Consider the following 72,089-nt stretch of genomic DNA (forward strand, 5'->3'; position numbering starts at 1 on the left):
ATATTTGTGGTTTTTCCAGTGTTTTTCTTGTAACTGATTTCCATTTTCATACCTTTGCATTGGAAAAGATGCTTGGTGTGATTTCATTCTTCTTAAATTTATTGAGGCTTGTTCTGGATGTAATGTTCTGTATATATTTCTGTTAAGTCCATTTGGTCTAATGTGTCATTCAAAGCCACTGTTTCTTTATTGATTTTCTGTCTCCTCGACCTATCCATTGATGTGAGTGTGGTGTTGGAGTCCCCTACTATTATTATACCATCAGGGCATATCTGTGTAACAAATACCTCCTATTTTTATGGCTTTCATTTTCACTCAATTGTATCCTTGATAAACATATATTTTGGATTTTCTAAATTAATGAACACTTTATAGTAAAATATTCCATATAGTTAAGGAACATAAAAAGTGCTAATCTTGTATAAACTCATCCTTAATATATAAAATAAGTGAAACCTCCCCAACTTGTTTTATGTGGTCTGAAATCTAGAACCTGAGAAGTAATTGTAAGAAGTAAAAATTCCAGGCCTATCTTTCTGATGATCATAGACACAATGTTCTTAAAAAATATTAATAAACTAAATCCAGGTAAATAAAATAAGTAATATAACCAAAGTGAGTATATTCTAGTAATTTAATTTTACTTTTATATTTAAAATTCAAGGTATTTATCACATTAACTGAATAAAGGAGAAAATGATTTCAAAAGATGCAAGAATCATTAAAAAATTCAACATCCATTCATATATTCAATTCTAAAATTTAGTGATTTTGTAAAGTATTATCATTGCTGCAAGGAGAAAAATAGTATGGGTAGGGAGTTGGAGGTTATAAGAGCTTAGAAAAATAAATAGAGATGCCGAATTGGGAAGGGTTTTGTATAAACCTACCAATGGATTCAGATTTCATTCTGCAGACAAAGATTTTGAGTATGGGATTAATACTTCTAAATCTCAGAATCTGTTAACTCCAAGAACACAAAACAAAAATGAATTAGACACTAGAAAATCATTTTGAGTTAACAATAATACATACTCAGTGTAAAAAATCAAACAGGACATTGCTATGTTAAAAAAAAGTGGGTAATATCCACCATTACTCACCCAGCCCCACATCTATACCTCTTAGATAACCAATGTGAATACTGAGGTATTTATCTACAGTCAAAACCTATCAAAACATGTGCATGCATATACACACACAGTTTATTTTATTGGATAATACTATAGGCATTGCCCCAATCCTGGCTTTTTAAATTAAATACTGATGATAGCATTTGACATTTTTCAAAATTTATTATGTCCCTAGGACTACACTATTCTAAGCATTTTATTTGTATTATCTCATTTAATACTTACTGTGGTCATGAGGTAAGTCCATTTAAAGATAAGGAAAGTAAGACTCAGAGGCTAAATGACTTTTTAAAAAATAAGGTCAGGTCCACCAGCCAGTGAGTGATGGAGCCAGACTCAACCCACGTGATCTGATTCATGTCTCATGCTCTGAACTGCTGTGCCAGGGGCTCTGACTCAGGTGACCAGATAGGAGAAGATGTAGGATAAGTGTGTTTTTGTGCCAGTGGGGTTCTAAGAAGAGGACTCCAAGAAAATTTCAGAGGTAAGTAGCTCTGAGGCCCTGGGATTCACTGATGTGTAAGCTGAAGGAGAGGAGAAGGCTGAAGTTCAACTTTCGGGCTCTTAGCTGTGAGGCCTGGGTAAAGCATGATATTAGCTGAGGAGTAAATATGTGAATTGGGGCCAGTTTGGGGTGGGGAGAGAAAACCATTTTCTCCTTTTTCCTGCATTCCCACTGGCTTTTTAATATAGGAACTTAGGGATGTGTTAGGGAGAAAGTCCCTCCCCTCCTTTCCTCCTGGGAGTATTTTCTCCCTTCTAAAGGAAAGTCATCTTATTTCTTGTTGAGATAGGAAAATGAAACTTGGAAATGCTTCGCTCACCTCCTTTCTTGATGTGTTATTGTGATGCGTCCACACCACACACACACACACACACGACCGCCCATGTGTGGTATGCTGCTCCTCCTGGGAGGCGCAGGCCTGACTCTAACCCCAGTGCACTAGATCTGCTGAAGCAGCCTGCAGTGTCTGTGCTACTTGGCATGGGTAGTTAAGTATCATTTGGGGTGTATGAGGGGCTTAGCAATCCTACTTTGGAAACAAACCAGGGCTCTTTCTTCTTTCTAATTTTACCTGGAATATGCTGATATTTTGGGCCTCGTCTTCCCCCTATATTTTTTCTCCACTGGTTGCGAACTCGATGGGACAATCAATTATTGAATTAAAAAACCCAATAATTGGCCTATTGAATTTGATGCTTGTAGAGGACATGCACATGGAAGAACATAGGTGCCAAGTATAGGCCCATGAGTAGTTAGGGATGCAGGTCTGCAGTTCAAAAGAGACACATTAGCAGAGAGTGTGGGGAAAGATGATGGATGGGCTAGAATTTCTGATTAAATTGTTTTGAATAAATTCTCTGAGCTATTGGATGACAGGGAAGCTCTAAGCTTATGCATATTTTGAAATGCTGTATGTACTTACTGATTTATTGTTATGTTAAACTGACATCTACTGAAACTTCTAGGTAATATAGCCATAGTTGACTGTCATCTTCTTTTCTCTCCTGTACCATGGGCCTTTCTCAGGGCTCATATAAACATATCTCACTGTGGCCTTTAGAGAGGTGGAAAGAGAGGGCATTGGTGCTGGTATCTGAAAATAAATTGCTATAATACTGCAGCTGTATTAAACTGTCATAAGCAATATTCCCCTCGGGCCCATGGATAAAATACTGATTCTAAACAGTGACTCATGATGAGGTCCAGTACCCTAAATTATGTCTGGGTTTAACCACTTGCTACAGAGGTAAAATGGATGCCTGGGGATTAACTATACCATCTGAAGCCATCCAAAATGTTGACAGAGATGAAACACGGTGATGGAGTGCTATACTTCAGACTGATATATTAAAAATGGATTAGTTGGAGAGGCAGTGATTCTTGGTAGAACTTGACCTATGTTGATTCCCTAGTTGCCCTGAAAACAAGGAGAATCCCCAAGCCTTCCCCATAGCACATAGAGACAGACATTGGTGCTAGACAGGGAAAGAGGCCAGAAACATCATTTTAAGGCCCATTTCTGTGAATGGCATGGCTCCAGTGTTGACATATATATGTCTTCTCACCGAGAATGAGGGTTTTAAAATTATATGATTTCTGTGGAACCTTATAGCTCTGATATGTTTCTTACCAAATGAATCTGGCTTCAAAAACTTTGTTATATTTGGAGCTTTCTTTTTTGTGAAGCTCAATCTGTTATTTTTTTCTCAGAAAAACATTATAAAAATTTTCAAACATTATTTAAGTATTGGTAATTTTGTTAAATGTGATAACAATGTTGTACTTACTTAGGAGTAAAGAATTCTGATGACTGAAATGTTCAATATTCCAGGGTGGAAAAAAAGTTAATGCAAAATATACTCTAGTTCATGCTTTATAGCTTTCCAAGTAAAACTATTGCTTTCACAAACATTATCTTGTTGATACTTGGCTTTCTGGTGCTTTTAGGCTGGGGTCAGATCATGAAGGGCCTTACGAAAATAATGGGTAGTCGCACAATCTTGTTTTGACTCTTAGAACAGCCGTTTAAAGACCCTGGGAAATTTGTTCCCTTCACAGGGATTTCTCCCACATCTATAAAACAGCTAATGATATCCATCCTTCTGTCACCTTCCCCCTGCACTAAATTATAATCCAAAGCCTGTAAACATGGCCTCTGTGACCTGATTCTAGCCCAGAACTCTCCTTTACTGTGAATCCCTTTCTCTGTTCTAATTTTCTCCCACCACAGTTGTGTCCTTCTGGTTCTTCGGAAGCACCTTCCTCTTTCATTGTCAGGTGATGCTCCCTGTTTTTAGAATGCCTTTACCCCCACTCTACAACTCTCCAGGTCCCAGCTGAAACATCCACTCTCAGTTCATCTTTTGAGTTTACCAGCTTAAGAGCAAGAGCTCCTGCTCCTAGGAACTTATTTTCTTTCACAGGAGAGGCAGTTACTACAGTGGTTAATAGTCCTGGCTCTGGAGTCAGACTGCCTGGGTTTGAATCCCAGCTCTGATATTTACCTACTAGGTGATCTTGCAGAAATTACCTGAACTTACTTTCCTCATCTTTAAAATGGGTTTAAGAATAGTGACTACCTCATAGGCTATTATAAGGGATGTTAATTAATGTAAAGGGCTAGCATAGTGCCTGGTGCATATTAAGTACTCAAAAAATATTAACTATCATTATAATACTTCTAATAATTCATGATCAGAAATTTATATGTGTTTATTGAACCCCTGCCTTTTCAAGCTGAAAGAAATCTTAAAAATTTTAATTCATCACTCTCCCAACTCAGAAATCCTTTCTCTGATATTCTTGCAAGCCATCTAGACCTTGTTTGAACTATTCCTTGGAAGAGTTCACCATATTTTGAAGAAGACTTTGAACTAAGATTTGTGTTCTTGTCAATTCCACCACTTAACTCTTCCTTCTAAAACAGAACAAAACAATTCATCTCCCTTTATCCAAATGACAACCACAGCTTTCCCGGCAGGCCAAGGAACACTCTCCCCAGTGTCAACATCCTAGTCCCTACGTCATCACTCTCTCAGTCAGTTTCCATGTGGGGTGATCTCTTCATGCCACACGAGGTTGTCATTGTTTGTTTTGTGGAGTGCAGTGATGAATATGTGGACATGTTGAATGTGTGTGCAAGTGAGAGGGTGGTGATGAGGAACTGCTCTGTGAAACTAAAGGTTCAGGCCTTGCAGGCAGCTCTGATGATGTGTTTGGAATGCAAGCACATTGACACAGTCTGAGGACATGCTTTCACCTAATGAGACTCTTTTGGATTCCTCCTCCTTGTTTGTGCGCTCATCCCTCCAGAAAATTCTTAGGAGTCAGTTGGCCAATCAGTACTCACTTGGTACCTGTGATGTGCAAGGGTCTGTTCTCTGTTTGATGGGTATAGATACTTTGTAATCATGAAGATTTAGTCACAAAAATTTCTACGCTAACTAGCTGTGAATTGAAATGTGAACTCTTAATGGTATTTTGGGTTTTTACAGGTGCTGGTTTTTATACAAAATTACTGAGTTTGTGTCAAGACAAGCATTCAGCCAGTGTTGAGTACCTACTATATGCTGGCCACTATAGGCACTGAAATTCAACAAGAAGGCAAGAAATGCAGCAAACTCAAATCAATAGAAAGGGTAAAAAAAAGGGCAAAAATGTGAAATCTTGAAGACTAGCCTTCGGTGTTCCTAATGCTTACACTGGGGTGAGGGATGGGTGCAGGCCAGGGATTTGGTTGAGGAGAAATACTACAACTGTTCGAAGTTTAGGAGAGAGAACCCTAGAACTGAAAGGAACTTTTTCTAAGTCCCTTGTCTATCCCCAGACATCAGAAAGGTGAAAATCTGCTAATTCTGGAACTAAGGGATGCATAGTTTCTTAAAGAAATCTGGAGACAGACTTTAGACCTTTTGTCATTAACTTAATAATTACATCTATTCTTCCCCTAACTGCAATCTATCTTGCCTCACTCAAGTCCATTTTCTCCTATTTTGTCTGACAATCATATAGACAATCTGATTAGCACACTGCTCCCCAGATTATTTTCCTTCTATTGCAAAACTGCCAGGACTGCAAAGAGGCAACATGACACTTGAAATTAGGCTAAAAAGGCTGCTTCAATGGCACATGACTCTGACTTAGCTTACTGTGCTATGTGGCTCTTTTAACACTGGTCCAAAAAGGTTGCCAGTAGAAAACCCTTGTAATAATGCCAGCTGCTCCTAAGCATCTGAGCCCTTAATGAAACTCCTTCTTCTTCCCAGAGGGAGGAAAAAATTGTTGGTTTTCTCCCTCAATTATTTTTCTAGTCTTTTAAATTGTCACAACCTCTTTGTCTCTGTGAGAGGTGGATGTCACTGTAGCTCATCTCCTGAAGATGGGGAACAGTAGCGCCAGAGGAGATGTTTTTCTGAGTCTGTTTCACCACAACCAGAAATGAAGGTGGTGATGGAAAAGCTCACAAGCAGTGGCGGTAGATGTCCTGGGGAGATTTATGAGACAACACAACAAATGGAATGAGGATGTTTGCACCACCGGGTTATATAAAATATGCAGTTTTAATCCACTAAGCAGTTTATCTATTCATGCAGCCTAGTTTACTGGGATAATTACCTTCCTGAGCAGGCCATGTCATGTATCAGGCAAAGTGTGTGCAAAATACACAAAATCTGTGTGTACTGTTGGAAAACATGGTAGAGAGAGGAATATTAACTCAAATTTCAGAGAAACATGTTGTAGATGATTAATCCAGGAAGTCTGCTGGAAGTTTCTATTTGGTTGTTAGCAAAATTGTTAAGCTTTATTTTGTCTTACAACAATAACAGCTAATTGAGACACTGTGCTGAAAATTTTGCAAGCATCACAAAGTTCAGAGAGGTTGAATAACATACTGAAAGATACCAGTGAAGGCATAGCTTGGCTGAGATTTGCCCCCTGGAAGTCTGACCCAGATCCTGACTGTCCTTACCTGCAATGAGCCATCTGCACTTCCACTGAAGACCAAGACCTGCACCAGGTCACTGGACTCCATCCCCACTGCCCACTAAGGCTGGGGCTCCAGCATTTCTCCCCACCTGGGGCTAATAACCTTTTCCCGTTGGAGCTTTCCCATCAGCATACACAAATACTATAGTTTTTCCCATTTTAACCTCTGTTGGCCTCGTTTTCCCTTCCAGTTATCATGCCAGTTCTCTGCTCTGCTTTACAGGGGAAGCATGTGAAAGCCTTCTTCGCACTTACTGTCTTCAGTTTCCCTCCCCAGACTCTCCCCTGAACCATCCCTGTGAGGCTTTTATCCTGCCCCTCGTTCGGTACATTGCAGCATCTGACTTTACTCACTCCTTTCCTGAGGCACCTTCTGCATTTGACTGCTCTAAATACACACTCTCCTGGTTTTCTGCCTTCTTCACTGTCCATTTCTTCACATTATTCCTCTTCAAGATGGTTTCCCTTCATCTTTCTGAAATTTTCTTAGGGGACACGGAGCTTATTGCTAGGACTTCTTTTCTGTCTATACTTACTCCCTTGTGCCAATAACTCTAGACTTTATACCTCCAGCATGAAATCCTCCCAATAGCACTTTATCTACTTAATATCATCATTGGAATGCATAATAGCTAACTCAAACTCAACGCATCTAAAACCTGTCCAGTGAAAACCCCCCAACCCAATAATTCTTGGCCAGATCTGATCCATCTGTAACTATCCACAACTCAGTTGATGGCAACTCCATCTTTCAAGTTGCTCCAAGCCCAAACCATGCAGTCATCTTTGACTCCATATCTAATTTTTCAGGAAATCCTGTTGGCTCCGTCTTCAGCCAACATCCTCACTCTTACCACTCATCCCTCCACTGATGCCACCCTGATTTATGTCAGCATATTTTACCTGAGATATTGCAGTTGCCTCCTAGGTGCCTCCTGCTCCCACCCTCACCCCCTGCATCCTAGTCTCAGTATGTCATGTGATACTTTAAATTTGCTAGTCAGATCATGTCACTCTTCTGCTTAAAACACTTTAATGACTCCCATCTGTGAAAACACAAAGTCCTTCTGGGGGTCTATAAGGCCAAACATGACATGTCCTACCCCCAAGTTTCTCTGGTCTTATCACTGAATCACTCTGATTTAGATATTATGGCTTCCTTGTAGGCCTGCTGGTTCTCTTTGGAGTGCTGTATGGTTTGTTTCCATTTTCTCCTTTAGGGCATTGCTCAAATGGCTCCTTCTCATTGAAAACTTCTCTACCTGCATTTTTAAAAATGGTTGCCCCTTACAAACAAATGCATAATCGAATCCCCTTCCTGGCATTATGTTCTCTATACCGTTTATTGCCCTTTAATACACTCCATGACTTACTTATGCAGTTTGTTTACTGTCTGTTCCCCTCAACTAGGATGCAAATGTCTTGAAGGCAGTGGTTTTCTCCACTGCTGTATCTCAGAGCTTAGACCAGTGCTAGAAGCACTGCTAAGTGACTGTTTGTTGGATGAGTGAATGAGCATTAATAGTAGTTACCCAGAGAGTGGTGGAAATGACATCACAGTCATAGATCCATCTTCCAAGTGGGTTGGGGTGCTGCTTGGATTAGTATTAGGATCTGCAGCTGTAACCCCATTAGTTATACCAATTACATTTGGTTAGAAGATTCAGTGTAGAGGTACGTGTGCAGTCCTGAAGTTAGAAGACTTGGGTATGGCTTCTACTTCTCCCATTTGCTAGCCGTATGCCTCCTTTTTGTCCCCTCATCTACAACATGAAGGTACTAACATTACTTAAGTGAGAAGGTTGTAAGGATTCAATCAGTCAGTATACACAAAGTGCTTATACCAGCACTATCTATGTGGTACTACTAATCATATTTCTCTTTATTAAGAGAAATCAAGGCTGTTGGATAAAGGGTACAAACTTCCACTTATAAGATGAATGACTTCTGGAAATCTAACGCCAGCCTGGCGACTAGAGTCAATGCTGTGCTGTACACCTGAAAGCTGCTCCGATAGTAGAGCTTTAATGTTCTTGCCACAGCAGCAACTGCATGGTGATTATGTGAGGTGAAGGGTGTGTTAATTAACCTTGTTATAGTAAACATTTTTGCAATGTATACATGTATCAAATTATCAGATTGTAAACATGAAGCTTACATGATATTTTAAGTCGATCATATCATAATAAATCTAGGGAAAAAAGATTGAAGAAACTATGGATGACTCTGAAATCCTTCCATTTCTAATTAAAGCATCTTGAGATATACTATACCCTATGAAATACCGCTTAGTAACATTATCTATATCATAAAATGACCTTGGGTATGGTAATATTTATACCAGGAACTAAGACTTACTGAGCACTTACTCATTGACTGGCACTATTCTAAGCACTTTATTAACTCACTTGTTCCTCACAATAAACCTGTGATGTATGCACTATTATGCTCATGTTAAAGATGTGGAAACTGAGGGCACAGAAATTAAATAACTTGCTGAAACATCATAAAGCTATTAAGTGGTGAAATCAGAATACAAACCTGATGAATCTGTATTGCTACTGTAATAGAAGAAAAATCTTTATTCATAATGTATGAAGAAGTATATTCAATTCACTGCCTAATTTACATTAACCAGGATAAGTCAGAAATGTCAAAGAGCATCACCTATATCCCCCAAACTTTCCAAGTGGAGTCATTCTCAATGTGTGGTTATTTAAGACGCACCTCACAACTATTTGAAAACAAGTTTCATAGTCTTCCTTTATAGTAAAGTACTAAAATTTGAAAGTGATTTAAACATTAGAGCAGATACAAATTTAACACTGAATTTATGCCACACTTACTATGATATGCTTTTTCAACAGGCCAAGAAAGGCATGGAGCTAGCACTAGGATGTCGAGAATCATCCTTAATGGACAGTATCTATGTCACAAGCTTTAGTGAGGAATGACTACTGGCATGTAATTAATAGTTAGGCTCTTTACTGTAGCAGAGGAAGGGTGGACACCCTGGGACCAGATGGTGTTTAGTTAAGGCTGTCCTTTGTACTTCAGAAGTTTGATATTTAGTAGAGGATGTTTGTTTCTACATGCAGTGAACATGCACAAAAAGTACTAATTATAAGGCCAGTTCAGAAAAGAAGAGCTCATACTTGGGTGATGATCTGTGAAGATTTTGTCATTGGGTCTTATGCTGAACCCAGACACAGAAATTGGAATTTATGGCAAAGGGTGGCTAGGTGCCTCTATCATCATAGGACAAGAGTTATCACTAAGAGGTACCTCAGTTAGACCCTGCCTTAGGCACAAGTGAAGCCTCAACCCTAGATCCCATCATGCTCCCAGGAAGCCTCATCCCTCTCTACCCCACACATATATTACCTTGCAAATGGTGTCACCAAAGAAACCCTTGACTCCAGACACTGACACCCACATACCTGTAGATCAGTGCTGCTGACCCCAGTTCCTACCACTCCCCCATGTCTTGAGTGCTCTTCCTATTCACAACCCACACCTTCAATGTCTTTAAGAAATCTTAGTCTAATAGAAACCTGGTTCTCCCCGGAGGACACCACCACCTCTGAAATCCCACGGCAGGTCATGCCTGCTTCCAGAGGTCTGAGGTGGGGGCGTGTCTTCCTGGCTCGTTGTTGCTACTTCTTCTCTTCTTTGTTTTCTCTTCCTAAAGCTCCACCTTGAATCTTATATTATTGAGCTCAAATATGTATTACTCCTCAACACAGTTGTCAGATGAATCTGTGTTCACTACCATTGAAAATCTGATTCAGGGTCTTCCCTATTTAACCTATTCCCTGGATTTATTTTTAGTGAAGTAAAAATTGGCCCTAGCCTTCCAATTCCCAAACTTTTCCTTCCTCAGTCTTTTTCTCCTACTCATTCCTTAGACCTTACAAGTAGCAGTAAGCACAACTTCTCTCTACAATCTCATTTTCAAACATTCATTTACCATCTCTCCAGCTCATTCCATTCTGTGGAGCCCACAGAGGCCTAAAGAAGCCCCTGCTTTTAGTAAAGATTCTATTTTATATTGTCATCATGCACATACCTAGCTTCACTGCTCTACAGAAGTAGTACATTCGAAGTGGAAGACTAAGGATATCAGCAAAAATGTCAGGGTAAGGATGTCTGAAAATTCTGCCCTCCATAAAAGCAACAAGAACACTGGCTTAAATTGTCAGAATCAACTTTTTTCAGAAGTTGGTAAATTAACCACAGGCTAATAGAAACTCTAGGAATGTTTGTCTAAGAACACCAGCTGACTCCAGATAAGAATAGTGAGCAGTAGGACATTTTAACTTGTCCTATTTGCAAGCTCCCTCTCCCCCAGCCTTATAGTAAGTAGCCTTATAAACCAATAACCTGGCCACCACTGGAGGGAGCAGAATGAGATTAGAGCTCTTTCAAAACACTATTATCAGAGAATCTCATTATTTGATCTGTTTGGCGATTTCCTGGAAAACTCCAGGAATAATATCTTTATTTGACATGGAGCTCATCTGTGGCAGTGGGTAATAGTGGTGGCAAACAATAGGCTAACCAAAAAGATTAAAAGAAAATCTGGGGAAAGAGATGTCCAAAAGGGGCTTTGAAAAATAACGACATATTCTGCAGCATTTAGAAGTTCATGCACATTGATCTGTGCTCAGACTAAGGGCTATGTGATTGCTCTGGGAACACCTGAGAAAGCCCTAAGCTCTTCTGGCTTTGAGTTTCTGCAGAAGCAGGAGAAGCAGGTTGAGTCAGGGCTGTTAAATGACTATCAGAGTGTTACAGGTGTTCCTCAACACGCACACAACACTCCTCAGGAAAAACTGGGTGACTTACAGGTTCTAAGGAAATCTCTATCTAATCATTGGCTGCTAACTAGTCTAACCGAGCAGAGGCATTAGTGGGTACACAACAAAGAATTATCTCAGTAATTGAGACAACCAATCTAGGATAGAGGACAGAATCTCATTTCCAGAGTTGCCACATCATTTAGAAAGTTCATCTCGAAAAAAAAAATGAAACCATGGCCCATATACAGAAGCAGAGAACTCAGTAAAAAATACCCTTTAAGAAACTCAGACATTGGACTTACTTGAAAAAACAATAACTAAAATGAATATCTAACAAGTTCAATGAACTCCAAGAATGAAAATTTCAATGAGATAAAAGCTCAGACAATAATAATTCAACTTCAAAAGGCCAAGACAAAATCTTAAAAGCAGAAAAAGAAAAAAACTTTTCATATATGGAAAGTCTTCAATAAGAATTGCGGCTGACTTGTCATCAGAAACAATATAGACTAGAAGGAGGTGTGATGGTATATCCAATGTGCTGAAAGAAAAAGACTGTCAACCAGGAATTCTATATCCAGACAAACCATCCTCCAAAACTAAGAAATTTAGACATTTCCAAATGAATAAAACTAAGAGAATTCATCACCAAATTCACCTGTCCTTTAAAAAATACTACAGAGGTCCTTCAGGATGAAATAAACGTAGATGAGAAAAAAATTCTAAACCGCATAAATAAATAAAAAGCACTAGAAAGGTATCTACATGGATAAATATAAAGGAGAGTATACATCTATTTTGTGACTTAAAAAAGCAGCATAAAGCAATAATTATTAAATCATGTTGACAGTCATATAATGGGTAAAGAAGTATTTGTATGACAATAGCAACTGTATATAGGAGCAAAAATAGTTGTATGCTATTGAAATTAAATTTGGTTAATACAAACCAGCTTATTTTAAATTAACATGATAATTGTAATCTCCAGGGCAACCACTAAGAAAATAAATAATATAGTTAAAGAAACAGTAAGGAGATTAAAATGGAACATAGAAGTATCTATTTAATACTAATGGAGCAGTAGGGGAACATGAAAGCATAATGGTATATAAATATAAAAATGGCAGATGTCAATCCTACCTTATTTATAATCCCATTAAATTTATTAAATTATCAAGTTGAGGTAGAGATTAGCAAAATGGATTAAAAGGAACCATTAAGCAAACTAAATATGTTTGCAAGATAGAAACCTGAGATTCAAACACACAAATAGAGTAAAAGTAAAATGAGATAAAAAGAAACACCACATAAGTAATGACTAAAAAAGAGCTGGAGGATTTATACTTATATCAGTCTATACTAATATGTTGACTTAAAGACAAAATTTGTTACTAGAGATAAAGAACAATATTTTATAATAAGAATGTACAACAATTATAAATATATAAGCACCTAATAAATATAAATATATAAGCACCTAACAACAGGGCCCCAAAATACATGAAGTAAAATGTGAAGTATTAAAGAGAATAATGCCAAATTCAACAATAATAGTTGGAGACTTCAGTATCTCGGTTCAAGTAATGGATAGAGCTAGAGAGGAGATCAACAAGGAAATAGAAAACTTGAACAACATAAAGTAACTAGACATTAAAGACATATATAAAACCTTTTATGCAATAACAGAGTAAGTATCTTCTCAGATATTTACCTGGAACATTCTCCAGGCACAGTGGATGAATCTTGGAATCAATAATAGAAGGAAATTTTAGGAAATTCCAAAATATGTATAAAGGAAGAAATGACAAGGAAAATTAGAAGACTTTCAAGATGAATGTAAGTAAAATGATAATGTATAAAATTTACAGATGAATCTAAAATGGTACTTCCAGGGAAATTAATAGCTATAAATGACTCAGTTAAAAGAAAAAGACATTTCTCTAAGGAAGATATACAAATGTTCAATAAACTAAGAAAAGATGCCACCACCATGAGTCATTAGGGGAAATGCAAATCAAAACCACAATGAGATATCACTTCACACCCATCAGGATGAATACAATTTTAAAAAGACAATAACAAGTATTGGAAAGGAAGTAGAGAAATTGGAATGCTCATACATTGCTCGTGAGAATGTAAAATGATGCAGCCACTTGGAAAAGTTTGGGAGTTCCAAACATTGAAAACAAATGTCCACACAAAAATGTACATGTATGTTTATAGCAACATTTATAATGGCCAAAAAATGGAAAAAACTCAAATGTCCAACTCAAATTTATTACTAGCTAATAAGTAAACAAACCAGGTGTGGTATAGTGATATCACTGAATATCATTCTGCTATGTAAAGGAATGAAGTATTAATACATAATACATACCACAACATGGGTGAAACTTAAAAATATTAAGCTAAGTGAATAAAGCCAGGTGCTAAAGAGCATTCATTTTATGATTTCATTTTTTAAGAAGGGTACCCAATGGGCGAAACCATAGAGGTAGAAAGTACATTAGTGACTTCCAGGGACTGGAGGTTTGGTGGAATGGGGAGTGACTGCTAATGCTATCAAGTTTCTAGGGTTGGTGAAAGTATTCCAGAATTAGTGGTGTTAGACACACAACTTTGTGAATATTATAAAACCCACTGAACTGTACATCTTCAAAGGCTAAATTTTATAGTATGTCTACCCTATTTCAAAAAAATAAAAGATTAGGTCAGAAATAGAAATATTAATCCTGCCTGGGAAAATTATGAAAGACCTCATGACTAGGGTACATTGACCCTGGAGCTAGAATGAGTGCCCTGCAAATATGTAAACACTGTTATGAGAACAAAGGCAGGAAAGTTTAAATGAGAAGTTAGTGCTTCTCTTTTGGGCTGCAAGCTGATCTTGGGGAATGAGATCAAAGTAGTTATGTGTGGCTAGGTTGGTTGGAGAGAAGAAACACTGAACATTTGCATTTGCTGCAGGTCACCTTTCTATGGCCATGCTAAAATGAAATTATAGAGTGCTTAAAGCATTATCTATAATGCCCTCTGATTCTACTTCATTACTCTTTTCTCTGTATGTACAAAATTGTCCCAGTGTGGGTTTTCCAGGCTGGAGAGAGAATAAAGGAATCCAAATTCAGAATCCCCTTAAAACCACATAATAAAGGCAGTCTCCTTTTCTACATAATTATGAAGTTACATCTGTACTTCAATTTCAAAGTAGCTTTCCAGGGCTGAAGTTCTGTAATTTTTAATGATGAGTCCAAACTGCATTCCCCAACATGAGAAGGAAGCCCACAGTTGACAGAAGAGCACTTTTCACCAGTGTGGACCCAAGTTAAATTATTGATGATGGCTGGTTTATAGTTTAGAGAACCAAAATATTCTTCTGCCTCTAACAGGAGTTGTAGCTCCATTGGCTGCCTGGCAGTGTAGGGTTTGCATATACCCATGGAAAGAGTGAGACAATGGTGAGAGAAATCAGGAACCCAAGGTAGATGGGGGTGTTTACATCTGCACATGAGTATCTCAGTTTGAGATACTACTGTTGTGTTGAGCTCCCAAACTAGCAACTATACCTATAAAATAACTATTACCCTGAAAGAAACTCTGACATCATTTAAGTCCATTCTTTTGCTTTTAAGCAAAATGATACATTTACTCTTCTGTCTGTGTATTCCCTCTTCATCTCTCTCCCCTCCATCCCATCTCCAGGAAGTAGTTCCCTACCCTTTCACCAACTTGCTGTGTCTCGTAGTGGCTTTTGGAAGGTCATTTGAATTCATTGTGCTCCCCTTTAGAGAGAGTACTATAGGGCCCACTTCTGTTTCCTTCCTCTGTTCTTGCATGGAGACTGAGAAAAGGAGCAAAGGGTCTCTTTTCTCCATCCTTCATGTTCCATCCCAACCCCAGCTATTCCTCCATGGGTCCTTCAGAGCAGACAAGGGAGACAGCAACTTCCAATACTCTTACCTATGCTTGGGTTATATGCGAAAATCCAGGCCAGGGTGTCCATGTGCCTTGCAACTCATCCACTAAACTTTTGACCCTATTGTGAAGGTAAAACTTTGAAAATTACTCCTTTACTTTTTTAAAATTTTGTTATCATTAATCGATAATTACATGAAGAACATTATGTTTACTAGGCTCCCCCCTTCACCAAGTCCCTCCCACATACTCCATTACAGTCACTGTCCATCAGCGTAGTAAGATGCTGTAGAATCACTACTAGTCTTCTCTGTGTTGCACATCCCTCCCCATTCCTCCCCCACATATTATACATGCTAACCATAATGCATGATTTCTTTTTCCCTGCCCTTATCCCTCCCTTCCCACCCATCCTCCCCAGTCTCTCCCTTTGGTAACTGTTAGTCCATTCTTGGGTTATGTGATTCTGCTGCTGTTTTGTTCTTCAGTTTTTCTTTGTTCTTATACTCCACATATGAGTGAAAGCATTTGGTACTTGTCTTTCACCGCCTGGCTTATTTCACTGAGCATAATACCCTCTAGCTCCATCCACCTTGTTACAAATGGTAGGATCTGTTTTCTACTTATGGCTGAATACTATTCCATTGTGTATATGTACCACATCTTCTTTATCCATTCATCTACTGATGGACACTTAGGTTGCTACCATTTCTTGGCTATTGTAAGTAGTGCTGTGATAAACATAGGGGTGCATCTGTCTTTTTTAAACAGGAGTACTGCATTCTTAGGGTAAATTCCTAGAAGTGAAATTCCTGGGTCAAATGGTATTTCTATTTTGAGCTTTTTGAGGAACCTCCATACTACTTTCCACAATGGTTGAACTAAATTACATTCCCACCAGCAGTGTAGGAGGGTTCTCCTTTCTCAACAACCTTGCCAACATTTGTTGTTGTTGTCTTTTGGATGGTGGCAATCCTTACTGGTGTGAGATGATATCTCATTGTGGTTTTAATTTTCATTTCTCTGATGACCAGCATTGTGGAGCATCTTTTCATGGTCTTTTGGCCATCTGAATTCTTTCTTTGGAGAAGTGTCTGTTCAGCTCCTCTGCCCATTTTTTAATTGGATTATTTGCTTTTTGTTTGTTGAGGTGCGTGAGCTCTTTATATATTTTGGATGTCAACCCTTTATTGGATCTGTCATTTATGAATATATTCTCCCATACTGTAGGGTACCTTTTTGTTCTATTGATGGTGTCCTTTGCTGTACAGAAGCTTTTCAGCTTGATATAGTCCCACTTATTCATTTTTGCTTTTGTTTCGCTTGACCACGGAGATATGTTCATGAAGAAGTTGCTAATGTTTATGTCCAAGAGATTTTTGCCTATATTTTTTTCTGAGAGTTTTATGGTTTCATGACTTACTTCAGGTCTTTGATCCATTTCAAATTTACTTTTGTGTATGGGGTTAGACAGTGATCCAGTTTCATTCTCTTACATGTAGCTGTCCAGTTTTGCCAGCACCATCTGTTGATCTGTTGAAGAGACTTTAATTTCCCCAATGTATGTCCATGGCTCCTTTATCATATATTAATTGACCATATATGCTTGGGTTAATGTTTGGAGTCTCTATTCTGATCCACTGGTCTGTGGCTCTGTTCTTGTGCCAGTACCAAGTTGTCTTGATTACTGTGGCTTTGTAGTAGAGCTTGAAGTTGGGGAGTGAGATCCCCACCACTTTATTCTTCCTTCTCAGGATTGCTTTGGCTATTTGGGGTCTTTGGTGTTTCCATATGAGTTTTTGAACTATTTTCTCCAGTTCATTGAAGAATACTGTTGGTAATTTGATAGGGATTGCATCAAACCTGTATATTGCTTTGGACAGGATGGCCATTTTGACGATATTAATTCTTCCTAGCCAAGAACATGGGATGAGTTTCCATTTGTTAATGTCCTCTTTAATTTCTTGTGTTTTGTAGTTTTCAGGGTTTAGGTCTTTCACTTCTTTGTTTAGGCTTATTCCTAAGTATTTAATTCTTTTTGATGCAATTGTGAATGGAATTGTTTTCCTGATTTCTCTTTCTATTAGTTCATTGTTAGTGTATAGGCAAGCCACAGATTTCTGTGTGTTAATTTTGTAACCAACTTTGCTGTATTCCGATATTGGTTCTAGTAGTTTTGGAGTGGAGTCTTAAACCCTAATGTACAATATCATGTCATTTGCAAATAGTGACAGTTTAACTTCTTCTTTACCAATTTGGATTCCTTGTGTTTCTTTGTTATGTCTGATTGCCATGGCTAGGACCTCCAGTACTATATTGAATAACAGTGGGGAGAGTGGGCATCCCTGTCTAGTTCCCGATCTCAGAGGAAAAGCTTTCAGCTTTTTCCTGTTCAGTATAATGTTGGCTGTGGGTTGATCATATATGGCCTTTATTATGTTGAGGTACTTGCCCTCTATACCCATTTTGTTGAGAGTTTTTATCATGAATGGATGTTGAATTTTGTCAAATGCTTTTTCAGCATATATGGAGATGATCATGTGGTTTTTGTCCTTCTTTTTGTTTATGTGGTGAATTATGTTGATGGATTTTCGAATGTTGTGCCATCCTTGCATCCCTGGGATGAATCCCACTTGGTCATGGTGTATGATCCTTTTGATGTATTTTTTAATTCAGTTTGCTAATATTTTGTTGAGTATTTTTTCATCTACGTTCATCTGGGATATTGGTCTGTAATTTTCTTTTTTGGTGGGGTCTTTGCCTAGTTTTGGTATTAGGGTGATGTTGGCTTCATAGAATGAGTTTGGGAGTATTTCCTCCTCTTCTATTTTTTGGAAAACTTCAAGGAGAATGGGTATTATATCTTCTCTGTATGTCTGATAAAATTCCCAGGTAAATCCATCTGGCCCTGGGGGTTTTGTTCTTGCGTAATTTTTTGATTACTGCTTCAATTTCTTTGCTGGGAATTGGTTTGGTTAGATTTTGTGTTTCTTCCTTGGTCAGTCTTGGAAGGTTGTATTTTTCTAGGAAGTTGTCCATTTCTTCTAGGTTTTCCAGTTTCTTAGCATATAGGTTTTCATAGTAGTCTCTAATAATTCTTTGTATTTCTGTGTGGTCCATTGTGATGTTTCCTTTCTTGTTTCTGATTCTGTTTATGTGTGTTGATTCTCTTTTTCTCTTAATAAGTCTGGCTAGAGGCTTATCTATTTTATTTATTTTCTCAAAGAACCAGCTCTTGGTTTCATAGATTTTTTCTATTGTTTTATTCTTCTCAATTTTATTTATTTCTTCTCTGATCTTTATTATGTCCCTCCTTCTGCTGACTTTAGGCCTCATTTGTTCTTCTTTTTCCAATTTTGATAATTGTGATGTTAGACTATTATTTGGGTTTGTTCTTCCTTCTTTAAATATGCCTGGGTTGCTATATACTTTCTTCTTAAGACTGCTTTCGCTGCGTCCCACAGAGGTTGGGGCTTTGTGTTGTTGTTGTCATTAGTTTCCATATATTGCTTGATCTCTATTTTTATTTGGTGGTTGATCCGTTGATTATTTAGTAGCATGTTGTTAAGCCTCCATGTGTTTGTGGGCCTTTTTGCTTTCTTTGTACAATTTATTTCTAGTTTTATACCTTTGTGGTCTGAAAAGTTGGTTGGTAGAATTTCAATCTTTTGGAATTTACTGAGGCTCTTTTTGTGGCCTAGTATGTGGTCTATTCTGGAGAATATTCCATGTGCCCTTGAGAAGAATGTGTATCCTGTTGCTTTTGGATGTAGAGTTCTATAGATATCTATTAGGTCCATCTGTTCTAGTGTGTTGTTCAGTGCCTCTGTGTCCTTACTTATTTTCTGTCTGGTGGATCTGTCCTTTGGAGTGAATGGTGTGTTGAAGTCTCCCAAAATGAGTGCATTGCATTCTATTTCCTCCTTTAGTTCCATTAGTATTTGTTTCATATATATTGGTGCTCCTGTATTGGGTGCATATATGTTTATAATAGTTATATCCTCTTGTTGGACTGGGCCCTTTATCATTATGTAATGTCCTTCATTATCTCTTGTTACTTTCTTTGTTTTGAAGTCTATTTTGTCTGATACTAGTACTGCAACACCTGCTCTTTTCTCCCTGTTGTTTGCATGAAATATCTTTTTCCATCCCTTGACTTTTAGTCTGTCCATGTCTTTGGGTTTGAAATGAGTCTCTTGTAAGCAGCATATAGATGGGTCTTGTATTTTATCCATTCAGTGACTCTATGTCTATTGATTGATGCTTTCAGTCCATTTACATTTAGGGTGATTATTGATAGGTATGTATTTATTGCCATTGCAGTCTTTAGATTCGTGATTACCAAAGGTTCAAGGTTAATTTCCTTACTATCTAAGAATCTAACTTAACTCACTTAATATGCTGTTACTAACACAATCTAAAGGTTGTTTTCTTTTTCTCCTCTTCTTTTTTCCTCCTCCTTTCTTTATATATTAAGTATCATATTCTGTACTTTTTCTCTATCCCTTGATTGACTGTCGGGATAGTTAATTAATTTAATTTTGCATTTGCTTAGTAATTCACTGTTCTACTTTCTTTACTGTGGTTTTATTACCTCTGGTGAAAGCTATTCAACCTTAGGAACACTTCCATCTATAGCAGTCCCTCCAAAATAGACTGCAGAGATGGTTTGTAGGAGGGAAATTCTCTCAGCTTTTGCTTATCTGGAAATTGTTTTATCTGTCCTTCAAATTTAAATGATAATCTTGCCAGATAAAGTAATCTTGGTTCCAGGCCCTTCTGCTTCATGGTATTAAATACATTATGCCACTCCCTTCTGGCCTGTAAGGTTTCTGTTGAGGAGTCTGATATTAGCCTGATGGGCTTTCCTTTGTATGTGATCTTATTTCTGTCTCTGGCTGCTTTAAACAGTCTGTCCTTATCCTTGATCTTTTCCATTTTAATTACAATGTGTCTTGGTGTTGTCTTCCTTGGGTCCCTTTTGTTTGGAGATCTCTGGATCTCCATGGCCTGAGACACTATCTACTTCCACAGATTGGGGAAGTTTTCAGCAACTACCTCCTCAAAGTCACTTTCTATCCCTTTCTATCTTCTTCTTCTGGTATCCCTATAATGCCAATATTGTTCCATTTGGATTGGTCACACAGTTCTCTCAATATTCTTTCATTCTTAGAGATCCTTTTTTCTCTCTGTGCCTCAGCTTCTTTGTATTCCTCTTCTCTAGTTTCTATTTCATTTATTGTTTCCTGCACTGTATCCAACCTGCTTTTAATACTCTCCATCATGCTCTTCAATGATTGGATCTCTGACCTGAATTCATTCTGAGTTCTTGGATGTCTTTCCATACGTCCATTAGCATGTTGATGATTTTTATTTTGAACTCCCTTTCAGGAAGAGTCACGAGGTCCATATCATTTAAATCTTTCTCGGGAGTTGTATTAGTAATTTTACTCTGTACCAGGTTCCTTTGGCGTTTCATGTTTGTGCATGGTGCCCTTTAGTGTCCAGAAGCTCTATTCTGGAGCTGCTCAGCCCTTGAAGCAATGTCGGGGATCGCAGGGGAGCGGTACTGGGGGGAGGAAAGAGCTGTTCCCCGCTTCCCGGCTGCTGTGCCTGTCTCCACTGCCTGAACTAGTGGGCTGAGCACACAGATATAAGCTTTTGTCCCAGAGCAGCCGGATATGGATCCCTGCTTTCCACAAGCAGCCGGAATCCCAATCTCCCCAGGAACTCCACCTGTCCCAGCTTTCCAACCCAGTAATCAGAAGAGTATGATGAAAGCACCATGAAGTGTAGGTTTGTGCTCCCAGCACAGATCTCTGGAGCTAGGTATTCAGCAGTCCCAAGCTTTCCAGTCCCCCCCTGCTCCGTTTCTCTTCCTCCCGCCGGTGAGCTGGGGTGGGGGAAGGGCTCGGGTCCCGTGGAGCCACAGCTCTGGTACGTTCCCCCATTCGCTGAGGTCTGCTGTTTTCTCCAGGTGTGTGCAGTCTGGTGCCATCCTCTTTCCTGTTGCTCTCTCAGGATTAGTTGCACCAACTATATTTTCTAATTGTATCCAGTTTTAGAAGGAAGTCTCTGTCTCTTCTCTCATGCTGCCATCTTTAATTCTTTTTCTCCTCCTTTACTTTTAAAATTTTGTATTCATCCCTCTTTTAGGATGCCTCATTCTCAAGATTTATTTATTCATTTTTCCAGCTCCTACCCTCATTCTGTCCCTTTTAAAACACCATATATGAAAAAAATACCATATGACATATTTGCACAAATAACTCAGTGGTCTGAGGCTCTGCTGATGCTCTGTGAGGCTAACCCTGTGTAACTAAAAAGTATCAAACTGTGTGTGGTAGTGATACTTTTCTGGCATCTGCATCTGCTTTGGCCTTATGGATTAAAGTTTGAACGAGCCTTTTCTCAGGTCTCTGATTTGTGCTTTTCTCCTTGGTCGCCACCTTGGGAAAGGGAGTTAGTGAAGATGATTGACTCATAGAACCATTCACATTATATTGGTTCATTTACAAGTTTTCCGCTAATAGCTTGTTAATACCTTAGCACTACTGCAAATGTAACTTCCTCCTGAAGTCATCATTGGTATTGCAACTTGGAATTCTGTAGAATATTTCTTTTCATTTTCTCCTCTGAATGCTAATGGTATATCATCTTAAGTTCACTTACAGGTATTTATAACTATAATAAGTGGCAGAATATAATTTCTGAGTATCCATTATATCTATGAGTTTCTTTTGTAAATGTCTAAATGAGGGCTCTAGCCCCAAGCTCGTTGCACTTTGTACACTGTATTTAAGAATACATCTGTTGATGGGTGGAAGCAAAAGAGAAGGGAAAAGGAGGAGGATCATGAGTCAGTTCCCTGACAACTGATTCTGCAGAAAAGGAATAAGTGATGTAGGTTCGAGGACAGAGGAAGTCTGGGGAAAGAAAAGTGTTTAGTACTAGAGGCCTAGATCTTGGATAGAGACCTGAGATGTGGACAACTTTACTGAAGATAGGAGGAAAATAATAACTTGGGCCACCCACCTGGAGAAGCCAAGGACTCGACTGGCAAGCCTTAGTTCTGAATCTGCAGATTACAGCTAATAAGATAGAGACAAAATGAGAAATAATTTTCAACCATACCATACACCAGATACTATGGTTAATGTCTCATTTCTCTCTTTTCTCCACCCTGACCCCATCATTTTCTCACTCTCATCTTCATTCTCTCATTTGTTTTTGGTAGAAAGCAAGTCTCATTTCCATTCCAATAAGTCAATATATGATGCTCTTTTCAGGATAGTTCTTATCATCTGAAAGCAGTGTAAGTATAATGTCATTATTGCAAGAGGCTTACTGAAGTGGTGGGATCGATACCTGTGAAGGGTAAATGGTAGGAGAAAGAGGAGTAGGCGGATCTGACAGGTCTTGACTGACCCAGTGGGGAGATGTAGAGTGAAGAGGTGTTTCCTGTTGGGCACCCGTGGCCAGACTCTTGCAGCCCCATCATGCTCAGTCACTGGGGGTTCCTGGGAGGAACGTGGCTCATCTGGAACGATGAGGCAGGTCTTAAGGCAATAATGATGAAGGTTATCAGCTATCTCCATTTCTTGGAGCTTAACAACAAATTCTTTCTTCAAGACTGATCCAAGTGACGTACCTCCATGGCTGTCACAGGTTCTGTGAGATCCTAATCTAGACGTTCTTATGGCATCATGCTCGGTGCATCCCGGTATCCTGACTCACAGACTCATAGAGCAGCACAATTAGAAGTGACCCTGGAAACCACCTACCAGTCATTTCCAAAACATGTTTCTGTTTGCCCCAGTTTCTCCACAAGGACGCCTTACAGGTCACTGTGCAATAAGAAGAGAAGAAAGAGCAGCCAGGGCTGGGGGTCCTCTAGCCCTCCTTCCACACAGCAGCAGCTTCACCTTCTCATGCTAGAGAAAAGCTTGTGCATCCATGTAACATTCCATTAAGAAAAGTAGTCTCTGCTATTAAGAAATAGAACAAAAATGTTTTTTTAAATAAAACACTGATATTACCCAGCAGCTTACACCCTGAGTTGTGGGAGAATACTAGGGAATTTATGACTTTTCGGAGATGAATAGTTTTAGAGTAGGTCCTTGACATTACACATATACTTGCAGCCCCTCTTTTCAGTGCTATAGCTCTTCACCTGAGAACAACCATGGAAGGGTGACACCTAGGGACCTCTGGGGAGAGTCAGGTGGAAAAGTGGGAAGGGATTTCTACAAGATCGCTTGACAATCAGGGGCAGAAAAAGGACCAGTGCCAGGGCTCTGCATGCAGTGTTCTCTGCCCTCTGCCATGGTGAGCCTTGACCAAGCTGGACCCAGACAAAACATAGGAAGCACAATGGCTACTAGCGAGAAAGAAGAGCTATCAAACATCATTAGCACCAACATCAAAATTTTTCCCTCATCCAAGCCTCCAGAGTGGAATCCTTTTTTTAACAGAAAACCCTGTGAGGAGTCATAATACAGCAAACAGATGGAAGCTGAGAAGCTCTGGGGGTTAGTAGGAGTTAGCTTCTCATCCTATTTAACCTTTCTCTTTCTTCTCTTGCCCCTCTAGTGGCTTCTGTCTACCTCAGAAGAGCTCTTGGCCTCTAAGTGATATGATTTATAAAGAGGAATATACCAAAACTCAGAACGGCACAGCCATGATCAGCATTGCAAGTGAGTCAGGTGTAAAATGTGGAGGTCTCATCATTTCAGTCCACAATAAAACACGGACTTTGAAGGCAACTCCTATTCTTAAAAATCAGCATGTTTAGAAACAGAAAACTTTGCTTGAAAGTATTCTCTTCTGTGCTATCAATTTGAGTCTGACAGTGGCCACAGATTTGAAAGTATCCATGGGGTTCAGGCCAAGCTTAGGAAATACACTTCTACACATAAATGATATGATATGGAGGGAAACTTGCTATCACTATGGAGCAGTTCATCTTGCAAATCAGTCAACTGACAAAGCAATTTACATCTGTCGACCCCCTTTTCTTCTCACCACAGGTAACGGGCTCTCTGCTCACCAATGTGGCAAAAAGCGGCAGGTTTGGGGATTAATCAGATTACCTGCTGAAGTGTATGTTACATTTTGACTTTCCCATTTTCACTGTGTACAAAGCATCTAATTCTATTCTATCTTTCTACCAGGGTGGGTTGCTGACCACTCCTCCGGAATTATTCCCTTTGCAGAGGTTCATATCACACAGACCTGGAAACTGTAAAAGCAGTCAGTAGGCCACAATGAAGCTCTTGCTCCTTAGGTTCCCCTTTGATTGCTCTCTCTCCTCTGCCCCCCTGAACACCTCCACCTGCTTTTGATGCCAGACTGACACCATATCACCAGTGGCCAATCAACTGCTGCAGAGAGATGCACAGAAAAACCCTATTTGGAGCTGCTCAGCCTCACAAGTCAGAAAAATCTCATTAGATTCCCACACCTTCCAAATACAATACTGCATGCAGTCTGCCAAGCAAATTACTGGGCACTTTTAATCAGTAATTTCTCAGAGAGGTTCCTGAGGCCCTGGGCAGTGGCCGTCTTCCAGGAAGGAGGCACAGGAAGTGCTCGTGGACAAACAGCCAAGGCTACGTGGGCTCAGGATTAGTTGGGTGTGTGGGTGAGAACAGAGCAAGTACAACTGCAGCATATGTCACAGTTTACAAAGCATGTTTGTGTCATTATTTCATTTGAGGTTCTAAACAAATCTATAAGGTAAGACTAAGAGGAGATATTCTTCTGATATCCATTTTCCAGTTTTTAAAAAATTACATTCACATGGTCCTTAACCCAATTCTATGCAGCAATTGAAAATACTTGAGATTCAAAGCATGGATTTTGTGATTCCAAATCCCAGGTTGTTTGCATTTTCCTGCACGATGCTGACACTCCCCACCACTGCTAATAGCAGCAGCTGACATAGTGAAGTACTGTGAGCCAGATGCTCTGCACAATGCCTCCCCTGTCTTATTGTCGCAGACTCCCTGTGAGACAGGTACCGACATGTCCCTGTTTGGCACAGTGAAGCTCAGAGAGATTGTAACTTAAGTTCTCTTGTTTCTAGGCTACCACAATCTTAAACTATGATGCTGTCCTGTCCTTAACTATGTAAGTAACAGTTCCTTAACCTCAGGGAAATTAACTTCCACACAAGTGAGTTCTTATTTCTACCCCAAAACATTATATAACTGTGCAAGAGGCTCATATACCCGCAGTAGCCCCTGAAAGGGCAGCTCCCTAGAAGGTTGGAGAGATAATAACCTCCCTAGCAGGTTGGAGAGAAATATGGTGATAATTCCACTTCGTTTACCCACTCAACATGTTAGTAATAGGATGGTAATCTTTCTACATTAAAGAAGAGTACTGTTCTTAACATCTTATCCCTCTACCACTCCAACCTTGGTCTACCTCGGAGATAATGTCACCGACTTCGGAGGGTGGTCATAACCATAAGAAGAGTGAGCACAGGGGTACAGTGTGTTGTACACCTCCTTGATCTGGCTGATGCACATCTGAATCCTTCCTTGCTGCCTCCTACTTGAGAGGTCCTCTTGGCTCTCACACGTTGGAGTGCAAGGCGGGAGAAGGCTAAGTAGGAATAAAAAGAGAAGCAGTTTGGGGAGAGGACAGCGGACAGGGGACAGGTAAATGTTCAGTGCTCCTGGAGCTGTCTCTGTTGTCATACTATGTGGGGTGGGATGCTGAAGAAAGGGGCACCTGACAATTCTGGGAGCTTGAACTGAGCATGCGGTGAGAACTGGCACCATCAGTCTAATCCTGTTGCCTTTCACTCTAGAGAGCAAAGCAGCACGTAAATCAGGGGGATGGTTGTCAGTGTTTATGATTTCTGTGAGGGACATTTTTTCAAACACATGGAGTAGACATTTGTGGATGAGGCTTTCCCACGCTGGATGCCCTCCCTTTCCTTTGCACATCCCTGCTCCAGTCTCAGGGCTCCTTCAAGGGCCCCGATGCCAAGGAAGCCTCCATGAACTCTTCCACCTGTTCAGAAAGTACCAATAGCATTTGTTGTCAGCATTCAACAGACAAGTATTGGTTATACTCATCTCCATTCTTCTCTATGTACTGTCTTATAGTCGGAATTAAACTTCGGGATCCCTCAGGACAGTGATTGCATTGCATTCCCTTGCTGATGTATCTCACACCATCTGTCACTCACTGCGGCTTGGACAGAGAGTAAGTGATTAATTGAAATATGAACCTTGATAAATGCTGGTGGGTTGTAATATATGTATAAAACTATCCCAGAGTCACACAGCTCTTGTATACCCAAGCACACAGCCTATGCACATAAGCTCGAATTTAGGCTAACAATTTTTGATGAGGGAAGAGAATTTACAAGCCCACCATTAATATGATGTTAAACTTTTGTTCCTATTGCTAATGTTTTCAGAAATAATTTCTTTCAAACCCAAAAACTGCTGAACATGTGTATTTTTCAATGATATTTCTGGATCACAGTTTGTTTTCTATACTTATGAGGGAAACTGCCTGAGCAAATATCATATCCTCATCCAAATAGCTCAAATTAAAGCAGAAGCCCTTAGTTAAACAAACTGGAAAATGTGCTCCAAGTATATATCCTTGGGTGTTAAATCAGCCAAAAACTGGATTAATTTGTGCCAACCACCTGAGAAGAAGGGTTATTGCTACATTTAACTAGTATTTTAAATTTCTCAATTTCAGGGAGCATTTTGGGAAATAGGACTAATACATGTGTGGATAAAATGAGAGTTCCTGTGGCCAGGATTCTCACCTGGCCCTGGTTGACTAGCTCACTGTACACCTGTGGGCAATACATGGCTGTTGACTCTATATAAAGAGCTCTGCCCAGTGCTCTGGGTGCCACACAGTGACAGGACTGCAAGGCTGCAGGAGAGCAGAGCAGAGGCTGGAGTGGTGGCAGTGCCGAGGACAGAGGCCCAGAGGATGGCTGTGCAGACAGAGGGGCCCAGAGGATGGCTGTGAGGACAGAGGGGCCCAGAGGATGGCTGTGCAGACAGAGGGGCTCAGAGGCAGAGACTGGCTTGCTGCATGCAGATTCTCTCTGAGTGAACAGGATTTTAGTGATTGACCTGCCACCTGGAAATAAAGTTGGGTATAACCCTTTCACCCCAAGAACATTTTGCTCTCATTTTCTTTGGTCACACTGAATCCATAGTGAACTTGCCCGGGGCTGAAACCTATTGGCAAGACAACATGTAATATTGGTTTTTTGAAACAACTAGCATAAGAGAGAACATACAAAGGCTAAATTCTGTTATTTTTAATTCTGAAGAAGTCTTGGTGCCATAGAACGGAAGGCCGGTAAGAGCTTGGAGGTGAGCTAATCCACTCTCCTTGCATGACAGCTGAGATGACTGAAGCTTGGAAGTGTTTGGTGAGGAACTCAGAGTCGCACAGTCGTGGGGGCAGGAGATGCAGTACTTGTCTCAGCGCTACTGCCAATGAGATATAAGCACTTATAAAAACGACAGTTATTAATGTAATGTGAAATAGTCTGGGAAAACTTCCATAATATTTTTACCTACATTCATTTACTGTGTTTCTTTAAAGTGGGGCAAAGGACTGGTCTTTTTAAAGTGGAAATTCTACTGCCCAGAATATGACAACACTATAGCAAATTGTCCAAGTGCTGAAAGCCAAAGAAGGCCTCATCCCTATTCATCAGATGTAAATGTAATGATTTGACTACAGTTGTCATTAACTGGCTAATAACTATTTATGACCTCTGAATGCAGTTTCTACCCAGTTAATGGGCTACGTAGTAAAGCTATGATTTTATCTCAGCCTCTATGGCTCTTTTTTCTCAGTTGCTTGCATTAAGGCAAGACCAGATTCTGTTGATTATCTCCATAATAAGAGATCATGTTCCAAAAGGCCTTCAGAAAAACTCTCATCAAATGAAATTGGAGCTGTGCCTAAGGAAGCCTTGCAGAATAACATGTTGATTGCCCCCAAATAACCCTCACGAATCATACTTACAGGAAACTGATCATACATTTTCTCAGCTGCATTTTCAAGCAATTGTGAATCACTAAGGGCTGAGGGATTGTATCTGCTGAAACTTCTCAAAGAAGACTTTTCCAAGCTGCATCCACTTAGCCATACTGAAGGCACCTACCTCTTGTAGTCACAGCTTTAGGGAACATGCAAAGAGTCGATTCTGGCTGAGCTGGGCTCAGTGTGCTGGGGCTCTTTATGAGTGGCCGATGGGTGCAAAGGAAGAACAAGGCTTGGCAATGCCTACATCTGATATCCAGATCTTCCTTCAAGCCAATTTCCACTCCCTCATCCTCCCATATTTCTTTCTCTTAAGAAGCTGTGTTCTTTTCAATATTTTATTCAACCTATATTTAATGACCATACATGACAAACTAGAACTATAGAAGATGTGAAAGTTTAAGATATGCTCCCTTCTCATTCTGATCTTGCAATTTAGTTTAGAAAGATGAAATATATGCAGAAGCAATTTTTCTAGATTCCACTTTGTATTACCTGTACTGTATCATTCTTGTTGAAATTACCATTAACTTTTGCCTGGATTATTGTAATAGCAATATAACTAACGGAAGTCCCTTTGTCTTTATTTGTGGGAACCTCAGTAGTATCCCATCAATTCTTTCCTCAAAATCCCCCAATGGCTTTGTATCTCAGAGTAAAAGCCAAAATCCTCATTATGGTCCAGAAAGCGTCTCTGACCAGACACTGTGCTTGTCTGACACTACGGCCTGCCACAGGTCCTTGTCCTCTCACTTCCCTTTGACCTGACTCCACTGCCCCTTGATAGTCCTCAAACACAATGACTCAAACACTTTAAGGCATTTTCCCTTGCTGTTGCCTGTATCTAGAATGTTCTCTCCCCCTAGACATGCCTGTTTCTTGTCAGATGTGAACTGTTAAGTGAGGACTTTCCTCACCAACCTGTCTTCTTACCCTGCTTTATTTCTTTTGTTATCATTTAAGACCACTCGAATGATTTATCTGTCTCCTCAAACTATACCTTGATAAGAGTAGAAAATCTGCTTAGGTCCCTAGTGTATCTAAAAAACCTAGAACAATCCCTGGTACATAGTAAACTGCTAATGCAGTGGCTGAACTAGAAAACCAAAACACCTCAATGATGAAAGAAGATGAAATCATGAGTGAAGGACTGAATATTATGCTAAGGTGAGCTCCCCACAGTTTAGTAAAAGAAGTCCTGTCTCTTTATTTTGGCCTTCATTCTACTAAGTATACTTTCAGATTCAGCTAACAGCACGCTTAATCATCAGTGGTTTAAAAAATAAAGACACTCGACTAGGTCATACAAGAAGACTGGAGGAAAGCAGTCCTGACCCAAGAGGCACTAAGAGACACACGAAAGATAGAACCTCTACCTTTACCCTCCCTATCCTTACCACGTTGGTTTTTAGCCTCATGGTCATAAGATGGTAAAACCAGGCAACATGTGTATCTTAAGGCAGGGAAGTGGTAGTAATAGTGACACCTAACATATTTTTCAGGAAAACAAGAGCTTTCACAAATGTCTTTTCCTAGGAGACTTTTCACTGTAATTGTGCCATTTATTCATTTTTCAAGGCAGGCAAGTTTTTAATTTTTCCAACCTCTAAGGTGAAAATGGGAAATGGAAGAATGGGTTGTGCACAGATTTTAGTGTAGCCCACCTCCACTTTCTGTCACCTAATGCTTTCCATGATACAACCTCCACCCTGATTTCCCACCACTGTAGTATACACAGTCCTTGTTCCCAATGCAGCTATTCACTGTTCCCTAGACACTTCTCCCCACCAATTTTTTTTTTAAGCAGACCATATTTTTCAAGGTTTCAGATTTACAGAAGATTTGAGAAGACAGTACAGGGAGTTCCTATATACCCCATACACAGTTTCCCATTATCAATGTATATATTAATATAGTACATTTGTTACAACTAATGAACCAATATTGATTTATTACTGTTATTGTAGATTTCTTTAGTTTTTACATAATGTTCTTTCTCTATCCAGGAACCCATCCAGGATTCCACATTACATTTAGGTATCACATTTCCTTGGGCTCCTCTTGGCTGGACAGTTGTATAAAAAGATATTAGACTTGTTAACCTATACCCCTGTGAGACACAACTGTACCAGCTAGAGTATAGTCACTCTGTGTTTCTTTTGTCTTAGACTTACGGAATTTACTTATTTCCTAAGTTACTGAGGTCAACATCTTGTTGTACCACTCTTGTCAGTGAGATTGTTTCATGCATTTATAGTAGTTAGATTTTCTTGACAAAGTCTGCATTCCTTCCTAGGACCTCTCAACCTCCTAAATTATTCTTTTAATTTGAATATATAGTTCACTCTTTTATGCTATAAAGTTCTATGGGTTTTGACAAATGTATAATGTCATGTATTATTACAGTATCATATTCTGTATGATATTCTAAAATATTCTATATTTTCTATATGCCCTGAAAACATCTCCTGTGTTTTTACCTATTCAACTCTGTTCCTTCCTCCAGAAACCCTGATTACCTTTGATCTTTCACTATCTCTATAATTTTGCCTTTTTCACAGTGTCATATAATTGGGACCATGTAGTATGTAGCTTTTTTCATGTAGCTTCTTTACTGAGCAATATACACTCAAGAGTTTTCCTTGTCTTTTTGTCACTTAATAGGTAATCTTTTTATTACTAAATAATATTCCATTGTACAAATGTACCACAGTTTGTTTTACTGAAGGACACCTTGGTTGCTTTCACTTATTGGCAATTATTAATAAACCTGCTTTAATATCCAATTAAAGACACTACAAAAAAAGAAAATTACAGACCAATGTCTCTGATGAACACTGATGCAAAATCCTCAACAAAAAATTAGCAAACTGAATTCAAAAATATATTTAAAAGATCATTTACCATGATTGAGTGGGATTTATTCTAGGATGCAAAGACAGTACAATATCTGCAAATCAATCAGAATGATATATCACATTAATAAAAGGAAGGATAAAAACCATGTGATCATCTCAATAAGTGCTGAAAAAGCATTTAACAAAACTCTACATTCTTTCATGATAAAAACTCACAACAAACTGGCTATAGAGGGAACATACCTCAACATAATAAGGCCATATCCAACAGACCCACAGCTAACATCACACTCAATGGTGAAAAGCTGAATGAACAAGACAAGGATTCCTACTCTCACCACTTTCATTCAGCATTGTCCTGGAAGCCCTACCACAGCAATCAGACAAGAAAAAAGAAATGAAAGCCAGCCAAACTGGTAAGGAAGAAGTAAAACTGTCATTATTTGCAGATGATATGATATACATAGAAAACCCTAAAGACTACAGGAAAAATCTATTATGAATAATAACTGGGTTCAGAATAGTGGCAGAATACAAAATTAATATACAGAAATCTGCATTTCTATACACTAATAACAAACTAGCAGAAAGAGAAATTAAGAAAAAACAATCCTATTTACAATTGCATGAAAAAAAATACCTAGGAATAAACCTAACCAAGGAGGTGAAAGACCTACAACCTATAAGACATTGATGAAAGAAATTAAAGACCACACAAATAAATGGGAAGATAACTTCTTAATCCATGCCCATTATTGAAAGAATTAGTATTGCTAAAATAGCCATATTATACAAGCCATCTACACTTCCAAAGCATTCCTTATCAAAATTCCAATAGCCTTTTTCACAGAACTAGAATAATCCTAAAATTTGTATGGAGTCCCAAAAGACCCTGAGTAGCCAAAGGAATCTTGAGAAAGGACAAAGCTGGATGTATCACACTCCCCAATTTCAAACTATACTTCAAAGCTACAGTAATCACAACAGTGTGGTACTAACACAAAAATAGATACACGGCTCAATGAACCAGAAGTCCGCAAAATAAATCCGTGCTTATATGGTCAATTAATACATGACAAAGGAGGGAAGTATATGTATTGGGAAAAAGACACTCTCTTCAATAAATAATGCGGAGAAACTGGATCACTGTCTTATATTACATAAAAAAAACTTGAAATTGATTAAAGACCCAAATAGAAGACCTGAAGCCATAAAAATCCTAGAAGGAAACATACACATCAGCAACTTTTTTCAGGATGTGTCTCCCCAGGCAAAGGAAACAAAAGCAAAAATAAGCAAGTGGGATTATACCAAAATAAAAGCTTCTGCAAAACAAAGGAAACCATAAGCAGAATAAAAGATATTTGCAAATGATATATCTGACAAAGGGTCAGTATCCAAAACATATAAAGAACTCATTTAATTCAATACTAAAAAAACAATCTGATTAAAAAATAAGCAAAGACCTGATTAGACCTTTTTCCAAAGAAAACGTACAGATGGCCAACAGGCACATGAAAAGATGCTCCACATCACTAATCATCAGGGAAATGCAAATCAAAACCACATGAGATAACACCTTACACCAGGCAATGAGATAAGAAATAATAAACGGAGATATGTGGAGAAGAGGGAACCCTTGTTTACTGTTGATGGGAATGTAAATTGGTACAGATGTCATGGAAAGCAGTATGAAGGTTTCTCAAAAAACAAAAAACAGAAATACCATATAACCCAATAATTCCACTTCTGGGATTTATCCAAAGAAAACAAAATTACTAATTCTAAAAGAAATTCTAAATGATAAATGCATCCCTATGTTTACTGCAGCATTTACAACAGCCAAGATTATAATTCCATATCTTCCATATCTAAGATGGAAGCAACCTAAGTTTCCATCAATAGATGAATGAAGAAAATGTGGTACATATTAGCCATAAAAAGGAATGAACTTGCCATTTGTGACATGGATAGACCTAGATGGTATTGTGCTAAACGAAATAAAGAATGACAAATGCCATATGACTTTACTTATATGTGGAATCTAAAAAACAAAACAGAAATTGATGCAAAAACACAGAGAATGGAGTGTTAACTGCCATGAGGAAGGACAGATGATAGAGGTGAAAGGGATAAAGAGGTACAAACTTCAAATTATGAAATAAATTATTAGTCATGAGAGTGAAAGTACAGCATAGGTTATGTAGCCAGTAATATTGTAATTTCTTTATAAATTGACATGGTAAACATTTAGTAATATATATAACTGTTGATTCACTATGTTGTACATTTTTAAACAATGTAATATTCAATTAAATAAATAATTTAGACAAAAATAAATAAAATAAACACCCAATATCTACAATTGCTACCAAATTGAGCTCAGGAAGAAAATGACAAACTGTCTTCCCAAATGACTGTGCCAGTTTGCATCCCCACGACCAATGAATGAGAGTTTCCACTGTTCCACATCATTGTTAAAATCTTTAAAAAGTCAATGCCAAATGCTATTCTAGCCATTCTAATAGGTGCGTAGTGATATTTCATTGTTGATTTACTTTGTTCATATTTTTATGCCCTTCTTCATAATAGGAAAACTTGTTCCCTTACCATGTTGTATGTTCAAACCCTTTGAAGCCAATTTCAACACCAATGACTCCATAGGGTACATCTGAAAACATTCATCTTCTTTACCTTTCTTAAATTTCCAACATCCTTTATCACTAAAACAAATCCTTAATATTTGAAAGTGACCATGAGATCCTCAAGAATACCACACCATTTTTGACATAGAAGCTGGAATTCTAGAATTAAAAAAATTTCAGCACCTTAGATGCTTCCTGATGGTTGTTACGTACATAGCAGTGAACAGAAAACAAGAAAGCCACACTGAGGTTGAAGTATTGGGAAGGCAGTGAGGTTCATTTACCGGTGATGTGATTCGTTCCCACGTACCCCTCTTACCCACAGGGAAGTCAGTCATCTCAAATATTATCATGCCATGGGTCACTGCAACAACTTTTCAATTGCTGAAATCATGAATATTAACTCTGAATGCAAAGAACCTATAGAACCTTTTCCAGGGCACATTCTGGGTGGGGTTTTAAAAATTATTTATTATATTTCTACTTATGTCTTACTTTCCTTCTAGAATAAGGATTTGAGGATAGAATGTTTCCAATTTTGTATTCAGTAAATATGTACCAAATTAATAAACAATAGTTCTGTAGAGTTTAAAAAGGTTACTCCTACAAAATAATAATCTGCAGTTTAATTGCTTCCTTGAGATTTCAAAGAAACCTGAAAGAGACTAACAGAACTCTAAAATAGGCTAGAAATTTAGGCACCTTGTAACAAAAGCAGCCCCTGCATTGACATCAAAGCCCTCAGGAGGGGCATGTGTTCCTTTTGTCCCTATAAAGGCTGTGGAGTGGGTGACAGTGCCTAAGTGATCAGCTTGCTGGTTGCCATGACAATGTCATCACCCTTCCTGCAGTCAGCAGCTCTGCCCCTGCAGACTGGAACCACCCACCTGTTCTTTCTCTGTGTTTTCTACCTGGTATGCTGCCTTTTATTGCACCCAGGGCAGCATTGGGAAATTTTGCGTATGCTGTGGACAAATCAGGTGTCAAACTGCAGGTTAGCATAAAAAGATGGCTTGGGAGAAGGGAGATTGATAATTTCAGAGCATTTAGGGAGGTTATCTGTGCCACACAACCCGGTATCCCACTGCCCCTTTCTTTGCAAGGAGACACTTTTCAAGGAAATTATCCTCTGAACCCCAAATATGGCTTTATCTTATGAGTGTTTCCAAAAGACAAATCCAGAACACAGGTGACCTCACAGGCCCAAGGTGGTTCTCAGTAAAGAGGTGCCTTGAGTCAATAAAGGTCGTTTTCTAGGATGTCCCTGATGCTTTGCACACTGGTCTTGGTGATGGGAGGGGAAGTGAACATACTGCAGGTGACAGTGGAGGGTTAGTGAGTCACTGACTAGCTACCAAAGAGCTAGTGTTTCCTTTTCATTTTTAATAGTATTTTTTAGCATTTACTCTATGTCGGGCACTGGGGACAGAACGTAAATCAAAACAGATAAGTCTTCTCCCTCATAAATTAAGTAGATGTTTAAGCTCCAATTGCTAGGTATTCCTTTGGGATTATATTATTATATTTGTAAATCATCAATTACAATTCATTTATTTCCTAGGAACGCTATTATCAACAATTCTAGTAACATAATCTCTATATGCTTATGGTAATTTACAGCTTTCATAAAATTCACAGTCTCCTAAAACAACCCTGTTAAGTGGGTCAAATTGAAGTTTTCAGCTCCATCTTACAGTTGAGGAAACTGTGTCTCAGAAAGAATACCTAACTTGTCCAAGTCAAAACACCAGCCATTCAAGGTGTGGTCTGAGAATTGCACAAGAATTACTAGGAATGGAATTTTCTGAGCCAACGCCAAATCTACCGGGTCACAGTCTGAATGGGTGGGCTCAAGACCTGTCATTTTTGATGGTTCTACCTCTCCACTAACTAAGCACTGTCATATACTTGGTTAACTCAGGACTTTAACGCAGAACTTCTGAGCCTTTAATCCTCTCTAACACACCATGCCCTGGGAGAACTGCTGTCTTGTGGTTACGTGAGGCAGGTCTGACACTCATTCTTCTGTGTCCTTTGCTAGTTAGATGTATCCATGGAAATAGAAAGGAGGCCTTTACCATGTTTATTCAATTTCCTCATCAACTACTCTTTGCTCCCAAAGGCTGACCTCTTGGAGCCCAGAGCTGCAGTGAAGTGCTTGGATTACCAAGAGCCTCTTAACTTTTCGTTGCTGGCAGCATTTTGTCCCTGGTGTTTTCTATCTCGGCAGCTCAGAGCCACTGGAAAGCGGCAGGAGCCTCACTGCTCACTTAGGGCATAAGTGTCACCAGAGCATGTGGAGCCGGAGAAGGAAGGGACCTGCATTGAGGCAGCTGAAATAAATGAGCTTTCACAAGCAGATTGGCCATCCTTCCAAAGTCAGAGGCCTTCCATTTCAGGCATGGTGCCTGCTCTCAGTAGGATACACTGTCTAGTCTCCAGACACCTGTTTCCTGGTCTACATGTATTGCTCTTCATAAATTATTATGTCTTCTATAAAAGTAAGGAATTATCATCAACTTAAAAATATATATCAGGCATCCACTCTGCTATAGATTATGGCTGAACAACACAGACAAGGTCCCTGCCTGAGCAGTACAGCACACACATTAGCACGGACAACATATTTAAGTAATTAAAAAGGCAATGCAAGTTGCCAAGAAATTAACAAAGGTACTCTGATATTATATAGCAAGAGAACTTAACATCACTCAAAAGTTCTCAAAGTGTGGTCTGAAAGCCACCTGGTCACTAACCCCTGGGGATGGGCCCTGGGAAACTACATTTTAACAAATTCCTTAGTTGGTTCTTTTGCACACTTGAGTTGAGAATCATTGGTTTCTGTGTGTGTGTGTGTGTGTGTGTGTGTGTGTGTGTGTGTGTGTGTACGTATATATGTCCGAGGGTGAGAGCTGGGGAGAGGATGTCAAGAAAGGCCTCTGTGAGGAAATGGTATGTGTGCAAGATGAAGCTGGTAGACTGAGGCTTACAGTGAGGGGGCTCAGCAAAAGCTTCCCAGGCAGAAGGAACAGCAGGTGTAAAGAGACTGGAAGAAGGCAAATGGTTCTCAATGGCTGGAAAAGAAGGAGAAAGATAGAGAAGGGCAGGTATAAGGCCAGGCCTTGAGATGCAGGGGCATATCAGTAGTAAGGACTTTTAGATTTAAGGCACTGAAGGGCTGTGCGCAAAGAAGAGTGTAGACAAATTTTCATTTTAAAACAAAATGTAGTTTGAAGGGATTGATTGTTGGGCTATTAGGAGGCAGCTGTGGCAGGAATTTGGTGAGAAATTATACCTTGGATTAAATCAATGGCAATGAGAATGGAGAGAAATGGATGGATTCAGGAGGTATTTAGGAGGTAAAAGTCATCAGGATTTAGTAATCCTATAGACACTGCATATCACCATGACCCATGTTAACTCAACCTCCAGTTTTGAGGACAGCAATTGGGTTGAGCTGCTGACATGATAAGAATATTGTCTTTCAGGGGACCTCCTACTACCAGTCCCCATTGTGGCATAAAGGACATGCTTTGGTCTGGGTAAGAAAAGGCTGACTAGGGTTAAAGTCTGCAATTAAAGAGGTCAGAAGAGTTTTGATTTGTTCCAGATTCTGCCATTAAATCCCTTTGACATAGTTAGCACCTTGGGTTTCACACATTTAAGTCATGCCATTTTTAAGTGTTCTTATTGTCTTCTGTACTTTCTCTCCATAGCACTTATCACAGCTTATGCTTAAGTAGAAAATACCTGCAATTATTTGTTAAATATGTGCCTCATCCACTAAATTGTAAGTTCTAATGGTGAGGAGCCGTTGCTATTAAGTTTATGATGTCATTGTTATCTCCAGCTCTAAGACTAACAGTTTCTGAGTGATCATGAACGAGCAATCGTTCCTGCCCTCATGGGATTCACTCCTGGGACTCTGGGTAAATGAATGTGACACTTAGGAGGTAAAGAGTGGCCAAATCCAATGACTGTTTGAGAAGTGGAGAATGAAGGTGAGGAGGAAGGAAAAGTCTTGGAGGGGTTCCATATTTCTGCCTTGAGTACCTGGATAGATGGAGCTCCTATTGACTGAGGTAGAAAAATCTATAAGGGAAGCACAGGTCTTAAATATAAGGTAAGTCCAACGTAGAGCATCTAAACTATATGCTTTAAGTCATGGAAATGACTGGTGGGCAGCTTTCTGCAGAAGTTTGAAGCTTTGGTAAAAAGTTCAAGGCAGAGGTGTTGAATATACTTTGGAAAAGTACACAGACTTTTTAATTTTAAATAAGATGGTATATCAATGAATAAAGTCCCAACTTAGCTGTTACTTACAGTCATGTGGCTGCCTCGATCCTAAGTGTTTTGACTTACTTGCTCCTCATCCCAATTCTTTGGGGGTAGATACTCTTATGATTCCCATTTCAAAGATGAAGACACTGAGGCATAGGAAGTTTGAGTACCATGCCAAGTTCTCACAGGCAGTGAGTGGACGTGATGGCTTTCCAAACCCCCTTGGTCAGGATCCACTATCTCTTTCAAAATGATGCTCATGTGCATGTCACAGACTTGCTTTCATAGCAGCCATGCTATCATCCATTAGATTCCTGTATCAGAAGAGCTGTTCAATGTCTTACTCCAGAGCTTGTGAATATGTTGGCTAGTGATTTTGCCTTATTTTATTCTTTTATTCATTATTTTACAAATGAAGAAACTGAGGTACAGAATGGTAAAATAATGTCCCTATTGTCACATAGTCAGAGAGTGGGTGCTCCAGCTCGTATTTGAAGTTAGCCTATTTCCAGGACTAATAAATGTAACTGCTACATAACCATATGAACCCACAGTTTTGGATATAGCTTTTTGACCACTAGAGAGGGACAGAGGAAGGGTGAGCAGTGATCTAGGAAGAAGGTAAAGTAAAGTAAAACCTAGTCTAGGAATTGCCATTATAAATTTATGATGTCAAAGAAATGTCACTTGTCCCTTTTGATCTGTAATTGCACACATTTTGTTAGTCTGTCAAGCTCTAGAACTTATAATTTGTAAATAAATTATTATAAAGGGAGGGAAAAAAAGGTTAAACCTATTCAGAAGACCCCCAAACCAGCCTTAAAATGCTGAATTATTATTGTAAGAACAATTGTGAGCGTCAAATGAGTCATTGAATTAAAAGCAGTCTGAAGTGACATTGTCATTAATTAGCCATTGGTAAAAACAAGACAACAAACCCCAAATGGAGTAATTTATGCTAAGCCCTGCATCACCAAACCAAGACTTAATTGCAGTTTTGTTGCTCCCAGAACTGGAATCTTAAGCCAGTCAGGGATCACCTGATCAGCGCCCATTAGGTAGTCCAATAGACTAACAGACCCCTACCACCCCTGAAGGAATCTAACTTTACAATAACCAGTCCACTTTTTTTGCCTGGTATTACTTCCTTGTTCCTATTCTCCTCCACCTATATAAGTCTTCATTTTGTGCAGCTCCTTGGAGGTCCTTTTCATCTGCTAGATTGCATGCTGCCTGATTCATGATTTGTTGAAAAAAGCTAATAAGAACTTCAAATGTACTCAGTGGAATTTTTTTTAACACTGTCATGCCTTCATCATTTTACAGAGGAGGGAATTGAGCCTTAAGTAAATTAATGTTTAAGGACACACAGCTAACGAAGGACAGTGCAGTTTCAAATCCAGGTCTGTCTCATGCCAGAGGTTAAGCTCTTCAATACTATGTATTAATTCCTTTTGGCTCAGTATAGAAGTGATTTGGTGAACATTGAAGCTTCAACAAGAGACAATTGGAGTAGGTAAATTTACCCTAGAAAACAGTTTGTGAAAGAGCAGCCCATGTACCACAATGAAATGTACCTTTGTCTTTGTCTTAGAACTGGATTATTCACAACTCTCCAAGTGCTCTGTCCAGGTTTTCCATTCTGCTCGTGGTGATGCTGAAAAATACTTCAATAGGTTTTACTATACTGACTGTGAATTGGGGAGAAGTATGAAACTGGCCATTACACTGTCATTTGGACATGGGATGAAAACAGATGCTGGGGAATGAGTTGTACTGTGATTGGTGGCAGTAAGTTTACTCAAGCACATTTTTTCATATGAGCTCTCAGCAAGCTCTTTATGCAATTTGCTTCCTAATTTTTAATCCAACTCCTGAATTAGATGAGTCTGAAAAAATGACCTGTTCTAATCCCTCAAAATAGAGCTAACTCACTGAGGGCAGGAGAGGGCAGGTGGTTTGACTACAATTCCACAGCGAGTGTCACAATCAGCTTTGGAGGCCACCTAGGAGGAAGCCCAACAGGGTACTCTACTGTTCAATGCCATGTTGCCTCAGATGTTAGAATACAGAAATGGTGCTGCAGACACAGTACAATGCATGTGGAGACAAACTGACTTGCCTCCTCTGCACTCCAGCCTTGTGAGCCTGGGAATGTTTCTTATCTTCTCTGAGTCTCAATTTGTTCTTCTGTAAAGTGGAGATAAATATTATCTATTTCACTGTGATATTACAAAAATTAAATAGAATTATGTACATAATGTTCTTAGCGCAGTGCTTGGTGCCCAGTAACTAGTCAATACATGCTAACTTTTAAAAATTCACTCCTTCAGAATTCAATTATTTAAACTTTGGAAATAGTTTATTACAATACAGGTGGATTAAGATCCTAGACAAAGATTTTGATCAAAATATCTTTTTACCTATTTTCTGGGTCCAAACCAATCTTATGTTAGATGTGGTTGGCAAAATACTACCATAAAATGCCAAGAGTGGAGATGTATGTGTGTGTGTGTGTGTGTGTGAACAGCCCAGCTTTGAAAATTTCCCTAAATTTCCCTTCCCAACATCTCCTTAAGTTCACCAGGCAGAAAATACCTTGTAAAATATCTTGTATAGTTGGTAATTTCTTGAGGTAGATGTTTAACTTTTGTGAGTTTCTAATTTACATGAAGTGGCTTTGGTTTCACTGATTAAATTTCAGAATTGTCAGATTTTTAAGATCTTAAAGAAACTAGAGATCAGTGAGAATTTTTAAAATGGGAATTAAATTGGAGTATCTTAAAATGTTGGGGGACATATGGTCAGAGAAAAGGAAAACAGCAGCTGAAGGTACAGTTTCTCCAGGGACTCTTCAGACCTGTCATTTAGAACTCTTATTTGCCACAGTCCTGAACATTAGATAAGCAATAAATAAATTTTAGCAAGCTTACTACAATATTCAGTGAAGATTAAAATGAGATCAATTGCTTTTAGAGGTCTCAATAATCAGACACATACAGAATAAGAAAAACTAGTTTCATCTGTGAAAACTGGACCCAATTGCTACAGAGAAACTTTTTACAGATATAATTGATTGTAATTATTACATTGATAATGTTTCAGTTTTAGATTACATTACTTAGAAAAAACCCTAAGCATATGTTTAGGAAGTTAAAGTGGATTTCTGCTTTCCACTCAGGATTTCAAAAGCTAGAAAGCATTGCTCTCCCCTGAACAATGAGAGAAAGTGACATAATTTATGAAAGCATAATTTTCATGAACCAATCAGAGAACTGAGGTTGTAGAGCAACTAGTTATCTGAAATCTAAGGAAAGACGGTACCTCCAGGGAGATGTAGGCACTGTATTTCCTCCGTGAGAAAATAGGGAGACAGAGCTACCATACAAGTGGGTGAGAGGATTTTGGCTAAAATTTCTAGCCAATTGTTAATCCTCATAGACTATCATTAGAATATCAAAATCCCTAGAATGCAGACACAAAGGGAACATCCAGCCACTCACAGGTTTTTCCTCATGGACCTCCACAGGTACTTAGAGAAAGATTAGGCGCAGGGGAAGCGACTGAAGAAAGCCTTTGTGAGCTGCAGGCTTCAAGCTGGGGAGTGGCCATCTCCTCTCCCATAAAACCCTGCCTGGACTTCCCTGTCCTACAGAAAACAAAGTGTGAAACCACCAGTGGAAGGGCAACAAAACACCTATGAAGGTCCACTGAGGCTGAAGGAAGAGAATAGAACAAAGAAAGAAAAAAGCTCCACTTGAAGCAAGGCAGAAAAATTATCCAGACCCAGACTGCTGTAAGGGTAGAGGCAAGTTTAATGGGAAGACAGAGCCCCAGCACCCAGGGACCCCAGTACATGGTGAACAACCATAGAATTCCACTCTGAATCCTGCCACCAGGTCATAAGATGGTTAACTAGCAAGTTACACCAGCATACTTTTGGACTAAGGGCAATAACCTGGAGAGATGTCCTCTCTGAGGTGTTATTCACACAGAAAACTTAAAGTTCAGGGTGTAACAAGAATATTTAGAAAAATCTTATGCCGACCTAACCCTCATCCTAAATACAAGGTAAGGTTAGAGGACTATGAAGTAGATGGTGTTTTTTAGCAACAAAAAAGTCCAAACTCAATTCATTTCCTAATAAGTGTCTGAACATGAAAAGTCTAGCAAATGAAAGAAGCATATTCATTTTCGGGCATAAATACTATTTGCCACAGTTTATTTTGTTCTACAGACAATTTCCAAGATACCAGAAAAAGGAAGAAAATTTAAATTATCTGTCAGGACATAAAACAATCAATAAAATCAGGTCTCTTTTTAAAAGAATCAAATGTTGGAACTATCAGGAAATATAAAATAACTATGATTAATAGGTTAAAGTCTCTAGTGGAAATGTTGGACAACATATATGAACTCATGAAAAATTTCAGCAGAGAGATGGTTCAAGATGGCTATGTAGGAAGATCCTGAACTATCTCCTCTGGATATTTAAGTCCATATATGACATGCACACAGTAAACATCAACCTTAACAGTGAAAAGCTGGAATCTTTTCTTCTAAGATCAAAACAAGACAAAGATACAAACTCTTATCACTTTTATTCAACATAGTATTAGAAGTCCTAACCAGAACAATCAGGCAAGGAAAAGAAACAAAAGACATTCAAATTGGAAAGGGAGAACTAAAACTGTCACTCTTTGCCAATGACATGGTGTTACATGTAGAAAACCCTAAAGATTCTACAACCAAAAACAGGAAAAATCTGTTAGAATCAATAAATTCAGTAAAGTTGCAGGATACAAAATCAATATATAAAAATCCATTGCATTTTTAAACACTAATAATAAACTGTAAGAGAGGGAAATCAACAACCCCATTTGTAATTGCATCAGATAGGAATAAAGTTAACCAAGGAGATGAAAGAGCTGTATACTGAAAACTACAAGACATGAATAAAATATATTAAAGAAGACACAAATTAATGGAAAGATTCTGTCTTTATGTATTGGAAGAATTGTGAAAAAGTCTGTGCCACCCAAAGTACTCAGCAGACTTAGTGCAATACCAGTCAAAGTTCCAGGGGCATTTGTCATAGATATAGAACAAATAATTCTAAAATTTGTATGGAACCAGAAAAGTCCGTGAATATCTAAAGCAATCTTGAGAAAGAAGAACAAAGTTAGAGGCATCATGTGCCCTGAGTGCAACTCATAGGGTGTATTGCATATAGTAACTAAAACAGTGTGGTATTGGCATAAAAACAGATATACACAGATCAGTGGAACAGAACAGAGAGCCCAGAAATAAACCTATACATATATGTTCAATTAATTTCTGATAAAGGACCTAAGAATTTAAAATGGAGAAAGAAAAGTCTCTTCAATAAATGGTGCTGGTAAAACTGGACCACTCCTTCACACAATACACAAAAATCAACTGAAATGGATTAAAGACTTCAATATAATACCAAAATCATAAAACAACTAGAGGAAGACAGGTGGTAAACTCAGACATTGATCTTGGTGATGACTTTTTGAATATGATACCAAAAGCAAAAATAAACAAGTGAAACTGAAACTGAAAAGTTTCTTTCTAGCAAAGGAAACTATCAATATAATAGAAACAGTTTACTGAAAGGGAGAAAACATTAGCAAATCATATATCTAACAAGGGATTAATATACAAAGTATATAAAGAACCCATAAAACTCAATAGCAAAAACCCAAACAACCAATTAAAAAAGGAGCAGAGGATCTGAATAGACTTTTCTCCAAAGAAGACAGACAGATGGCCAATAGGCACATTCAAAAGTATTGAACACCACTAATCATATTGGAAATGCAGATCAAAACCACAGTGAGATACTACCTCACATCTGACAGCAATCATCAAAAAGACAAGTATTGTCAAGGATGTGAAGAAAAGGGAACCCTTGTGAACTGTTTTAAATTGGTGTAGCCACTATGGAATAAAAGAAGGACTTACCTCAAAAAAATAAAAGGCAGACAAAAAAAAAAGACATTCTATACCAAGGAACAACAACAGGAAAAGAATTAGAAAACAGTTCTCATGAAAAACTATGCACGCCAGTAGACAAGGGAGTGACATCTTTAAAGTGCTGACAATATGAAGTGGAGCACCATTTAGACTGATAATTCATAGTGACTCAGCAGTAAATGGTAGATGAATATTTGTAAGTCCAAGCATTATTAGAGGAATTTTCAGTATTTATAAGGAGACACTTTAATATCTAGAAAGCAAAATTACAGTGTAAAATAGTGATGATAACAACTAACATTTTCTGAGCAATTATGTTGCACTAGGCCCTGGGATAATGTTTTACATGTATTATCTCATATGATTAAATGTTACTGACAAGATTATTAAGACTTTAAAGGAGTAGTTCTTCACTGGTGAGGCGAATATTCAAGAAAGTTCCTCGGAGATCATGAGCATAGAATCTGGTTTTTGTTTGGGGTCTTCCCAGGAACTAGAGAGAAGATATGGCCTCAGGGGAAAAATAAAATGCCTACCTGCCCTTCCTTGCCTCGAAGCACTGGTGAAATTTGTAGTGATACGAAACATAGCAAGTCCCAGTAATTTGTGCAGGTTCTCCCATTTTTTGTAGCCTATGCTACTTCCTAACTCTACCCAAATTCTGAAAAATAATTCTTCAAATTACTTTACTTATGGGTGTGTAGTCATAGACACTAGGTAAAACCATCACTATTTTCAAGGCAATATGTCTATATGCACAAAGACCCAAACTTGAATTCTTCATCTTTCAGCTTTTATGGACTTATATAAAAACCATGTTCCCCAGAGTGTCATTGCTTTCTTCTTGAAAATAAAATCAGCGTATCATGAGAACCAAAAAATTTGATCATTTATTTTTCATTCTTTATTCAGATGCCTATAGTTTTCCAGGAACTGCACTATATGTTTCTCTTTTATACTTACTGGGACAAACTTTGTTTGTTTCATCTAAACATCATATAAACTTAGAAGTTAGGAATGGACATTATCGTTTCTATTTCAAAGATGACAAGGTCTCAGAGGTACACAGATAGGTGACAGCACAGGTACTGTGAAGCCCTTGAGTGTGAAACCCATGTGCTTACCCACAAATTATATCATCCTGCCCACATCAAGCTGCCCAATACGGAACAGAGCAGCATGTAGGACATCAACACCAACCCTATTCTCTTTTCTTTTTTTATTGAAGTATAGTTGTTATAGAATATTATACTGGTTTCAAATGTACAACATAGTGATTCAACAGTTACTAAATTCCACATTATTAAATCCTCATGCCAACTAGTGCAGTTACTGTCTGTCAACAGAGAAAGATGTTACAGAACTATTGACTATATTCCCTATGCTTGAAATAATGGGTGACAACCAGAAACTGATGGTGTTCGTGGCATTCTTCTAATCTAGTTAGAAAAGCACTACTTTATACTTGTATTAAAACTCACTTGGAGAGCTATTAATCATCAACAAAAAGATATTGATTATCAACTTTGTCCCTGATGTTATTTCATTTTATTGTCATAATAATATAAATGTGGCTCAAGTTTCTAGCAATATATCCTGACAGATTTTATTTCATCAGTGCTTTTCAAAATGGAACATGTGTCAGAACTACCTGAGTGCTTAGTTAAAACTACGGATTCTAGGCCCAATCCAGATCATCTGAGTCAGACTCACTAGCAAAGAGGCCCAGGAATCTGCATTTTAATGAGTTCCCTGGATAAATTTTGCCTAAAGTTTCAAAACCACTATAATAAAGTATACTCCTAAGATTATCTGCCATTTGGGGAAGCTGTTGGTTTGTTAAAAGAAAAAAAAGGGGGAGAGAATGGCATGAAAACCAGGCATAAGATGTTAGTAGTTTTCACACCCACCAAATGCTTCTCAGAATTTCTTACTTGTAATCTATTAAGTTTTTCTTCCACATTGTCATTAGGTCACTGCTTTTTGTTTGTCTGTTTTTTTGTTTCAACTTAATGCCATACATTCCACATCTTGCCTCCGGTACAATTACTCTATGAGTGACCCATTTTAGAAAGAAATTGGAAATGTTGATATATTTCTTTAGGAATTCCCAAGTTCCTACAGTTTGTTCCATACCCTCATTCCATGGCAGAGTAGATCTTTCTAAAGCAAGAGAATAAAAAATGTGCCCTTCCCTATTTCAAACACATCATCCTTAATTTCGATGGCATACTTCCTTTCCAAGTATTAATCTAGGGAGATTTACTGATCCCAAATAGCTGTAGCTGACAATTTGGTTTCCTCTGTGAATGAGGAATTGCATCTCAGCAGGCAACTGGCTTGTGTTTTGCAAAAGAAGAAAACATAAAATAATTAAGAAGAGAGGAAGCTGCATGTATTTGTTATTTCTGTAATTAGCAATGTTCTGTACTCTGAATTCTCAGTTTTTGAGATGGCCATATTCCTTATGCTCCAGTTCATAAAGGTACACGGTAAGCCTTCCAGAACAGAGACAATGATAACCATTTGGGTCCATAATGCAGAGCTTGCCAATCTTTTTATTTTTAACCTGTCATATCATAAAGCACTTCAGAATTCAGCCAGCACTTCTTATTTAGAGGTCACTTTACCCTATAGCAAATTACAGCCATCTCTGGATTTAGTTGCCGGTAACTTTGTAGAAGTCCATACAAACTGCAAATACAAATGCTCTGTTTTAAAGTGTAAGGCAGAGACTGACACAGACGTCTCACTTTTTCTTCCCCATTTAGAATTACGTGCTTAGATTGGGAAGAGACTTATATCCAATAACATAAGGAAGCTTGTTATTGTTTATTTTTTGTTTTTGCATTATAAAGGATAAAATCAGAGACACTTACTCCAGCTTTTCCTACATAGAACAAACACTTTTTCTCTTCTATACATATTGAAACTTGAGCTCTTTTTATCTGAAATGTGAACACCTCTTTCTTCTTATTTCCTGCACATTTTTTCCACAGGGTAAAACATTCAGCAAATATTTATAGAATCACAAAAGTTCTCTCCTTGACCCAGCTCTAGACAGGCTCCTCTGAGCCCTCATGGTGAAGCCTCCCCCTAACATCTCTACAAACTGCAATAATCAGCACAAATGATGTCACCCACCCCATGTTAGAAGCCTTGGGCAAACACTAGCACAGTTTCTGTCCACTCAAGGCGCATCCCTAGGATGACGACCTCCCACTTAGATGCCTGCCGGGAAAGCTCAGTGCTGTCCAAAGGGTTTATTGTTTGTTCCAGCCTAACTCTTAACTATAGACCCTTTTCTTAGAGCGTTTACTTTAGAAAACTTACTATTGTAAATCCTTTCTCTTTTTCTTGGAGGTGTGTTGTAACTTCTTTGACCAGGAATGCCTTTCCCAGGGACCTGGGAGCCACCCCCCAGAAATGCAGTCATCAGGAGAGACGGAGCCCTGTCTCCCAGGCTCTGCAGAGAGGCAGGAGCCTAAGCCCGAGAAGCCCAGCCAGCAGACGCAGGCGGCCTGATCACAGGCCCGCCCCACACCTGCTTGTGTGCCCTCCATTTTCCTTATTCTGCTGGGGCCTACTCATTCCCCCTCCATACTACTTCATCCTTCCTTTGAAATGCCCAGTCGCCTCTGTGAAGGTCAGAGGTGAGCTCAGTTTACCTGACCTCTCTCTCCCTTTCTGCAGTAGTAGCACAACAAAAATCTGCCTTTTCATCCTGTTAATCTGCCGTTTTTAGCAAGTACCCCACAAAACGTTTTTCTTTAACAAGAGTACTGGGTAATGAGATAGGTACTAGGGTACTGTGTTAAATAAGATAGGTGTGGCTTCTGTCCTTAGGGACCTGAGAGTTTACTGGTGCTGACAGGGAAAAACAAATTATCATGTACATTAGTATAAAATTACAGATGCGATAATTACTAGAAAGAAGTCGCTGGTACCCCAAGAACCTAGATCAGGGATATTTGCTGAAGTCAGAGGTATCCTTGAGGAAGCAAAGCTGAGCCAAAGTCTTAAAATAGTACAAAGAACTTCCACATTCACCCAACTTCAACAATTACTGGCTTAAGTCCAGACTTGTTTTACCTAATCCTCACCTATACTTGTTTCCTACTCGGCTTGTTTTGAAGCAAATCCAAAATATCATATTCTTTCCTCTAAATAATTCAGTTTTTATTTCTTAAATATAAAGACCCCTTTAACATACTTAACCACAAAACCATTTTCTTACTTAAAAAATGATTATCTTAATATCATCAAATCTAGTCAATGTTCAAATTTCTTTAAATTATATATATAAAGCAAAAATATGTAATAAATACATATTTACATTTAATTAAATATAACTTATAATTACCTACAATTATTTATAAGTAAATACAACTTTTATATAGTTAAATTATATAAATACATATATACACACAAATACATGCTTACACACATACATGTGTAGTGCATGTGTGTCGATACTTTTGTATTAGAATCTAAATAATGGTCATACATTATAATTGATCGATAGGTCTCTTAAGTCTTGTCCTCTCTATATTCTACCTATATTTCTCTTCTGTCCTTGCAACTGACTTGTTAGAGAAACTAGACATTTGTCCTGTAGAATTTCCTATGACCTGGATTTTGCTGACTGAATACCCATGGTAGTATATAACGTGTCCCTCTGTCTCCTATACTTTCTGTAAATTAGTAGATTAGAGGCTTGACTGGATTATGCATTGACTCTTTGGCAAGAATAGCTCATGGGTGAAGTCATGTGCTTCAGGTGACTGTCCTTCTGTGGTATTAACAGCCATCGATGATGGTGGCCTAGGTTTATTACTTCATTAGGAGTTACAAACAATGGCCAAATTCAATCACTGTGTATTTATTTATCAGCTGAAATACTTCTATAAAGAAAAATTGTCTGCTATTAACTGTTTGGCCACTGGGGTATCATTTGTAAAGGGAAAGAGGGTACATAATTGATAACTCCCTTTAATTTATAACTTGTCAAAATAATGTTAAGTATTTTTAAAGTGCATTCATATAAATAATTTTGTGCTTCAACCCACTGACGTTATAAACCTGATTAACACTCAGTTTTTTTCCATCTTTGACCAGTGGGATGTTCCTCGGGTAGTAATCTGAAATAATGTATGCTTTCAGTTATGACAAGATATTCCAGTGCAGCAGGTGTTTTACTGTACCACACCTGAAGCTGGCCTTTTGTCTGAGAAATGCTACCTTCTTTATGGAAAGTGATATTTGCAAACCACAGTACAGATAATCATAGTACTCACTGCCCTGGGGTTGGTTGCTGTTTTAGGCCTTCCCTTGGTTAGAGATTTGCTTTAAAGATGTAATATATTTTGACCTCATGCTTTAAATTCAAATTTAAGATCACAGGACTTCTCCTTACCCTTTCACTCCTTCATGTGTTTATCCTGTTTCTTACAATGAAAATCCTGGTTTTCATGGCACTAACATACTCTTTGTTTTTATTTGACAGTACACATCTAGCAGTCTGAGAATAAAAATGCCACATGACCACCAAAAATATAATAGCTTAAAACTAAGTCCTTGGCAGCTAATTTTGCCCCTAGGAATATACAGACAAATCACTTTGTATTTGATGCTACTTGGAATAGGTCTTTTCCACTAGTTATGTCTTCAATGTGATATGTGGGTCTACTTGTTTTATCTTGCTTTAGATTTTTAGCATTGCTTTTTACTTACATTTGTTTTATTTTTATACAAAAAATGTAATGTTATGTAAAAATTATGCATTTATAATTCTATCTCCCTCTTCCCTTGAATGAGTGGTAATATACATTCTCTACCTTGCCTTTTACACCTATTATATCCCGAAGGTCATGAAATAGTTAGTTTAACAGGAATGTGCCTTATTCCTTCTTTCGGTATTCTAAAGGGAAAATATATCACAGTTTATTCCACCAGGCCCTTACTGATTCACACACAGTTAGTTTCTAGTCTTATAATTGCAAAGTGCTGTAATTCACAGCCTGATGCATTTATTTTTTCATATTTTTGTCTAGAGTAACTTTAGCATAGATTGTCAGAGGTGAATTGCTGGGTGAAAATGTGCATATATAAGAAATGTTCCTAGATATTGCCATAGGGATTGTGACACTTTTTGTATATTTCCCTCCCTCAACATAGAACACTCTTTTCTTTTAGTTGTGAAACTGTTTTGAATGAAAATTTTGAAATATTTGATAATATATTTACTAAGACAAATTGCACTAAGAAGATTCGAATGTGTCCAGATGAACATTCAGCATTTGAAATGTGTTTAAAGTTTTGGCTATATAGGGCAAATTTCCTAGCTTCTCATCTGAGGAGTCTTACCTTCTCTCCTAATCCTAACTGAGCTAATCAGGAAACAAAAGCATGCTCATAAAGTCCAGATAGATTACTGGAGAATTTCATCAACTGGTTCCTTGGGTGGAAATGCTTCATTGTGGATTGAATTTCTTGAAATTGTTTCCAGTTCATCTCTCCTTCCTTCCCATCCCACTGTCAGTCCATCCTAAGTAGTTCAGTTTCCCATTACCAGCTGCATATGCTCTGTTTGGTGGCACCTTCCTCCACTGATAGAGCATTTCTCTCTGCTCCACATGAATCCAAACCCTACATGCACTACCAAGTTCACATTTTTAAGATTCACTTATATTATTAGAAACTCCCTGTGTATTCTTAATAACCATACAGGACTTCCTTATTTTAAGTACAAGGATTGCACAAAGCTGCAGAGGGGAGGTGGTTAAGTCAGAAGGGAGACTAGACTACCAATGACAAAAAGAATGAGTTTAACTAGAAAAAGAAGAACTGGGCATTTTGTTATTTGTTTTTACCTTGAATCTGAAATGAGTTGACCTTTGTGAACTTGAGACAATCACTTAATTTTCTGAGCCTCACTTTCCTCAGGTGTGAAATACAGAGAACAGTATCTACCCTGGCCCTACATGGAGTAATTTTAAAGAAAAATTTACAGATATGTAGTAAAATAATACAAGTAGTAAATAACTGAAGTATTTTTAAGCACACTTTTACACACCTGTCTTACACTTCGGTTTTTTTGGATCGACAATTACATTCAAAAGTTCATATGGTCATTTTTGGTCCATAATTCAGAACATAGAATGTGTTTTCCAATTAATGCAATTTTAGAAGTTAGATTCTGATAAAAGCCTATTTAATTCAAACTGTTTCAGAGATACCACATATATGTGTATGTGTATATAGATACACAATATGCATATGCACACATATAATTTTATATATATGTGTATGTGCACAGGTATACCTATGTATAGAATAGTATATTATCTGTTGTAGAAAGCGCTCTTAGACTAGTAGGTACTGGGAATAAAAGTTAATAAAAACAATAAAATTTAATCAGAACAATTTTTTAAAAGATACTGATTACTGCTACTTGAAGAAAAGTGGATTTAATTAGAGCAAGTGCGGGAAGTAGGTATCTTTATAGAGATTTTTGAAGGAGATTTCTGAACACTTAAACACACTTTAGAAATTTATAACATGCATTTACATAATTATGCATTATTTGATTTCAGAACTTTTTTGGTACAGGCAAATAATCATTAACACTGTCTTTTTGATGTTATCTTGAAGGTAGAGTTGCAAAATGAGAGAGGGAGGTTGATTCCTCATATGTTAGCAAGAAAGTAGCAGAGGGAAAAAAAATTAAAGAATAATTCCACAGCCACCACTTATTCAGAGATTAATAAGAGTCAAATTAAAGTTTTCTTACACTCTCTGAGTACTATATTTCTGTTGATTTCTTTGCCTTTGTTTATGGCCAACTTTTCTATCAAAAGGTAATACACTTATTTTTTTAAATGCACAAATTATGAGTCACTGTGATAAATTTTCATAATTTGAAAATGTATGATCTGGGTGCTGGTGTATAACTAGCACTCAGATCCAGAAATCGAAAGTTCCTCAGAGAAGCCTTCCTGGATTCATGCTTCACAATCACAGTCCCCCTGCTGTGTATCAGCACCATCCTGACTTCTAAAACTGTAACTGACTTGGTGATAACATCAGTAGGAGATCATCAGAACATGTTCCCAGTCAGATAACCATAATCGAGACAATGCTTATATGACTTCTTCACTCAGATATATGTTATGTTTTTAATAAATACAAACTATTTACTCTATTTGTCAGTATCATCACAAACACAGGATTGTGTGAACTGCAGATAACTACTGAATGGCAGTACATTTAATTGAACTGCAATGGTAGCCTTGCTCTTCTAGCTTACATGTTAGAAACATTAATAACTAGAGGTATGTTTAGTTTCTATTCAGGCATGTTATGTTTCAATACAATGTCATACTACCAGTACAGAAAGATTCCTAATGTGTTTTCTTATGGAAAACCCAAGCAAATTCTAAGCAGATTTTCTGGACTTCAAGTTCCATGATAGCAGGACCTAGCATCATCTTACTGTATCTACCTTACATTGAACTCCAAGTTACATCAGCTGATTGACACTTGATGGACACACAACAACTTCATTTATACAACTCTTAGCCAGAGGGGAAAAATATGCAGCCTTGAGTAATGGGTAGAGTAACTACACATGTGGGATAACATCAGAGAGTCTTGACTTGTTCCCTAATCTTCCAAATATCTCCTACCTGCTGAGTTTTACTAAGTAAATCATCATCATAGGAGACAGACTTCCTCCCCTTAAAAAGTTGCCAAAGTTCCTCAGAAAGTTAATATCTTATTGATTAAATGCATTTTTCCAAGAGCAGACTCATTAGATCATTTATGCATTTAATAGATATTTAGTACCTGCTCCTTGAAATGACTAGAGAGTTTATAAATTGAGTACAATATAGATCTTGCCTTTATGAAGCTCACAGCTCATATGTAGGTACAGTAAAAACAGCATAAGCATAGTATAATAAAAAGTTTCAGCTTTGGCAATAAAATGCTTTTGAATAAAATCCTACTTTCATGCCTAATAGTAATTTGAATTTAGATAGTTCAATAATTTCGCTAAAGTTAAGTTTCCCCCTTTGCTAATTAAGAATTGTCATATCACTTGGGGGTTGCTTTGAGATTTTTATTGAGATAAAATACTTAAAAGTATTTATCACTCTACTGGACACCATGTACATATAATACATTTAAAAACTGTTATATGAGTTAGTTAAAAATTTTTAATAATTAAACTTGCTTCTTTATGTAGGAAAATAATGTCAGTGCTATTGGTAATATGATGCATATGGTAATTTAAATTCCCACCCATAAGAGTACATCAAATGAGAGGGAGGAAAAGATGGTGTGGTGTGAGTGGGGTGGTGGAAATCTCCTCCCAAAACCATATATATTTTGAAAATACAGCAAATACAACCATTCCTAAAAGAGTACCAGAAGATACAGTACACCAGCCAGGCTACATCTGCAAGAACCCAACATCTCATGGAAAAGGGTAAGATACAAAGCCCCCACCCAGAGGGACCCTAGCTCTCCCCCGACCCCTGCTCATGGGCGGGAGGAAAGAAGTTGGAGTGGGGAGGGAGTGGAAGCACAGGACTATTAAATAACCAGCCCTAGTAATCTCCAGGAGCACAGACACATTGCATGGTGCTCTGGATATTAGAGGAGCAGAAAAGCAAAATCTGAGACTAAGACTGAGAACAGGTTCCCAAAGCCAGCTGCCCTGGGACAAAAAGAAAAAGTCTTTTTTTAAGACTATGAAAGTCTTAAAGGAACAAGGGTTTAACAGGTAGACAAAATCGTCCTGGCACGCTCAGCCCAGAAGGCTGGGAACTTTAAGGAATTTCAGGTGCCCTATCCCCTTGGTTGGCAACACAGCTCCGAGGCCCCTCACGGTGATAAGCAGCCTGTCGCTCCTTCCTCTCTGCTGGCACCTGCGAGCAAACCAGTTGTCCCCACAACTGCTGCAGACCAGCTGGAGAGCAGCCCCACCTACAGCAACCACACAGCTTAACATAGAGGCTTCTCCCTGCTCAGCAGCTAACCAGCCCAGACCCAAAGGCTGGTCCCTGTGGGTGGTTGACTGGAACAGACAGGTGAGAGAGGTGCGGAGACTGGGAGGCATGAAGGGGCTTTGTTCTTATGGCAGAACACATGCCGCTCACCTGTGACTCCCGCCAGCACCCCAGGCCATCCCAAGGGCCACCCTGCCCACAGCAGTTTAGGGGATTAGCCCAGAGACTGCTCCCTGCCCACAGTTGACCGCCACAACAAAGGAGACAGGTGCAGAGACCTGGAGTCATGAAGGGGCATTGTTCTTGCAGCAGACAAATGTGATGCTGGCCTGTGATCCCCTGCCAGTTTTCTAGGCTACCCTGAGGGCCATCTAGTGCACAGAAGTTTAGGGGATTAACCCAGTGGCTGCCCCCTGCACAGAGTTGACATGCACAGTCAGCGAAGACAGTCGTGGAGACTGGAAGGCACGAAGGGGCCTTGTCCTTGCAGTAGACACATGCACTGCTGGCCTGCAACCCCCGCCAGTGCCCTAAGCCATCCCAAGGGCAGCCCTGCCCACAGCAGCTCAGGGGATTAACCCAAAGACTGTTCCCTGTGCATGGTTAACCAACACAGACAGTGGAGATAGGCAAAATGACCGGCAAGCAGAAAGGGAGTTTGTTCTCCCAGCTGGCACACATACCACTTACTGGTGACCACTCCCATCACCATGAAAAGGCAGAAGAAACTTGTTCAGTCCAAAGTCCCTCAAACACCAGACAGAGGGCTTGGTGAGACTCAAATCATCAATCTTCCTAAAAACGAATTCAAAATAAAAGTCATAAGTATGCTGATGGAGCTACAGAGAAATATTCAAGAGCTAAGGGATGAATTCAGGAGGGAGATAACAGAAATGAAACAAACAATGGAAGGATTTAAGAGTAGACTGGATGAGGTGGAAGGGACGGTTAATGGAATAGAAATCAGAGAACAGGAATACAGAGAAGCTGAGGCAAAGAAAGAAAAAATGATGTCTAGGAATGAAAGAATATTGAGAGAACTATGTGACCAATACAAATGGAACAATATTTGTGTTATAGGGGTACCAGGAGAAGAAGAGAAAAAGGGATAGATAGTGTGTTTGAAGAAATAATTGCTGAAAATGTCACTAATCTGGGGAAGGAAATTCTCTCTCAGGCCATGGAAGTCCATGGCTCTCCCAACACAAGGGATCCAAGGAGGACAACACCAAGACATATAATAATTAAAATGGTAAAGATTAAAAACAAGGACAGAGTATTAAAAGCAGCCAGAGAGAGAAAAAAGATCACTTACAAAGGTAAACCCACCAGGCTATCATCAGACTTCTTGGCAGAAACCTTACAAGCCAGAAGGGAATGGCATGATATATTCAATGCAATGAAACAGAAGGGCCTCAAATCAATACTGTATCCAGCAAGATTATTTACAATTGAAGGAGGGATTAAGCAATTCCCAGATAAGCAAAAGTAGAGGGAATTTACCTCCCACAAACTATCTCTACAGTGTATTTTAAAGGGGATGCTCTAGTATGCCTAAGGCTAAATAGCTGTCACCAGAGAAAATACAACCACAGCAAAGGAAGTAGATGAACTAAATACTAACTATGTGTAAAATAAAACCAGCTATCTGCAAAGTCAGTCAAAAGAAACACAAAGAGTACAGAATAAAACACCTAACATATAAATAGTGGGGGAAGAAGAAAAAGAAGGGAGAGACAGTGAAATAAGCCAGGTGGAGAAAGACAAGTACCAAATGATTTCACTCATATGTGGAGTATTAGAACAAAGAAAAACTGAAGGAACAAAACAGCAGCAGAATCACATAACCCAAGAATGGACTAACAGTTACCAAAGGGAAAGGGACTGGGGAGGGTGGGTGGGAAGGGAGGGATAAGGGTGGGGAAAAAGAAAGAGGGCATTACGATTAGCATGTATAATGTGTGTGGGGGGGGCATGGGGAGGGCTGTACAACACAGAGAAGACAAGTAGTGATTCTACAGCGTCTTACTGTGATGATGGACGGTGACTGTAATGGGGTTTGTAGGGGGGACTTGGTGAAGGGGGGAGCCTAGTAAACATAATGTTCTTCATGTAATTGTAGATTAATGATAACAAAATTAAAAAAAATATATATATATATATATATATATATATATATATATATATAAAGAAGGGAGAGAAATAAAGAGTCATCAGACTATGTTTATAATAGTGTAATAAGTGAATTAAATTAGATGGCCAGAGTAAAGAAGCTGCCCTTGAACCTTTGGTAACAACAAATCTAAAGCCTGCAGTGGCAGTAAGTACACATCTATTGATAGTCACCCTAAATGTAAATGGACTGAATGCACCAATCAAAGGACACAGAGTTACAGAATGGATAAAAAAGCAAGACCCATCTATATGCTGCCTACAAGAGACTCACTTTAAACCCAAAGAAAAACATACACTAAAAGTGAAGGGATAGAAAAGATATTTCATGCAAACAATAGGGAGAAAAAAGCAGGTGTTGCAGTACTTGTATGAGACAAAATAGACTTCAAAACAGAGAAAGTAACAAGAGAAAAAGAAGGACATTACATAATGCTGAAGGAGTAAGTCCAACAAGAGGACATAACCATAATAAATATCTATGCACCCAACACAGGAGCACCTACATGTATGAAACAAATACTAACAGAATTAAAGGAGGAAATAGAATGCAATGCATTCATTTTAGGAGACTTCAACATACCACTCACTCCAAAGGACAGATCAACCTCACAGAAAATAAGCAAGGACATAGAGGTACTGAACAACACATTAGAACAGATGGACCTAACAGACGTCTTTAAAACATTCCATGCAAAAGCAGCAGGATACACATTCTTCTCAAGTGCACATAGAACATTTTCCAGAATAGACAACATACTAGGCCACAAAAAGATCCTCAGCAAATTTAAAAAGATTGAAATAGTAACAAGCAACTTCTCAGATCTCAAATGTAAAAAACTAGAAATAAATTGTACAAAGAAAACAAGAAGGAGGCTTAACAACATGCTCCTAAATAATCAATGGATCAGTGACCAAATTAAAACAGAGATCAAGCATTGCTGCAAGGCATGGTAGAAAGGTGAAGATTGTAGCAGAGGAGGCACTCAGGGGAGGGGAGAGAAAGGTGCCATCAGCCCTGGAAATGGAGGAGCTGGGGAAGGATGAAGAGGTGGTGCTGAAGGCACTGGCCCCTCCTATATTGAAAGCATGCCCAGTAGTTATAAAGAAAATAAAGACCCAGCAGCTGAAAGTTCCCCAAGGAGAGGAGCAGCCCCTTCCCCGGGTCATGGAGCACTCTGTGCTCCGCCCCTATACTCAGGCTGAGCTGGTGGATTTGGGCTCCCGGTTTAGGCAGAAGCCCTCAGAGTCAATATCAGCTTGGCTCTTGCATCTGTGAGACTTAGGGGTGGATGGAATTGTCTCAGAGTCAGAGATGAAAAACCTGTCTTCCCTGACAGTGCAGCCTGCCTTGAGGCAGCGATTACACAATGCACATCAGACCCCAGGGATTCACTCCCACCTCGATTGGCTTATGGCTGCACTTCGTGCTGTGTGGCCCAATCCAGATTGTCTGCCATCCATCCTCTCCTGTTAGATGGCAAATGTATGCTGTGCTCCAACAGGTGTTACAAGAGCTAGGCATAAGAAATGCCATTTATAGTCCAGAGAATTATGGCCCAGATGAAGAGATTTTCAGTACTGGGGTGAAATGGCTTCAAATGGCTCCTAAATATTTCCCCTCACTTAGGGCATTCCATAAGCGAGGTGACATGTACAGCTACAGACTTAGGAGAGGCTGAAGCAATGAAAACACAGAAATAAATAAGATCTGCTACTCACAAGAAGAATTTAAAGGGCCCCATGAAGGTTACAAGGGCCCTGATGTGGGTTGATTTAATATGGGCAGGATCAGATGGAAGGAAATTAGATGAGAAGTCAAATAGGATCTTACTAGAGCTATGGCAACAGCTGAAACCAGAGCAGCAGCTCCAGACATTAAGACCAAAGAGGCAGAGGCCAGAGACAGAGCCAAGAGTCCAGCCTGTTTGTTTGCAAGACTTCCTTATGGAGAGCAAGCCAATCTCACTTGAGCCCACACAGGAAGATGATTGGGGAACACGGTTTGACTGAAGGGAAGATCGAGGTATCTGCCCTGAAAGACCAGGGTGGGACTGGAGGCCACATGTTGAAATAGCTATTCATTGGTCCCCAGTGAATATACAACGTGTCCTGGCTCTGGTAAACACAGGGTCTGAATGTTCACTGATTCATGGTAACCCTGAGCAGTTCCCTGGGACCCCCACTATCATAGATGGATACAGGGGGAAGGCTATCAGGGTGAAACAAGTCCAAATCCATTTGGGAATAAGGCATCTACCCCCAAAAGAGTATACTGTGCATATATCTTCTATTCCTGAGTATATTTTGGGGGTTGATATCCTGCAGGGTCTATGGTTGCAGACCACTGTAGGTGAGTTTGGACTGAGAGTACGTGTGGTGAAGGCAGTTCTGAGGGGACATGCTAGGCACCTGCCCATAGCTTTGCCAGTGCCTCGGTGGGTGACCAATACCAAGCAATATAAACTGCCTGGAGGGCATAAAGAGATTGGAGAAACTCTCCAGGAGCTGGAGAAGGTGGGTATTATAAAGCCCACCCATAGTCTTTTCAATTCCCTAGTGTGGCCTGTAAAAAAGCCAGATGGCTCCTGGCGTATGACTGTTGATTACAGAGAACTGAATAAAGTCATACCCCTATGCATGATGTTGTCCCACCCAATGGATACCCTCAGCCATGAACTAGGAACATACCATTATGTGGCAGATCTTCCTAATGGCTTCTTTTCCATTGACATTGAGCAGGAAAGTCAGGAACAGTTTGCCTTCATGTGGGAAGAATGGCAAGGGACTTTCACTGTCCTTCCCCAAGGATACTTCCACAGCCCCACCATCTTTCATGGACTTGTAGCCCAGGACTTGGCTACATGGGAGAAACCACCAACAGTGCAGCTGTACCATTATATTGATGATGTATGCTCACATCTGGTACTCTTTCATATCTAGAAGGTGTAGCACCTAGACTTCTGCAACGTCTATAGGAGAAAGGATGGGCTATGAACAGTAGTACCAAGGTTCAGGGACCTGGTTTGTCTATCAAATTCTTGGGGGTCATCTGGTTGGGTAAGAACAAAGTTATACCAGAAGCAGTTACAGATAAAGCCCAGGCCTTTCCTGCCCCTACAACTGTAGCATCACTACAGGAATTTCTGGGTCTTCAAGGCTACTGGAGAGTGTTTATATTCACTTGGCACAAATTCTGAAGCCGTTATACCGGTTGGTACAAAAGGGCATCAGGTGGGACTGGGACGAGACATGTGCAACTGCCTTTCCTACAGCAAAACACATAGTCAGGGCCATGCAGGCCTTGAGTGTGACAGACCCATCAAGGCCCTGTGAGCTAGATGTTCATGGGACTGAAGATGGTTATGGCTGGGGTCTCCAGCAGAGGGTTAAAAGAACTTGCCAACCTATTGGATTCTGTTCACAACTCTGGAAAGGGGAAGAGGTATGATACACATTGATAGTAAAACAACTGGCTGCCATGTATCACACCTTGCTGGCTACAGAACCCATCGTTGGAATGGCCCTGTTAAAGGTAATAACCACCTATCCCATCTTGGGTTAAGTACGAGACTGGACCCAAAAAGTGAAGGAGTGGTGTGGCACAAACACCCACACTGGCCAAGTGGGGTGCTTACCTACAGCAGCGTAGTGCCCTATCTAGTAGCCCCTTGAGTGAAGAACTCCAATGCTTGTTGGGGCTGGTGACATACAATAGTGAAAAGCAGGAAGAATTTGTTTTTGAACCATTAGTAGCAAAGAGTCCCTATTGGGAGGGAAGAGCCCCTCTACCCAAAGATGCATGGTATACAGATGGCTCCAACCATGGACAGCCCCCAAAATGGAGGGCCATAGCTTTCCATCATAAGGCTGAGACAATATGGATGGAAGATGGTGAGGGAAAGAGTAGCCAGTGGTCATAGTTGTCGGCTGTGTGACTTGTGATCAGCCAGGAGCCCTCCCCTATAGTTGTCTGCACTGACATCTGGGCTGTCTATCAGGGCTTGACCCTGTGGCTACCAACCTGGTACCATGCCAACTGGCCGGTTGGTCACTGACCCCTTTGGGGGCAAGAATTGTGGCAAGACTTATGGGCCTGTGGTCAAACTAAAACAATTACAGTATACCATGTGGCAGGTCATTTGCCACTGGCATCCCCAGGAAATGATGAGGCAGATAAATTGGCCCAGATACGTTGGTTAGAAGGAAAGCCTGCCTCTGATGTAGCCCAATGGTTACATCAGCATTTGCTGCATGTGGGGCAAAAGACAATGTGGGCTGTAGCCATCAGTGGGGCTTGCCTTTGACCTTTAAAGAAGTTAGTAGAGCCCGGCAGGAATGTGTCGTGTGCTCCAAAAGGGACTTACACCGAGTTCCACAGCAACATGGGATAATAGCTAAGGGGCCTATACACTGCATCAGGTGGCAGATAGACTGTATTGGGCCTCTACCTGTGTCACAAGGATATCGGTATGTGATGACTTGTGTGGACACAGCTACTGGACTTGTGTTTGCTTCGCCTACCTGTTGTGCAGACCAGCAGACAACTAAACGTGGCCTGGAGCATCTCTTTGCTGCCTATGACTGACCACAAGTAATTGAGAGTGATCAGGGCACCCATTTTACTGGACATACACTGCAAGAATGGGTGTAACAGCTGGGAATCAAGTGGAAGTTCCATGTGCCATACAATCCTACCACAGCAGGCATGATAGAGAGGCACAATGGCTTGTTAAAATCCAGACTGAAGTCAGATACCAGTAGTCTGCAGGGATGGTTAGTCTGCTTATGGACCATGCTATGGCATTTGAATGCGAGACCCCAAAAGGGAGCCCTGAGCTCCATAGACATGTTAACACATATGGCTGCTTCCCCTGTACAACTGCAAGTACAAACCAAGAAAGAATCACTGAAGCCGAGGTTCAGCCATCAGTGTAATATCTTGCTGTCAGCACCAACTGCACTGAACCCCGGAGACTCCATTGAGTGGACGTGGCCTTGGATCTTTCAACACATGGACCAATGATGGCTGACTCTCCTGGTACCTTGGGGACAAGACCTTGAAGCTGGCCTCCTGTATATTCTTGGAATAACAGCAGGGTGGCCGCCAAACATCACAGTAGTATATCCTGAATGGCCAGAAAGTAGGAGCATCTTACTGGGGAGTTTTGTTTTATCATTATGGCCAGTGCATGCTCCTCCAGTAACACTATATATAGGCCCCTCAGTAACCTCCTTGGGGAAAGGAGTAAAAGTATGGTATACTAGACCTGGACGTGACCCCTTCCTGCTATAGTCCTATCACAGGACCCCTCTCTTGCATGCATCCTTCCTGATGGACAGACAAGATTTGCCTATGTTGGTGTCATTAAAACATGTGTCTTTTTGCCCCTAAGGTCTTTATGGATTGGGATCCTCTTCTGACTTGAGGTTTATTATAATTTTTGTTACCTGTATCAAAATCTTGTTGTATCTAAATTTTTGTTATTATCTCTAAGTTGTTATCCTCTGTTGCTGTTGTGGAATCTGGTTGCAGTGCTCCAGCTTTCTCGCACAGGGACCATTGCAGAAGATTGAAAGCAGGTACATTGTATGGCAAGAATCCTGGAGGGGTGGAGTGTGGGAAAGTTGGGGTTCCTATGTCCAGCATTTTCACTGAACTTAAACCACCTGATGATATAACTGGCCTGTTGCTAGGCTACCACTTCCACACCTTTAGGCAATAAGCTATTACTGTGCTATATAGAGAACTCGGCCCAGTGCTCTGGGCAGAGGCAGAGACACTAGTGCTCGACCTCCTGTGGGGAGAACAAGCCAGGTAATAAACCATTTCACCCCAAAGAAACATTCTACTGTCATTTCATTGGGCAGACTGAATCCATAGTGAACTTGCTGGGAGCTGAAATCCATTGACAAGACACCAACTTTATTCCCATGGTGGCAGGTCAATCACTAGAATCCCTTCCACTCAGAGTGAGTATGCATTTAGCAAGCCTGTCTCTGTCTGTGGGCCTCCACCCCTCCACTGTCTCTTCTCTCCCACAGCTGTGCCACCGTGTCACCCAGAGCACTAGGTGGAGCTCTTTATATAGAGTAAATAACAATGTATTGCCCACATGTGTGTAGTGAGCTAGCCAACCAGGGCCAGGTGAGAATCCTGGCCATAGGAATCTTCACTTTATCCGTATATATATGTATTTTCTGTGATTAGTAACCAAATAATAGATGAGGGGAAATATCTTATTATAAAATTATTCTCAAAAAAAATATTAAAAAGTCATGTAATGAAAATATCATATTTTGTAATCTTTAGTGAATTAATGTGCTAATATTAAGCAACAGGTGCTGACAACAAAAAGAAAAAAGCTAGAGATTATGTATCTCCTCATGAATGAGCACAGCACCACACATAATCACTGATAAGCAGTCAAACTTAAGTCTAATCAAGCGTCTGGATGGATCCACCTCCCAATTAGGAGGAAATAAAAAGGACAGTGGAGCATGTCTGCTGTACAAGCAGTGTGCAATCAGTAACATCCAGATGATGGGAAAAATCTACTGATCAAATGTTTTTAGCTCTTCAACAGATATGCTGTGTGGAAAAAAGGGATAGGAACCTTGTAGATTAGCAGAATCTTAAAAGACACATTGAACTGAAAAACAGACATGGCTAACTTAAAGTGCCTAGAGGTATACCACTGGGTGATGACAGTCTGAAGAAGCACAAGAAAGCGATTACTGCAAAGATCAGGGTAGTCGATACTTTTCATGGAAGGAGTTGTGAATAGGTCAGAGTACGTGGACAAGGCTTCTGGAATGACTGAAATGCCTATTTCATGGGTGTAAATCACAATGAAATTTGCTAAGCCAAACATTCATTTTTGGTAGTTTTGTTTGTTTTGTTTTAAGAGAAGTATTATAAAATATAAAAGGCAAGGACAAGTAAAAGACAAGTAATATTCACAACTTTTCAATTAGGCAAGGTACATCCCATCCCACACTGTATAAACAGCTCTGATAAATTGAGACTAAAAGGTCAATAATCCAATGAAACAATGAGCATGGTAAATGATCAGCCAGGCCACAAATTAGACAAAAAAAAGCTTGTTAAGCGTATGAAAAAATGCTTGGCTTCAATCACAATAGGAAAAAAATCCAAATTAAAATTATGTCAGGTTACTATTTCTAATCAATATTAAATTAGTAAAATTCCACAAGTGAATATGTGTTGTCACAAGATCCTGGGGAAATAGACACTCTGACATATTGCTGGCTGGAATATGAAATGGCATAATTAGTATGGTAGGAAATTTGACATTATCTTTCAAATTGCATATCTTTACATGCATTGATATTTGATTCCACAATTTTACTTCTGGGAATGCAGACATACACAAAAGTTTTTTACAAGACTATATATTAAAAAACTGTGATAGCAAAGAAGCATAATTAATATGTCCCTTTAAGTAGATTAATTAAACACACAACTTAGCAATTTACCAAGATGGTGAAGTAGGAAACCACAGCCACCATCTACCTACAAAGATCAACTATTAGACAGCTAGCAGCAAACAAAAGAGCTCACTTAAGAAACTTCAAAAACATAGTGGAGCAAAAATCATGAAAACAATTGCACAAAAGGAAAGAAATAATATATTTATTTTGCTTGTATCATCCCATCCTCCAGTCCAGCACTGCTCAATGCCAAGAGGCAACTCCCCAGAATAAAAGAGATCCCTCACTGGGAGTGGGACACCAGGGTGTGTGACCTGCTTCCCCAGCCTTTTGGGGCACCACACAAAGGTCCTTCTTTTGTTTTACACCACACAGAGACCAGCAAAGCTGAGATGAATAGAGATAGGAACAAGACAGGAGAGCAGGGATACCAGTGCCAGCCATGGGCAGGACTGATCACAGTCCCCAGTGACCTGCTCTGCCAATGAACCTAGGAGCTTTCACTGCTGAGGAACACAAAGGCCAACACTACCACCCCAGATCTCTGCAGATTTCACCATTTTTTGCTCCATAGATATTCATATTCACAGACATCATCATCCTGAGTCCCTTCTCACTGCTTCTCCTTTCCCATGACACTCCTGCCTGATATCACATAAACAGCCAGCCCAGGCCTCTGCAGCTGCAAAAGTATAACATGGTAGCCAGAGCCCTGCAGCTGACCCCAATAATCATGCACACATTTCTGCCTCCAGTTGTGCACTTGCCAACACCAGCTTTATTCTTATTACTGGCCACTACTGCTGTGTGTGTTGTTATGTGAGATTCTGCAGTCATGGAGGTGCCTGCTAACAGCCTAGGACAGCAGCTTATGCGCCCAGATGCAACTCTGTCTCCAGTCAGTTGCCTGCACCACAGGGTTTGCCTTAGCCCACGCTCCCAGCTATGTACCTGTGAGCCCGTAGCCTGACATGTAGCTATCATCCACTGCTGTTGAGTGCCCATGGTGAGACCCTGCAGCCACAGGAGTGCACACCAACAACAGGGCCCAGTTAGCTGTCAGTGAGTTCAAAGTTGGTCCAGGCCCTTGCTGCTGGCCCTGGCTTCCATCACTGTAAGTGTGCCTGTAACCAGTCTCTACACAGGCACTTGCAGCTGTACCCTGCAGCCAAGTGTTTGTATAGAACTGGCTCTGGCCACCACCACTGCCTGTGCTGGTCTCTTGCCACTGAACTTGGAGACACTGCTGAGGACTCCAATAGACTTTGTAGCCACTGCAGAACCCACACAGCACTTTCCAAGGGCCATTCATTTGCCAGTGCTATGGACCCCAATAACCTAAGACAAGATGCCACTTCCCTATACCTGGAGCTTCCACATGCCCCTGCACTTGGCACCATGTGCCATGTGTAGACTCAGGGTCACAGGACATTCTAGTGCACCCCTACTACTGCTTGAGGTCTTCTCTTACTGATTAGTTCATAAAGTCTAGAAGTTAAATGTGCATATACCTATCTAACACTACAGTAATGATGAATTAGGAAAACATAACACTGAAGGAACACAGTAAACTTCCCGTAACTGATGTCAAAGAACTAAAGATACATGAATCTCTTGACAAAGATTTCCAAATTGCTGTAAATATGCTCAACAGACTACAACACAGATAAACAATTTAATGAAATCAATAAAGTAGTACAAGAACAAAAGGAGAAGTTTAGCAAAGAGGTAGAAAACACAAAATAGAAGCATACAAATTTTGGAGGTGAAGAATACAATTATGTAACAGAAGAGTTCAATAGGGTCTCAGTACCACACTGGACCAAGCACAAGAAAGATTCTGTGAGCCCAGAGACAGATAATTTAAAATCATCCTGTGAGAGGAGTAAAAAGAAATAAAGAATGAAAAGAAATGACAAAATCCTAGAGGACTTATAGGATACCATTAAAAGAAATAATCTCAGCATTATTAGAGTCTCAGAAGGAGGAAAGGGGGAGGAAAAGGCAGAAAGAATTAATGACTGAGAACATCCCAAAACTGGCGGACATCCAAATGAATGCAGCTAATAAGCCATTCCCTAATTTCAGTCCAAAACAGTCTTCCCCAAGACATGTTATAAAACTGCCTGAAATCAAAGACAAAGAAAAAATGCTAAGAGCAGCAAGAGAAAAAAAAAAAACCTAATCCAAGGGAACTCCTGTAACTAACAGCAGATATCTCAGCAGAAGCACTGCAGTTCAGAGAGTGGAATGATATATTTGAAGTGCTGAAAGAAAAAAACCCTGCCAAACAAAAATACTTTTCCTAGGAAAGTTTCAGAAATGAAGGAGAGATTAAGACTTTCCGAAAAAGGAACAACAAAAAAGCTGAGGGTGTTCAAGACCACAGAGTCACTTTACAAGATCATGAAAGGAGCTTTTCAAGCTGAAGTAAAAAGATACAAATTAGTAACATGAAAATGTGAAAATAAACAGCACAATGAACACAATGGTAAAGATAAGTGTATAGGTAGTTGCAGAATAAGCTAATATGATATGGTGGTATGTTAACCACTTAAATTTAGTATAAAAGTTAAAGGATGAAAGTCCTAACAAATAGGTACAGCTACAATAATTTGTTAATGGGTAAACAATATAAAATGATGTAAATTGTGTCACAACAAAAATTTTGTGGTGGGAGGAAGAAAGGGTAGAGTTTTTGTATGGTATCAAAGTTATCAGGTTAAAACAGGTCATTATATAATTTATATGGTTCAAGGGAGCCTCAGAATAACCGCAAAATAAAAACTTCTAGTAGAAAACCACAAGATAAAGAGAAGAGAATCGAATCACACTACTACAAAAAATAATCAATTCACAAAGGGAAGCAGGAAGAGAGGAGGAAGATAACTACACATCAGCCAGAAAACAATGAAAAAGATGGTCACAGCAAGTACTTACCTATCAATAATTACTTTACTATAACTGGGTTAAATTCTAGAAATAAAAGGTATAGAGTAGCTAAATGGCTAACAAAAGTAAGCCCAGAATATATATACTTCCCGCAAGAGATTCTGTCCAGCTTTAAGGACACATAGGTTCAAAGTAAGTGGATAGAAAAAGATATTCCACACAAATGGAAACCAAAAGAGAGAAGTGGTAGCTATACTTATGTCAGACAAAGTAAACTTTAGCTCAAAACCTGTAACAAGAGACAAAGAAGATTATTATAGTATCATAAAGGGGTCAATTCATCAAGTGGTATAACAATTGTAAATATGTATGCAGCCACCATTAGAGCACCTACATGTATTAAGCAAATACTAAAAAATTTGAAGGAAGTAATAGGGAACACTGCAATAAGAGTAAGGAACTTCAGTACCCTAATTTCAACATGGATAGATCATCCAGATAGAAAATAAATAAGAAAATATGGGTCTTACACTGTATTTTAGACCAAATGAACCTGACAGACATATGCTGAACATCACATCCAACAGCAGAAGTATACACATTCTTTTCAAATACAAATAAAACACTCTCTAGGATAGATCATCTGTTAGGTCACTGTGGGTAAAATTGTAATATTCCAGAATCTATCACCTGGCTTTAGTGCATCTCCATATCAACAGGTGTTCCTAAGGGGTGGAGAGAGGTAGTTCATCTCCATATCAATAGGTAATTACCTGGGTAACAAGAAGCTTATCTAAACCTGAGAGGTTTGGGGGAGGTTTTTCACTTGCTTTTGCCAAAGCAGGAAAGAGATGACCCCCGGGCCACAGTTTGTAAGCAATAAACGGGTTTTAAACTTTATTTCTCCCTTTGATTGATGTTAGTTTTGGAGGTATTTTGCCCCAGAATTTCCTCTCCCCAGTAGTTGGCAGAACCTCTGAAACTGAAATCTGTCTAAATGGGTGCAATCTTTGGGAGGGCTGCCCCTAGAGATGGTGGGAAGGTGCCCAGAAACCCACCCTGTAGAGGGTAGGGAGGCCCCAGTGTCTGCAGCAGCAGAGGGTTCAGCTTCACCTGTTATTGTACCCCCATCTGTGGGGCTTGCAATTTGGGAGCCCCTAGTGGGGTGTCATTCTAGGGTGAAGCACCTTCTAGAGGGGTGGGGCCTTCCCCAGAACTGGGAAGGGTGGAGACACCAGAAGCTGCAGAATTAGCCCTCCATGAGTTAGAAGACTGCTTAGAGGCCCTAAGTGGCCACCTAGTGGCTGGCATTACAGGCTCTCTTTTCATCGAGAGAGTGGAAAATGTTATCCAAGAAAAAGAAGGATTATCAAGAGGGTTAGCAAGGAGAGAGAGGAACTTAGGTGGGAGAGAGACACATTTCAGCATCCCTTGGAGTTGCTAGGTGATAACCTATGGGATGCCATTAAGGGAGAGAGAGTTATTCAAAAGACAGGTCATGCTCCTGGAAGATTCCTTAGCAGTGGTGAGGGGGGAAGTGGCAGGTGTTGCAGGAGGCCGTGGGGGAGGGGGAGGAAAGAGCGGTGCCTTCAGCCCAGAGATGGAGGAGGAGCAGGGGTGGGGGGCGGTGGGGGGGAGAGAAGGAGGAGACGGGACCATGGGCCAATCTGCTGAGGCCACCGCCCGAGGCACCAGCCTATCCTGTATTAAAGGCCTGCCTGGCTGTAATTAATAAAAATGAAACAACCATGGGCTCCTCAGGGAGAGGAGTAGCTCCCTCCCCTGGTTGTGGAGCACTCCATGCTCCCGCACTATACCCAGGATGAGCTGGTAGACATGAGCGTCAGGTATAGGCCGAGGCCATCGGAATCTCTGCCTACATGGCTCTTAAGTCTCTGGGATATGGGGGTGGAGAACATTGTTATGTCGGGTATTGAGAAGAGTAGACTCACCCTTCCCTCCAGCAGCAGTTGCAAAATGCCCATCATGCCTCAGGGAATCAGACACTTCTGGAATGGCTGGCAGCTGCCATCAGGGTAGTTTGGCCTAATCAGGGTGATTTACCATATTTACCCACTAGCTGGAAAACACATGTAGAGCTCCAACAGGTACTGCAGGAATTGGGTATGAAAAATATCATCTATAATATGGATCCCAGGGCCCCAATGGGGAGAGATGTTCACTGTAGGAATGAGAATTCTGATGCTGCATACAGCCCCCACATCTCTCTTTGGGTCCCTAGTGACTACTCTTGCCCCCTCACATAGAGCAATCTGTGAGTGAGGTTACTCATACTTTAGCAGATCTGCGGAGGTTGAAACAATAAGGGCATGGAAGGAATTACAGGCTACAACTGAAAGGAGAGGTGCAAAAGGCCCTGTGAAGCTCTCAAGGACCCAGATGTGGGTTGATTTGATAAAGGTCAGGGTAGTGAAAGAAAAACTTGATGGACAGTCCAATAGAAACTTGTTAGAACTGTGGCACCAATTAAAGTCAGAACAGCAGTTCCAGCCGCAGAGGTCCAGGACATGGAAACCGGAGTCAAGGCCTCATGTCCGGCCTGTGTCCCTGCAAAACTTCCTGGGGGACAGTACTCAGGATTTGCCTGAGCCCTCACCTCCACAGGAGGATGATTGGGCATCATGGTTCAACTGAAGTGAGGGTCAAAGTCCCCACCATGGGGGACTTGTGGGGACTGGAGGCCACATGTAGAATTAGCAATTCTTTGGTCCCTTGTGAATGTACAATGTGTCCTGGTGCTGGTGGACACAGGAGCTGAGTGTTCTCTGATTCATGGCAACCCTGAGAGTTTTCCCAGGACCCCTGCTGTGATAGATGGCTATGCGGGTAAGGAAATTAGAGTGAAGAAAGCCCAAATCCCATTGGGAATAGGGCATTTACCCCCAAAGGAGTATACTGTGAACATTACTCCCATCCCTGAATATATTTTGTGGGTAGATATCCTGCAGGGCCTGTGGTTACAGAGAACTGCAGGTGAGTTTAGACAACTGCAGGTGAGTTCAGACTGAGGGTATGTGTGGTAAAGGCAGTTCTGTGGGGATGTGCTAATCACCCAACTGTAGCTCTGCTTGTACCTCAGCAAGTAACAAAAATTAAGCAGTATAAATTGCCTGCGGGGCACAAGGAAATTGAAGAAACCCTACAGGAGTTGGAGAAGGTGGGCATCATAAAGCCCATTCATAGTCTTTATAATTCCCCAGTGTGGCCAGTGATAAAGCCACACACCTCCTGGCATATTACTGTGGACCACAGGGAAATGAATAAAGTCACACCCTTTTGTATGCTGCTGGACACCATTAGCAGCCATTCTGGACACCCTCAGCCAATGAAGCAAGTGGAAGTTTCATGTACCATATAACCCTGCTAGGGCAGCATGATAGAGACATACAATGGTCTGTTGAAATCTGGCCTGAAGTCCAACAACAACAGTCTAAGGGGCTGGTCAGTTTGCTTATGGAAAGTGCTATGGCATTTGAATGAGAAGCCTGAAAAGGAGCCTTGAGCCCTGTGGATATGCTCACACACCTTGCTGCCTCTCCTATCCAAATGCATGTGCAAACCAAAGAAGAGTTATTTCAAGCCAGGATATGGCCAGCAGAGCAACATCCTGCTGCCAGCCTACTGCATTACACCCTGGAGACACTGTTGAATGGATGTGGCCCTGGACATTTTGACACATGGATCAGTGATGGCTGGCCCTTCTGGCACCTTGGGGAAAAGGCCTGGAAGCTGGCCTCATGTATATTCCTGGAATAACAGCAGAGTGGCCCTCCCAAAATCACAGTAGTGTACCCAGAATGTCCAGGAGGTAAGAGCATCTTATGGGGAAGTTTTATCTTTATGGCCGGTGCATGTACCTCCCATAGCCCTATATATTGACCCATCTGTAACTCCCACAGGGAGGGTGTCAAAGTCTGGGAAACTAGACCAGGACCAGATCCCACTCCTGCCACTGTTCTATCACAGGACCACTACACCAGAAAGGATCTGCCCATCCTGGTGTCATTAAAACACGTATCTTATCACCCTTAAGGTTATTTTCTTCTACAGTTCCTGTGGCCTGGATGTGCCCCCTGGCTGCAGCTGCTGTGTGGTGATTGCTCTGAAGTCTCTACCTCTTCAGCTACTGCCCGCCTGTGGAATGGGTGAGCTATGGGCTTAATCTGTAGGACATCGAACCTAGCTGAATCCTCTGGCTTGAGGATTATCATGATTTTATTGTTGTTGCTATTGCTCTGTCATTAGTCTGGTCACAATGCTCCAGTTTTCTCACCCAGGGATCATTACAGAAGAGAGGGAACGAGTAGATTGTAAGGCGAGATTTCTAGAGGGGTGACCTATGGGTAAAACTGTAATATTCCAGAATAATTTGCCTGGCTGTAGTGCATCTCCACAACAACAGGCATTTCTTTTTTTTTTTTTTTTTTTTTTTTAAATAATTATTTTTTATTGAAGGGTAGTTGACGCACAGTATTACATTACATTAGTTTCAAGTGTACAACACATTGGTAGAACATTTATATACATAATTCTAGGTTCCAGCTATCACCCTACCAAGCTGTTACAATATCTTGACTATAATCCTTATGCTATACATTACATCCCGGTTACTTATTTATTTTACCATTGGAAGTCTGTCCTTTTTTTTTTTTTTTTTTTTTTTTTGTGAGGGCATCTCTCATATTTATTGATCAAATGGTTGTTAACGACAATAAAATTCTGTATAGGGGAGTCAATGCTCAATGCACAATCATTAATCCACCCCAAGCCTAATTTTCGTCAGTCTCCAATCTTCTGAGGCATAACAAACAAGTTCTTACATGTAGAACAAATTCTTACATAATGAATAAGTTACATAGTGAACAGTACAAGGGCAGTCATCACAGAAACTTTCGGTTTTGCTCATGCATTATGAACTCTAAACAGTCAGTTCAAATATGAATACTCATTTGGTTTTTATACTTGATTTATATGTGGATACCACATTTCTCTCTTTATTATTATTATTTTTAATAAAATGCTGAAGTGGTAGGTAGATACAAGATAAAGGTAGAAAACATAGTTTAGTGTTGTAAGAGAGCAAATGTAGATGATCAGGTGTGTGCCTGTAGACTATGTGTTAATCCAAGCTAGACAAGGGCAATAAAACATCCACGTATGCAGAAGATTTCTCTCAGAACAGGGGGGGTGAGGTTCTAAGCCTCACCTCTGTTGATCCCCAATTTCTCACCTGATGGCCCCCCTGCGACTGTGCCACAACAGGCATTTCTAAGGGGTGGAGAGAAGTAGTTCATCTCCCTATCAGTGGGAAATTACCTGGGTGACCAAGGGCTTATCTGAACCTGCAAGGTTGGGGGGAGGGTT

This window comes from Manis pentadactyla, chromosome 2 (assembly GCF_030020395.1).
Source record: "Manis pentadactyla isolate mManPen7 chromosome 2, mManPen7.hap1, whole genome shotgun sequence".
Lineage (NCBI taxonomy): Eukaryota > Metazoa > Chordata > Mammalia > Pholidota > Manidae > Manis > Manis pentadactyla.